This window comes from Arachis ipaensis, chromosome B9, assembly GCF_059453495.1.
Source record: "Arachis ipaensis isolate K30076 ecotype BB chromosome B9, ASM5945349v1, whole genome shotgun sequence".
Taxonomy (NCBI): Eukaryota; Viridiplantae; Streptophyta; class Magnoliopsida; order Fabales; family Fabaceae; genus Arachis; species Arachis ipaensis.
In genome coordinates, this window is record NC_142444.1 from 7338679 (window position 1) to 7410767 (window position 72089).

At 27.7% G+C, this 72089-nt stretch overlaps 1 protein-coding gene and 1 pseudogene across 1 annotated transcript; both read right to left on the reverse strand.

The window, feature by feature from the left end:
- Positions 1-2407: 2407 nt before the first annotated feature.
- Positions 2408-3148, reverse strand: LOC107614709 (uncharacterized). Its single transcript, XM_016316853.1, has one exon. The coding sequence runs from the start codon at positions 3146-3148 to the stop codon at positions 2408-2410; it is 741 nt and encodes a 246-aa protein (XP_016172339.1).
- A 788-nt stretch (positions 3149-3936) lies between these two features.
- LOC110267010 (ABC transporter C family member 8-like) lies at positions 3937-38295 on the reverse strand (annotated as a pseudogene).
- Between the last annotated feature and the right edge of the window lie 33794 nt (positions 38296-72089).

A 72089-nucleotide genomic window follows, 5' to 3' on the forward strand; every position in this document is an offset into this window, starting at 1 on the left:
CCCCAAAATACAACACTACACGTCCTCATATTCGAGAATAGCAGCAAAAAAAAAAAAAAATCCATATCCAAGTTCTTTTAATTAGCCTCAATCAAATCTTAATTTAAAATAATATAAACCTAAAGATGGTAATGGATGGGATAAGATAGGGTTTGAACCCAATCTTAATCTTTTCTGTAGGTTGAGAACATGTCAACTTTAATTCTATCCATTTTCAACCTACAGGTACCCGATCCTACCCGTAAGTTAGCAAAAAGATGTAATATCATTATAAAACCTAACGAGCACACAAATTAAAAATTTAACACAAATAATACAATTATCTCACAAACAACATAAACATCAAATGTTCAATTCTATATAGCACGACGACCACAGCGCTGAATGCGAGCACGGGCACGGAGCACCAACAAGGAAAGTAGTTGAAACAAGGAGCACGAATTTTCAGTAAAGAAATGCAGAGAAATTGAAAGGAGAGATTAGAGCTGGCTACTGAGTAGGGGTGATCTAAGTGAAGAGATTAGAGTTTATGTAATAATTGAGTATTTATATATCAATAAATACAATTGACTTTTATATAAACAAAAGTATTAAATTACCAAATGATAACTTTGGGCTCATATGTTAAAAATCTTTTACACCAAAATATAAATTCTTAGTTCAACACTCAATTGAAACATATTTTTATATAACATTATATATGGTAGAATTGAGACTCAACCCGCACCCTATCCGCTCCGAACTCAACCCTACCCGATCGGATTAAGTCGAGTATTCGAATTAGGTACCTGCAGATATAATACATATTACCATTCCTATATAAATTCCAACCCTACTCGATTGGATTGAATATCCCTAAATATAATACATATTATCATCTCTATATAAACTCCACCTAAACCTAATCAGTCATTGCCACTTTTTGATTAGGGCCAAAACATGTATTTTTAAACTCTTCCGTGTTTATGTAAAATGACTTTCGAATTTTAAACACTATTCACATCATTTTATTTCGATCAATATAATTAGAGTAAATGTCCTTTCTTGTCTCTAACCATTTGTCCGATGGACTTCTCACTCTCTAAGAAATCTAAAAACCCAAATCGGTCCCTATCTACTTTGATATATGTATTTTCCAGTCCCTGGTTAGAGACCAAAAAGGGCATTTACTCAAAGTAGATAGGGACTAGAACGTACATATATCAAAGTAGAATAGGGACCGATTTGGGTTTTTAGATTTCTTAAGGAGTGGAAAGTCCATCAGACAAATGGTTAGGGACTGAAAAAGACATTTACACATATAATTATAAAAAATTCTTACCACTGTTAATATGTATAACAATTAATATATATTGATATCGAAAAATAATCTTACCAAGATTTTTTTATTTAATATTAAAATAATATATATTGATATCAAAAAATTAATAATAAAATATAACTATAATTGTTTACAAAAATTTTGGTAAAATCACAATTTAATAATTAAAAAAAGGACAATTTACCAATTTAAAATGTTTGAGGTTCAAAATTACCAGAATACAACTTTTAAAACATTGATACGAAAATACAATTTTTCCTAATTCTATGTAATCCGTGGGAGGGGTTTGATGGATTCTGAGTGTACATAAACCGTGGTAGGGGTTCCACGATTTCTATTGAAATGCCAATGCATAGAAACCGTAGTAGGGGTTCCACGGTTTCTGTTTGAATATGCAATGAGCATAAACCGCTGTAGGGGCTCAACGGTTTATGCATGGACGTATTTCGCCTATAAATACCCACCCAGGAGAAGTATTGTGATGTAGAGAGTCATTTTCACTTGTTCAAAAAATGAGTGAGGAGAGTTTTTTGGTTCTAGTCCACTGTTCTGGGAAAATAAAAAAAAAAGCAAGAGGCATGGAGTTAAGTTCATCGATAGAGAACCGGTCAGTGTTTTTGTTCGATCCACGATGACTCTGTCAGAACTAAAGACGAGCATTTTGCAGAAGGCAGGGTTGTGTTGGTCCAAGTGGGTAAAGAAGTTGTACCCCTAGAATCCAACGTGGTAACTCGGCATAGGAATCCTCTCAATCCCCATATATCTGTGCAACTGCCTTCTGTTTTGCCATCTACACCTTCCTATAACTAGGCCTGAAACCATACGTTGCCTCCATAGCTTCTTGCAGCACCTTTATCGTAACCGTTGCATCCGCCCTCACCAAAGGAAATATCCTAGCACAAATGACATGGTGATCAAGTTGTCGATGGTCACTAGAAATCGACGTCGCCAAGCAAGTGTGAGGTCCGTTGTACCTTCTAACCTCCTAAGTTCCCTTGCGCTGTCGATGTGTGATGCAAATCAACCACGTGCACCCATTCCCAACCTCCTTGCATCTCCCATGAAACTTCAGATGATCTGACTCAATCACCCGATACTAAACCCACGACAGATGCTATAATCCTTAACACTCAACACAGCTTCCTCCTTAGTCTGGAAAGATTGGCCAATCTGAAAGTCTCTAGAAGGATTTTCCTCGTATAACCCATGCCTCCCGGAGGTGGGATCTATGTCCGGGTGCAGGCCGATTGCTTCCACGTTCAATGTGGAGAAATGTGGCGGCTGTTGGGCTGAACCAGAACCGGATGGCCCACAACGTGCTGGTGACGTGCTCAAAGTATCCTCCTTACTGTCTCCCAATATGTTATCTGGCTCATCATCCAGATCATCATCTCGCATCGCATTCTCAATATGATCCGGCTCACCCTCACCAAACAGTCCAGGAATCAATCCAAGTGACCTAGCTGCCACTGGTGGAGGCGATGGAGGGGGTGGAGGTCCAGCCAACAGACAACCAGCTGCAACGACAGGCATCGAAGTCGACGCACCCCCCACCGACATCGACTGAGGATTCGGCGCCGATGCACCAGAACTATCAAAACCATCTTCCAACTTGGCAAAAAGCTCGTGTATTCTCACCTCCAGAAAACTGCGCCTACAATGAAACAGAACCAGCATGTCTTCGTCTGCCCCGATCACAAACGTTTCATACTGCACCCCAGCTGAAACAACCGCAATTGGAATCTTGTAAAACAACTTCTTCACCCACTTGGACCCACACAACCTTGCCTTCTGCAAAATGCTCGTCTTTAGTTCTGACAGAGTCATCGTGGATCGCACAAAAACACTGACCGGTTCTCTGTCGGTGAACTTAACTCCATGCCTCTTGCTTTTTTTTAATTTTCCCATAACAGTGGACTAGGAACAAAAAACTCTCCTCACTCATTTTTTGAACAAGTGAAAATGACTCTCTACATCACAATACTTCTCCTAGGTGGATATTTATAGGCGAAATACGTCCATGCATAAACCACTGAACCCCTACAGCGGTTTATGCTCATTGTATATTCAAACAGAAACCGTGGAATCCCTACCACGGTTTATGTACACTCAGAATCCGTCAAACCCCTCCCACGAATTACATAGAATTAGGAAAAATTGCATTTTCGTATCAATGTTTCAAAAGTTGTATTCTGGTAATTTTGAACCTCAAACATTTTAAATTGGTAAATTGTCCGTAAAAAATTATTGAAGGGTATCTTAGAAAAAAATAATTTAATTATCAATTTTTTAAAAATATTTTAGTAAAAATATAATTTAATCAATAAAAAAATTTATTAAAGAATATTTTAGTAAGTAAAATTCAATGACAAAAATATAAATTTTTGTTAAAGGGTATTTTTGTAAAAATAATTTTTTTTTTTTTGAAAATGGATAAAGTTAATATTAGTTAGCAGAAAAAATTTAAAATGAATTAAAGAAAATTTTTTTTAAAAGTTATAAAGAAGAAAAATGTACATTTTACGAATAGAGAGAAAAAACGTGTAATTTTAACATCTTAAAAAAAAATAAAATTTTCTCTGGTTTTTATTATTTTGATTTCAATATTTTTAGTACTATGCATTGACGCAAAGGAGCACGAGGAGGAGGAGGCGGCGGCTCAAATTCAACGTAATGCAGAGGTGGTTACGGCTCCACAAGTGAACGAGATGCAAACAAGGCACAAAATCCAACTCCCTGATCATTCTAAGGCAGTTACACATAGCTCTTCCACCAGTGTTGCAAGCGTAAACGTCCTCGGCACCACTACGGTTACGGTAGTGCCTAGAAGAATCGAAGCAGAACCAAAACAAAAAAAACAGAACCAAAATCAAAACAAAAACCAAAACCGGATATATCTTGCGCTAAGAGCGTGGGGATAGTTACGGTAGCCACGGAAGCCTTGCCGCCTGTCTGAAGCGGAGAACGAGAACAAAGCTGAATGCGATATTTATTTCGAGAAATTCATGGTTGGAATTGGAGACCTGATGAAATTATTTGAACTTTTCTAATAATTTAAAGATTAATAACGGTGAAATAGAATAAAAATGTAAAAAATATTTAAATTTTGTTATGATTTTGATTGATGCTTTTGATTTAATTGTATTCTTTTTTTTTTTTTATCAAATATAGGAGACTCGAACCCGCAACCTCTTAATTGAGTATGGGGAGACTATGTTTATACATAAAAAATAATTCTAGATAATATATCGAAAGTCCCATGAAAGAAGGAATACAATTAAATTAATGTATAAGCATTTTTTTTGTACAAATTATTTATGTTCACGCATGCATGTTTTTTTTTTATGTCATTACTTCTTTTTTTCTGGTTGTACGTTCTTTTTCTTCTTTTTTTTTTTATTTTTCTCTTTCGTTATCGTTGTCACCAACACCATCACCTATTTCTCCTCTTTCTTCTTTTTTTTTTTTCATTATAATTTCTTCTCTTCCTTCCTTTTCCTCTTTCTCCTCCACCATCAGTTATCTCGTTGTTGAATATAATGAATAATTCAAGTTTAGATTGTCAATTGAATCAAAACGAAATTGATTATTGTTTTGAATCCAATCAAGTAGCTGACGCGTGGTTCGATTCAAGTTAATTTTTTTGTTAGTAATTTATGATTCTGTAGGTGAATAATATTTCATAGTTGATAGTTTGAATTGAATGTAATGTAAAAGTTCTGCATTAAAAAAATATTTTTCTGTATTTGCAGCAAATTTGGGTGTAACACGAAGACATTTGGGTGTATTCTTTAACAATTTTTGGTGTATGTGTGCTGATAAATTCTGCATAATTCAAAACTCTTCTTCTCCCTCCTTCTCATCTTCTACTTCTTCTTCTTTTTCTTTTTCATCATCATCATCATCATCATATTTTTTTTATTCATCTTTTTTTCTTGTTTTATCTTCTCAAATTTCTTCTTATTTTATTCTTTTAACAAGAATAAAAACAAAAAAAATCAAACAAAGAAGAAGAAAAAACACATAAAGGTACAAAATTACTTAGAAGAGGATGAACTTACATTTATTCAATTAAAAAAAAGAAAGAAATAAGAAAAAAAAGAAGAAAAAAAATGTAGCATTAGAGAAAATATTTTTCTGTATTTGCAGCAAATTTGGGTGTATACGAAGATATTTGGGTGTAACACGAAGATATTTGAATGTATTTGAAAATTTTTAGCGTTATGTGCTGATAAGTTCTGCATAATTCAAAATTTTTCCTCTTCCTCCTCCTTATCTCCTGTTGCTTCTTCTTCTTTTTTTCATCATCATCATCACCATCTTCTTCTTCTTTTTTTCCATTTTGTTTTACCTTATCACATTTTTTCTTATTTTATTCTCTCACCAACACCACCTCCTCCTTCTCCTCCTCCCCCTCCTCTTCTTCCTCTTTTTTTTTATTGGAATTTCTTCTCCTCCTTCATTTTCCTTCTTCCCCTCCATCATCAGTTATCTCGTTGAAGATAATGAACAATTTAAGTTTAGATTGTCAATTGAATCAGAACAAAATTGATTATTTTGAATCCAATCAAGTGGCCGACGTGTGGTTTGATTCTAGTTAATGTTTTCGTTAGTAGTTTATGATTCTATAGGTGAATAATGTTATTTTTATTTGTGAAAATTGTTGTTCATCGTTGATGGTTTGAATTGAATGTAATGTAAAAGTTTTTGCATTAAAGAAAATATTTTTCTGTATTTGGGTGTAACACGAAGATATTTAGGTGTGACACAAAGACATGGAGGAAACATTTTTCTATATTTGCAGAAAATTTGGATGTAACACAAAAATATTTGGGTGTAACACGAAGATATTTGGGTGTATTATTTAAGAATTTTCGGTGTATGTGTGCTGATAAATTCTGCATAATTCAAAACTCTCCCCCTTCCTCCTCATCATCTTTTGCGGCTTCTTCTTCTTCATCTTCTTATTTCATATTCTCATCATTCTTCTAGAGAGAAAAAAATTAAACAAAGAAAAAAAATACATAATGTTGCAAAATCAATAGAAAAATGAGGGAAAAATGCAGTAACAACAACAACAGTAATAAGAAAATGATAATGAAGATGAAACACGCGAAGAAAAAAGAGGAGAAACGTAAAGAAGAAAAAAGAAGAGCAGAGTACCGTGTGGAGCTCTTGACCATCGGAGAGGTTTTGGGAAGGAATCAAGCGAGAAAACATAAGATGAGAAGACACCACATCCAACTTAAAACCTTAAGGTGTCAAGTTAATAGGTTTCCCATCTTATAAACTCCTCACTCTTCCTTACTTTCTTTAATGTGAGACTAACTTTATGCACTCCTCACACTTGCAACATTAACACACGCTCGTATGGGTAAGCATCCTTTTTATTGAGTTTGGCCCAACTTGTATGACTTGTAAACTAAAATGACTTGTATATGTGTAGTACTTCTATATTATCTATAAGAGAAAAATACCAAATTCATACACGAGAGATTTGGTCCTAACAAAATAATTTTTGACTTTTGTTAATAATAAAATAGTCTCTAAAAAATTTTAAAATTTAAAAATGTTAATGTGATCGTCGAAAAAAAACTCTGATAATGACAAAAAATTCTAGCGATATTTCTAGAGATGTTTTTGCCATGGTACATATCAAATATAATCATTAAATCAGTCATTTATATATGATAAATATAATAATTTAAATAATTTGTATATATTTATATTTTAATTTAATAGTTAAATTTTTTTATACCTAATATTTTTGTTACTCATACTAGCCATGACTTTGATTTTGTATTATTCTAATCTTATCCATAGATCTTATAATTGGGTACCAGGTACCTCCCTTTATGCGGTGGAGAAATGGGAAATAAAAAGAGAGATAGAGAATCAGTACATACGTTTGAATATTTGATGCAATTTATATATGTGAGGCTCTTAGATCTAATTCGTGTGGATATATATATATATATAGGGTCTATCTACTGTACAGATGCATCTTCGTATAGATTTACAGATTTAAAAAGCGTGTCACTAAAAGTGTTGCTTAAAGAGAAAGTGTTATCCTTAATCGTTAACTTGGCTCTGATACCAATTTTTAAAAGTCGATTTTTCTTTTAATTTCTTTTTCGAAATTTTTATTAACTCTTCATATTTTAAGTTTATAATTTGTATAGATTCGATTGGTGGTGCTTTATAATTTGTAAATTCATAATCAAAAGTATTGATCATTTCTACTATTACTAGTATTTATAATTCTGATTTTATTTTTATAGTTTTTTTCAATCTTGTTTTAGTTTATAATATTCTTTTTTGTATGGATTATTGTATATAAAATCTTTTATCTGTTTGTCTTTTTCTTTAATATAATTTCTCAAATCCTCAAAAACTTCTTTTATTTCTACACTTTCTGTTGTTTCTAAATATCTTTTTAATTTTTTCAACTTCATTTTCCATTTTTTCTTTCAACAGCTTTAATTCTTTTAAGTCATAATATGGTTTTTCAGGCATTTATAAATTTTTTAAGCTCCAACTTATTTATATTTATTCTTATTTCTATCTTTTGTATTATAAGGTCATTAATTTCGATCTGAAGATTATTTAATTCCCTTTTATACTCCTTTATTTTACTTTTTAATTTTTCGCCCTTTTTCTTTTTATTTTATTTTCTGGTCTTTCAATCTTTGTATGCTTCATTATTTATCTTAGAATTTCTGCAAATTCTATCATCGATTCATCACTGTTTTTTAGAGATTCTATTATTTTTTTTAGCTCTTCAACTTCTCTTTTCAACTTGTCATAAATTATTTTTAGAGCTTCAAATGCTCTTTGATTTATTTCAGAAAACTGTAAATAATTCAACCGATTTTCTCTTTCAAAGAGCTCTTGTTTCTTGTCTTGATAAGTTACATATATTTTTTCTTTATTTATTGTCATAATTTAGTGTTTAGGGTTTCATTTAATTTTTCGACCTTTTTTGTTAATTCATTTATTTCAGAATTTTCTTCTTTAATCTTTAACTTAGATAAACTTAAAGGGCTATTAATTTTAGATTCTCTTATTTGAAAATTCGATGAAACTAATTTTCCTGATGGTTCTTTTAGTAATAGAACTGGGTTTTCAATAGCTTTATATTTTGGTATTTCTGTTTTTACAATTTTCTGAAATAATTCATCGACATAAATTCTTTCTCTATTTTTAAATATTATACTATGATGGTTATTTGTTAAAGCATAATTTATTGCATATGTAATTGAAAATGGCTCATCGTCTTGTTCCATTAAATTCTTTCTGTGAAATTTATAAGCCAAACTTATAGATCTTCCAAGATTTTCAGTTGATAAAGGTATAGCATATCCAAGATGGGCATTGAATTTAACATTTACGTTTGCCAAGTTTCCATGAACAATTCTAATTATTTGATCTATTGGGTCATCAGTAATTCTTTTGTCACAGATTGCTAAGCTTATTGGTGAATTAATTCCTTTCATATATGTAGATTTGATTAAGACTTGTATAGTACTAATATGAATCCATCCAATTTTAGATCTTTTTTGTTGGTCCTTAATTTTCTCAATCTGTTTACTCAATTCTTCATCATTTATCAAAGCTATTTCAAGTTCTCCATTGGCGGATTTTATCTTTATAGGGGCTTCAAGTTGAATTTTTCTATAGTATATTATATTTTTTCTATTAAAAACTTCTTTTAAAAGATTTTGTTTATTAAAATTTTCATTTGATTTGAGATTCAATTCTATTTTTAGAACAGCCTGTTTTTCATTATCTAATAAAGCAGTTAATCTATAATAATCAGATTCTTCTGTTAATTCTAAACTTTCTAAATAATTCATAATTGAAAGACTAGGATGAAAATGTACCTTTCTGGAGAAAAACTTCCTTTATTTAGTATATATTTACATAAGGTGTTTTTATCTCCAGAGGGGAGATTGTAGATACTAACTCCAGAGGGGAGTTTAGAATTATTTTTCCCTAAGGGAATTCTTCCTCAGACTATAGAATCGCCTCGGCAGCTTCCTCCTTGCTCTCCTAGCATATGAGTACTCTTAGCCTCCTGCTTTCTATATTCTGATGATTCTACAATTGCCTAAGCAACCTATTTATAATAGTTGGGTTTGATGGACAATTCCCATCCTTACCCTTCTTATGACGTCATTGCTTACGTCATTGTTTGTTCTCTTGCACCAGCTACATTGTTGGTGCTCTATGACCTAAGTGCTTACGTCACTATGCAATAATGTTGAGAGATGCTTCAGATGCACTGTCCTCCTCTTTTATCATGTGACCCTCAGATGCATTGTCTTCTTCCTTCATCATGTGAGTTGATTCCGTTTCATTATTGCTTTCTTCAGATATCTCTGAGGCACATAGCTGGCACTTGTGGTCTTCTCTGTCTTTTATCAAATAGCAGAGATTCCTTTTTATCCCTTCAGGGAGCTTTTCTAAAAGTCCAGATAAATTGTAGAATGCTGATTCAAATTCCACCAGGAGTCTCATCTCTCTTTCTTCAATTTCATTTCTTTTACTGGACACAAGCAGAGTATTTCTACTTTTATAATTAATCCTTGTGTGAGATTCCTTCGTTATTTTTTGAGTTCTTTCAAAGACCCTTGCTAGTGTGCTGGCTAGCCTTCCTTCATGACTATAAATTGTTAAATCTTGAATCTGATCAATTGGTTGAAAATTTCCTGGAAAGACGGACATGAATATTACTTGGTGTGCTGGAACCAAGCATTCTTCTTCTTCATTAAAAATAGGTTGACTGTTTGTAAATTTTAGGGATATATCCCTTAGATTTACATTGTCAATCATATTTTTAAATCTCTTTACTGCATCAACAAATCTTGCAGGAAACTCACTAATAATTTTTAGATCATTAAAAATTAAAATTGTATCAATTAATCCATACTGGAAAAACTGATAGGTGTCCGATGGGGAAGCATCTGGAAATATAACCAGCTTTGTTAGCTGTTCTTTGGCAATAGGATAATATCCCAAAATTGCTCTTTTTTTTTTCAGTCCAATTCAGGACTATGTTAAGGGTTTCTCTGAGATTTGATATACAGACCCTTTTCTTTTCCTTGATTTCAGCCCTTGTAGGAATGTTTCTTATTATCCCTGTTCTCTGGGTTTGAATTGGAGCTTTATCTGCTCTTTTTAGGGTTTGCTCTGGATGGAGAGCTTCATATTCCCTGAAAGATTCCTTTGCCTCTTCCAATGTTAGAAACCCTCCTTTATGAATTATCCTTGATTGATGTGTGAATGGTGCTACTTTTTCCCAGGCATCATATACTCCTTTCATGGGGCCATTATAAATTACATAATATTTTTTATCTTGGGTAGATTTTTTAATGATTTCAGCAATTGTTTTATTTTCTGAAATTTTTTCTTTTTCTTCACCTGATTTGTCCACCATGCTTAGCTGGCTAAACTCTGATGGTTTTGCTTGTTGTGTTGATTTCATTGCTTCAATGACCTTCTTGAGGGATTGGATCTGTGTCCTTATTTGCTGACAATGCTTGCATTTTTTGAGTTCTTGCTCATATTTTTGAATTTCTTGATCTAATGCGTTGTAGACGAACTCCATTCTCTTGTTAATGTATCTGCAATAACATTTTTGTCACCCTTAATATATTCAATTTTTATTGGATATTGTAACAAGAATAATTGCCATCTTACCAATCGTCCATGATTATAATCAACTTTTAAATTATATCGTATGAAACCTGTTAGGTAACTTGAATCTGTCCTTAATGTAAATTCTCTGGGTAGTAAATCAATTTTCCATTTCTTAAGAGATTTAATCGCTGCTAGAGTTTCCTTTTCATGAGTAGTATATCTCTGTTCTGTTGGAGTAAAAGTCCCTGAAATATACCTGCAAAGTAATTCCTTTGGGGAATATTTAGAATCTAGTGATTCTTTTTCTTGTTCCAAACTTTTTATAGCTTTCTTAGCTTTTAGACATCCTGACCAGGTTATGTCTGAAGCATATGTTTCTACTATTAAGTAATCATTTTCTTCTGGAATATAAAGTTCTGGAAGTTTTTCACATAATTCTTTAATTCTTTGAATTTGCATACTATCCTTTTCATCCCATTTCCATTCTTTTTTAGTACTTATTTTTGGAAATAAGCTTTTAGTGTATTCTGTTATATTCTTTAAAAATCCTTGATCAGAAATATAATTTATACACCCTAAAAATCTTTGTAATTGTTTTCTATCTTCTATTTTATTAGGAAATAGACTTACCTTTTCTAAAACATTTGGTTGAAGTTTTAGCTTTCCTTGAGTGGATAAAATTAATCCAAGAAACTCTATTTCTTGTTTTGCTATTCTTGCTTTCTTTTTGCTAAGAACTAATCCTTTTTCTTTACATCTTTCTAAAACTATTAATAATTTCTGAAGATGATCTTTTTTATCCTGTTTTGTAAAAATTAGTATATCATCAATGTACACTAAAACAAATTCATTTAACTCTTTTAGATTTTCTTCCATAAATCTTTGATAAATACCTGGGGCTTGTTTTAATCCGAATAGTAATACATTCCATTCATAGAGCAACACACTTGTTGATTCTTTTGTTGGGCAAGTAAAAGCAGTTAATTTCTTTGTTTCTTTGTCTAAACGAAGTTGCCAATATCCTGATTTTGCATCAAGAGATGAAAACCACGTTGCTCCTTTGATTTTTTCTAAAATAGAATCTTTTCTTGGAAGTTTATGAGCATCACCAACAGTTGCTTCATTCATCTTCTTATAATTAATAACCATTCTTCGTTTTTCCCTTTTAATTTCATTATTGTTTTCGACGTAAAAGGCTGGAGCCGCATGAGGACTTTTACTTAATCTTATAATTCCTTTTTCCAAAAGATCTCTACATTCTAATGAGAACTCTTCTCTATCTCTTGCGGAATAAGGAATTTTATTTGGAACATTTATCTCTTTTGTAGGATCTTTTAATTTAATGCTTACTAATTCGTTATTTGTATTTTTAATATCTAAAGGATTTTCAGCACAAATTTCATCCAAAAGTTCTTCTATCTTTATTTCAAGATTATTTTTTGGAATATTTATCTGAAAGTATAAATTTAAATAACATGTCTCTAATATAGAAAATATTTTAAATTTTAAGATCTTATCTATAGTAGTAGTTGGTATTTTTATACGTTTTGATTTTTGATTTATTGAAGAATCGTGTGGAGCTTTTAAAACTATATATGTTAATTCTTGAATGAATGGATGATATAGCTTTAAAATGTTATTTTCTATGATAAAATCCATTCCAGAATCTAACATATATATAGATGGAACAATGAACCTATAATTTTGAATAAAAATTTCAGCCATCTCTGCTTTTTGGTCAATTTTATGTATTGATTTGTCAGCTATTCTAACCCTTAATGGTTTCTTTAATTTTTTCCAATCAAGCTTTATATTTGAACTAGCAAAGCACTGTGTTACTCCAGTATCTATGAAAGCATTTATAAATTTTTCTGTTATTTTTATAGTAATAAATGTGGTATTATTACTCAATCTCTGAGTCTGTTTCCGAGACATATTCAAAAATATAGTCTAAGTTATCATCAGATTCCTCTAAGGGTTCCATGAAACAAGACTTAGCAATTTCTATTTGTTTAGTAAGATCCTTTTTATCCTTCTTTTTCGGACATTCATTTGCATAGTGACCTTCTTCTTGGCAATACCAACACTTACAATTTTCTTTTTTATTCGGGCAATAGTCACTTTTTTGTCTTTTGTTTTTACTGTTATTTCTTTTTCTAAAATACCTATTTTTTCTCCAGTTTGGATAGTATTTTCTTTTTTTAAATTGGTATTTTCTTTTTCTTTGAAAATTATTAAGACCATATTTTTGGGGTATCTCTTCATTATCTTGACAGCAAATTCTAATTATATTCGCAAATCTTTTTTGAGTTGCTTCTTGCATACAACGGTCTTTTATTTCCTCTCTTATTGCAGAGGTTGTTCCACCAAAATTATTTTCAATTGTCCCTCTATTTATTTCTCTTATAAATCTTCCCATTATAAATTCATTAGCAGGATATGGAAGTTTTGTTATATACATACTAAGATAATGATTTTTATCTTCTTCTTTTAATTTGTAATAATGTATTCTATATTCACATATATAAGATTCCACATTACATAGATCATATATCTGAATATTAGCTAAATAGTTTTTTGCTTCTTGATATTCTTTATTATAGACTTCTTGTCTATGATCTATAATATTTTTTCCAAAAAATTCTTTATATAGAATCATCATTATATATAATATCTTATCATAAGCTATTGTTTTTGTTGCTAAATCTTCTATTATTTGGTTTTCTATTGATGTCATATAATCTCTTATAGTTCCTTTAGTATGAAACCCTATGTAATTCCAAATATCTCTTCCAGACAATTCACTAAGCTTTGGATTAGTAAAAGCTTCTAATAAAAAGGAATTCAACCAATTTTCGAAAATTTCCTTTTCATTCTTTTTACAGTCTAAGTCAAGCATTCTTTCTCCTTCCATTTCCTGGATTTTAGGAATGTATTTTGATGGTATTTTTGTATATTTTGAATCTTTATTTATAAACCCTTTTTTAAAAGCATAATTATCAAAACCTGTTTCCCATTTAAATTGAGATTGATTATCCTTAGATGTTCCAGCTTCATTTTTAACTTGTATTGGAATTGCTGGTTTTTCGTCACTTGAATAATCTAAGATATGTTCTTCATTTTCTATATTTTCAGAATTTACTAATTCTTCTTCTATTTGAAATTCCTGTTCCATGATATTATTTTCTTGAGCCATTTTTAATTGTTTAAAAAGCATTGTAACTTCTTCTAATTTTTCTTCAATATTCATAATTTTAGTGGTGGTTTTACTTTTAAATCTGTTATGTTGATTATATTTTGAAATTTCTCTTCTTTGGGATTCTCTTTTTCCTTATTTCTTTGAAATTTTATGGATGTTAATATTTCTTCAAGCATATCTACTATAGAATTTAATTGTGGGTTAAAAGTATGATATAGATGTGGGGAATCATTTCTATGGTAACATTTTTTAGAAATTCCGTGTGAAAAATAAGTTTTTTCAGGTTTTTGAAGTCCTTCAATAAAACTTATAGTAAAATAAAGATTTTGAGAAAAGTCTTTTTGTATTGATTTTAAGAATTCGGTATCGTTACAGTTAACATTAGTTAAAATCATTAATTTTTGATCTATTAATTTTGATAACTTAATTATTTCTTCTCTTAAATCTTCTAATTTACTTTTTTCCATTAGGTGACGCTTTTCTTTATGAAGAGTTACGGTTTTAAGTGAAAAATGTAGCTTTAGAATGTGTGGTTTAGATTTTGCCACGTAATCATATCTTTAAATCTGTACAGATTTAGATCTGTACCATATAATTTTCTATTCTAATTTAAAAAAGAAATAATGCAAACATGCATACTTAGATCCGTGTGTTTCGTTCTCAGGTTATTTTATTTGGTGCCAATATCTGATCTATTTCGGTGTTTAAGGGTTTGTTTAGATGTTGAAAAGAAAATGGAAAAAAAGAAAATAAGAAAAAAAAAAGTTGAGTTATTTGTGTATTATTTGGATGAATAGAAAATAGACAAAAAAATAAATAAATAAATAATTTTTTTTTTGTTTAAATAGAAAGAAAAATGAGAAGAAAAAAATTATAATAGTATAAAATTATATTAATATCCTTATTATAAAATAAAGTATAAATATTTTTATTTATTTATATTTATTATATTTATAAATATTATAAAATATTATAATTTTAAATATTTAATTTAAATTATTTATTTAATACATATAATATTTAAATATAAATTTTTATTATAATAATATATTAAAACATAAGTTTATATTAATATTTGTTAATAATAATATAATTAAAGATAGTATTGAAAATACAAAAATATAGCATTTTTCTTCTTGTTTTCTTACTTGTGATGGAAAGAAATTTTTTTTAGTGAGACCCACACAAACATTTTTTTTTCTATTTTTTTTCCTAACTAAACAAAAAAATATCATTTTCCATCAATTTTCTTTCTATTTATTTATTTTTCACTCATTTTCTATCAAACCAAACATAGTGTAAATAATTTTGGTGTGAAGCGAAAATCAAATTTGTTATTATTAAGTTATAAATTTTAATTATACAAACTTTTACTATTAAATTGTAATTATTTTTATATTTATTTATTAGGTCATACTTTTAATACTTATTAATAATAGAGCCAAACAATAGACACATTAGTAAATGTGGATATTGAGAAAGTTTTAGTACTTATTAATAATAGTTGTACAAGTTAATAATAGAATCAAAATTCTCTTTTTGTTATTTCTTTTTTATGATCTAAAACTTCAAACTTGTACTCTCTTTCTCTATTATTGCTTTTTTACATGTGACTATCTATTAGTATTTAGTAGTGAATATTCAATAATATAATCAAACCCTCTTGATAGTCTTCTATTCGAACACCTTACTCTTTTTTTATTGGCCTCTCTTGTTTATTATGGTCTTTCTATGACCTAAAATTAGTCAATATTTTATGAGAGTTAATTTTAATATATTATAGTGTAAAATATTTTATAAAATTATTCAATTATATTTTTTTAAATAATTATTTATGTGATTAATAAAAAATAATTATTTATGATATATTAATATATAATTAAATATATGTATAAAATTACTTTGTATTAACAGTTTATCAAAACTAAATTTATTTTATAAAATCTTACAAATATAAAACAAACATGATACATAATGATAGATGAGTGGTGGGTGGAATAATTAAATTGCTAACCGTAATATTGTTATCAACAAGTGTAATAGCCTTTGTCATGCACACGTAATAAGATTGAAATTATAATTTTAAATTTTTTTGTTAAGATTAATTTGAATTATAATAATTTGATTAATAAAAATATAACATATTATATATTGTTTATTTTTTTTAATTTAGTATTAAATGTATTAATTCTAAAATAGTTATTAAGTAGTTTTAGTAATTTACTTTTTTCAATAAATCAAACATATATACTCAATGTGACCATAAATAACCTAGTAATACTTAGACTCACCAACAATTTTTTATATGTTATTTTACTGTCAAGTAAGAATATATCAAAATCAACTCAAAATAAATAATAAATTATTAGAGAATTCTAATGCACAAAATTCTCTAATAAACATTAAATAATTTAAATCCACTAAAAAATAACTCAACACATTTCTTTGATATCTGCAAAACATATACTTGAAATAATATTATATCAATGTTAGTATACAGTTTTACAATCATCGACCGTATTTACTATACGTGACTCCTTCTTGAAAGTTATTCTACATACGTGTCCAGTCGAAAGATAAATTACTGGACTTTATTTTATTTTTCTAAATTACTATAATTATGCATTATTCATTAAATGCTACTTGTAATATAATTATAATAAAAATATTTTTCTAAAATAAATTTAGAAGAGAGAATAGTGCTTTCATTTTGGAGGAAAAATAAATTCATGAGGGATTGACACTTCACTTTTATTAGTTGATAATGTATTAAATATTGATTTTATATAATTATAATAAAGAGATTTTCCTAAATTAGTATAATCATGCATTATTCGTTAAATGTTAATTATAATATAATTATAATAAAGATATTTTTTTAAAATAAATTTAGAAGAGAAAATAGTGATTTCATTTTAGAGGAAAAATGAATTCATGAGGAATTGACACCTCACTTTTATTAGTTGGAGGAAAAATCCAGTTTTAGTATATTTCTCCTTATTATATATTTTTCTCTAATCATATATCCACTGTTTTCTTTCCTTAGTTTCAGCATTTTGAATTTGGGTTTAACTTGTTGTAGTTCACACTTCTCATTCATTCTAGTAGATGTAGTTGATAACTATTGAAATTCTTTGATTAACATAGGAGAAAAATATATTATTATATGGTAAAATAAATATGAGTATATTTTGTTATTAAATACACAAAGTTAATGTAAAATAAAATTACACATAAAAAAAGCAAAGAAAATAAAATTAAAATAGCAAAAACGATAAAAAGATTATTTTTACAATTTTGTTTTGTCATTTTTATGTATAGAAGATTAGAAAATAATAAACTTTTGACTAAATTAATTTTGTATTTGTTGTATTCAAATTAAATAAGTAATAAGTTATATTATTTTAATTTATTCCTTAAATTTATATATCATAAAAATAAATCAATATACATAATTTTAAATTGTGTGATACTTAAATATCTAATAAAATCAATTAGTTGATATAATTAATGCATCATAATGAATTGTATTTAATGAGTTAAACAAAATAAATTAAGAAACATTCTCACAAACATATGCTACGTTGACTCTATCATTAAATGTAAAAAATCGATTTTTATATAATAGAATCGATAATATAATAGACAGCGAGAAAGAGAAAGATAAACATTTTAGATCTTAGGTTATTTCATTTGGATGTTGTAATGTGGGTATCACATTATTTTACTTATTCTACCCTATAGATCTTTTTGCAACTTTATCTCGGTATCAATAGAATTTCACTACCTTTTAGTAATAAATTAAAATCAAAATAAAATTGAAAAAAAAGTAAAGAATATAAAATTATTGATTGAAATTTTATTTTATTTTTTGTTATTTTAACATGTATTTTTATTTAATATACCAAGACCGTACAAAATTAATCATAAAAAAAGTATAAAATATAAATAAATATACTGAATTAAGAGATAAAATTATATTTGTTATCTCATTTTTACTTTTAGCAGCATAATAGAATATCATGTACTCAACATAATTTAAGATGCAAATTATAATTAATTATACTTTTTATTTTAAAATATTTAAAATTAATCTTAATATAAATAAAAATAATTTAATATATTAAATAAATTAATAGAATAATATAAGTTAACTATTTTTTATTAATTTTGTTTTTTTTTTAATAATTTTGTTGTTTTTAATAGAATAAATTACAATTATGTGATTGATATGAATTTTAATAAATCGTGTGATATTTAAATATCTAATCAAATCAATTAGTTGATATAATTAATATACTGTAATAAATTGTATTCAATGAATTATAAAAAATAAATTAAGAAACACGCTCAAAAGTAGTGACGGATCCAGAAATTTTAAATAGTGGAGGTAAACATATAGCATATAAAAATAATCAAAAATATTTATAAATATATCAAAATATATAAAAAATAAATAATATAAAAATATTAAATATTAAATAATTTTTATGTAATCATTATCAATATTAATATATTGATAAATAATAATATGGTTGTTAATTTATCTTTTTGTAAATTAAATATAATAATAATAATAATAATAATAATAATAATAATAATAAATAAAATTAATCAAAATATAAATAGGTTATCTTCTAATCAATAATAAAAGTGAAATATTTTTTTTTATGAATTATATACCATAATGATATTTTAAATAAATGATATTTTTTTATGTTATATTTTTTTCAATAAATGATATCACGGGTAATTATCATTATCATATATTATTATTATTATTATTATTATTATTATTATTATTATTATTAAAATGATTAAAAATATTTTTAATTGATAACTGATAAGTAGTTTAATAATGTATTAAATATTGATTTGATATAATTATAATAAAGATATTTTTATAAAATAATTTAAAATAGAGAATAAAAAAGTTCATTTTAGAGGGAAAACGGAGTCACAAAAGATCGACACTTTATCTTTATTAGTTAGGAAAAAACCCAGTTTTAATATATTAAGTAGATTATCACAACATCACGAATAAAAAATTGTAAGGTGGTTAACTAGTAGTGGCATAGTTTTAATTATTACTGTTTATTTTTCTACATAATTATTATTGCTTATTTGGTTATTGTATTTATTACATATTTTAAAGCATTTTTCTAAATCACTAGAGTGCGCTCAAAATCAGAATATGTGGTTGAGTGAAAGTTGTGTTTCAAAGTCAAATCTATTTTAGTAGGTGTGTGTGGTTTGCATGCATTATTTTGCGTGAAAAGACATGATGGAACAAGGGAAAAAGACATGGAAGCCAGCAAAATACTATTAAAAAACATGGGATGGATTAACATATATAGAGACAAATAATCCGATTAGTCAGTAACATAATAATAAGGACTAGAAAGATTAGTTGCGGCTACTTTTGTTTATTGTCGTGTGGATATGAAATTTTACAGAAATTAATTTTATTTTTAAATAGTTCTTTAGTAGGTGTAATAATTTACTACAATGTGTGGTTGAAATAATGTACAACGATTCGAAGAGTAATCATACGTTGCTGAAGAAAATTTATACCAAAAAATAAAAAAAAACAAAATAATTTTTTTTCTTAACATTCAAAAGTTTCAACACATATTTTTAAGAAAAATGTTAGTTGTTTTTTAATTTTCAATTTTTAGTCAATTTTTAATGATTCTAATATACGTTGTTAATATAAAAGAATTATAAACGGTATCTAAAGATTATCTAAATTATATTTACATTAATAAAAAAAATTATTTTAAAACAAAAAAGGTACAGATTAACTATTTCATTCCATACATCGTATATAGACTTTCTCTCAATGTCACATTGGAATCTGGAGAACAATTAACCCTAGTCTTAATTATAATCAACCTTATTATTATTGATTTCAGTTGTTAATTATCACATTGGAAATAACCATGAGATGAACACAAATTTAATTTGTCTAGTATATTATGCGAATGAGATAACAAATAAAATGTAAAAATATAAACCAATAAATAAGGTATTTATTTTATTTAAAAAAAATTCAGCATTGACATAAAAATATGAGATATTCTTTTTGAGAAATTACATGGAGTACTCCAGTCAAGTGGGTTTCTTTTGCAAATATTTTATCATTATATATATTGCTGAGATATTCTTTTTGAGAAATTACATGGAGTACTCCCGGCTAAATGAGTTTTTTTTTGCAATTATTTTATCATTATATATATTGCTATATTATCGAAAGATTAATTTGTAGTGTTTGGTTTAGTCATAAATACTGGGAATGTGATGGTTGAGTTGTTGAAGTTGGTATGCTGTCTTTGTTTTGGTACAAAGTCATACGGTTTTGGTGATCGCCTCTGTATATGGATTTGACACTACTACAATGTACAGTGAGATTTAGCTATTTAGGCAAGTTAAAGTAATATCTCCCAAAAGGTAATGTATCCAAAGTTAGCGGACACACATGTATATATTAGATATTTTATTTTTGAATTTAATAAATATATTTTGAATTCTATTAATTTAATAATATTGAATCCATGATTAATAAGTAGCTTATTAAATAATTTTGTTGAATATTTAAGATAATTTAACTTAATAAATATCAAATTAATTTATTTCTTTAAAAGATAAATGTTTTCAAATTTCTATGGATTATTCGTCTTCTATGGTAAATAAATTTTTATTTCATAAAAATTTATTCTAAGAAAAAAAGAGTAAACTATGGAGTAAAGTCTAGTATTATCTTATAATAACTGAGGATAGAGATATTCTCAAACAGAACATAGCAAAAAAAAACAAATGGATACAGTGGAATAAATTAGTAATATTCACCGACCCATTTCATTTAAAGACAAAAAAAAATATCTGACCAAGACCAATTTATAGAGATTGCTAGGGTTGCCTCTATTATTGGCGAATTCGTGTCTTATTGCTTTTGTAGGTGGCATAAAATCTTAATCATTTAAATTAAAAAATTAAGAATATGTGTAATTTATATTTATATTTTTTATTTTGTCACATGTTAGAACTCTGCATCTATATTTTGTGATGTTAACGAGGGTACATCTTGTGAGCTGATGATGAAAATGCTTATACAAATTTTAATATTTATTTGTATCTTACATAAGTTTATATTTTATTATTAGTTTTGCATACTAATTTTTTTTATTATAAGTTATGCAATTTTATTACTGAAAATAAAAAAAATAAAAAATTTTAACTTTAATAAAATAACTTAAATATAAAAAAATTAAAAACATAAAATAAAAATTCAAAGGTCTTTTTTCTCTTTCGCATACTTTTTTTTGTTATAATGTTATTTCCACCATAGTTGCAGAAGCCAAATTTGCCATATGAAATTTGTTGCTACTGATTTCTTATCGGTTGGATTTTTCTCCAATCTCATATGAGTGAACCTCATGGCTGATGCACTCTCCACTTGCATTGCCACTTAGCTATTATATTATTTCTTACTATTACATATGATAAAAATTAATTATATGTAAATATTTAATTATATAATTTTATAAATATCTATATTTAATTTAATTTTATATTTTATATTTTTGAATTAATTATATTTTAGTCATGTACAATTATTAATATAAATATAAATTTTACTAAAAGTTTATTAATATATTTGATTTATTTTAAGTCGTTAGTGTTATGATTAAAGTTATCTGTTTTGATGATAATATTGAAATCTATTGGATATTATGGTTAAATGATAGACTTTGTGAATTAATTGTTACTGTTATTGTGTTAAATTAAGATACTATTATATTATAGTAATATTCATAAATTTTATGTTTATTTTTATATTTGTTATTTTTAGAATTTGAAAATATGTATTTTAAATTTGTTATTAGTTATACTGTTACTGTGAAGAGATATATTTCAAATTTTAATTTTAAGTTTTTGACTATTTTATACTTTTATTTACGTAAGACCGATTTTACCGGTTCAACCAGTAATTTTTTGGTTGAATTAATAAACTAATGAACTAGTAGTTTGACCGGTTCGATCACCGATTCCGTTCCGACAACTATGATTAATAGAGTTATATTGCGTTGTTATGTTAATATTATTACAATAATATTATATGAATTTAATTTTGATACACTGTAGTTTACTAATTTATAGTAGAGTAGTTTTATGCGTGCGTCTAATTACGTATTATCACATCAGTAAAAATAATTACTTTTCACATTTATTGTGTGAATGATAATGCAAAAAAAAACAGATGTGATTGCACGACTATATAAAACATACTCATATTATATATATAGATAATATAGGATATGATATTAATAATTGAATATATGTAAGTAATGTCACATGAGTAAAAATAATTACCTTTCACATTTATTCTCAAAAGAACAAATATAATTGCACGACTATATAAAACATACTCATATTATGTTTATAAATAATATAAAATATGATATTAATAATTGAATGTGTGTGCGTTAACAATATGATAATTATTAAGCAAATTTGTTAACGCTTATAGAATATTAATATTAGAATGTAAAATACATAATTCAAAAATTTTTTAAGTACGTAACTAGCCTTTGTTAATTTTTTTCATTGTTAATTGTTATTTATATCATGTGTAGTAATTTGAAAATTATATATTAATATTTACATTTTTAATTATAGTAAATTATTACCAAATATAAAAATTATTATATGTATTAATATTAAAGTATTTTATATAAAAAGTATTAAAAATTATCAAAATTTATTATATTTAGTTATTATTTAATTATTAATTTAATTTTTTTAATCTAATTTTGTAATCTAGTAATTTAATAATAATATACTTTATCTAATATTTTTAAATATTAATAACTAATTGATGATAAAAAATAATAAATTTTAATGACCATTTATTATTTCTTATTTTTATATTTATGTTAATAAAATATATTTGTATGTACTAATACATTTAAGCTAAATATATTGTTAAATAAAATATACAGCATATATAATTAGTTTTGTTATTTAAAAAATGAGTAAATAATCATTTTGGCATTCGAAAGATTTAACTCTTAACAACTAGAACTTTAACATTTATTTTTGACAAAATGACTCTTGAAAAAAATATTCTGTTTGACAAAATGACCAAACATTTTATCAATGGTTTATTCATCTAGTCAACTGTTCAATTTTTCATGAAAGTACTTAATTTGTCCTTATTTTCTCCAATAAAATTACTAATTTACCCCTTTTATCATCGTTACTTATTCCCAATCCGCTTCTTCCATCACTTTCCATCCAATCACAACTCTTTTCAAACTCTCGCTCACCATTCACAGTACTTTCATTCTCCATTCTCAGCGACGATGATGATACAGTGAGTAAGATTGAGTGGTGGACATGGATGGTAGACATAGATGGTGGTAGAGGATTGAGATGGAGAAAAAGAATGGATGGGATAAGAATAATGATATTGATTGTGATGACAGGAGTAAATTAATAATTTTATTGAAATTTAATTGTTAATCGAATGAATAAACTATTAACCAAACGTTTGGATTATTTTATCAAACAAAATATATTTTTTAGAAATTATTTTATCAAAAAACAAATATTAAAGTTTGTTTTGTCAAAAACTAAATTTTTCGGGTGTTAAAATAATTATTTACTATTAAAAAATAAAAAAAAGATTGCACACTGAGAAGAAAGATTCCATTTTTTTTTTTAATTTCTAACAATGCTTCTCATACATAACAAAAAGCTTTTCCATTCAATTTAAAACACATAAAAAATGCATCTCGCCCAATGCAAGAAGATAGAACTCACCACCCCAAAATACAACACCACATGTTTCTAATATTCGAAAATAACAGCAAAAAAATATCCATATCTAAGTTTTTCTAAGGGTTGAGTACTGTTTTCATCACTAAGATCTTAGATCAAAATCAAAATTATTTTTAATTTTTTTTTATTAAAATTATCCTCAATTTTATAAAACTTTATAAATTCATCATTTTGTCAATAAATAACATTTTTTAAAATGATTTTGCCCTTAAACAAAATAAAAACACCCTCCTCAGCCTCACCACTAACCCAGCATCGTCACCATCGCTTCCATCAATTTAAACCCATTACAACACCAACTATTCCTTCATTCAAAAAACAACAATGGCAAAATCAACTCAATTTTAAATTGAGAAAAGAGAGAAAAAGCCTTGCCAAATTAAAAAACCCTACCCCTTTTTCTCCTGGCTCCCTCTCTCCATGACCTTCACCGGCGCCCCCTAATTTCCGCATCCTGTTTTCATCAGTTAGCCGTCTGACTTCGTTGGCCGTGGGAGAGAGAGAAGGCGGAGGAGCCAAGTGGGAGCGAGAGAAGGGCCGTCATATGGAAGAAGGCTCTTCAAGATGTTATCATTAGACTTGTTTCCGAATGCCCAATATGCAGAAATTACAGCATAAAAAAATATGACACATATTATAGCATAACACACGATGAGCCCTATTATCATCTCCTCTATGACTGGGGGTGCTACAGTTGCCTGCATACATTTATTTATATCATTCATAATCATATTATTATGCTTATTAAATCATCATCATTTAATTTGATTGGATTATTTGTATTTTTGGGAGTATGCTATTTCCAAATATTGCTGCAATAATGGAGATGGAAGTGAAGGCATTAAAGGCCCTATTAAACTTGTTGGCTTCTAGGGAGTAGTCTCTTAAAGGTGCGTTTTTTGAGGTACCTGCAGCAAATTATGAAGAGTGGTGTGGTGGTAATGACTTATGAGGAAGAGAGGGATGGCCAGCGAAGGTGATGATGATGAGGGAGAGAGTGATGCCCAACGAAGGGAGAGAGGGGTTAGTGGTGATTACTGATTAGTGAGAGGAGGGAGGATTTTTTTTATTTTTGTTTAAGGGTAAAACTGTCCAAAAAATATTATTTATTGACAAATGATGATTTTATAATATTTTGTAAAGTTGAGAATGATTTTAATAAGAAAAAAGGCCGGAGACGATTTTGATTTTGACCCAAAATCTTAGGGATGAAAACAATATTTAACCTTTTTTTTTAATTAGCCTCACTCAAATCCTAATTTAAAACAATATAAACCTAGAGATGGCAATAGATATGATAAAGTAAAATTTAACTTATACCCAACTCTAACCCTATCTGCAGGTTAAGAACATGTCAATCTTAATTCTATTTATTCACAACCTGCGAGTACCTGATCCTATCCGCGAGTTAACAAAAAGATGTAATATTATTATATAACCTAACAAGCATGCAAATTAAAAAATCAACATAAACAACATAATTATCCTACAAACAACATAAACATCAAATATTCAATTTTACATAGTATGACGACCACAGTGTTAAATACGAGCATGGGTACGGAGTGCCAGCGAGGGGAGTAGGCGAAACAAGGAGCACGAATTTTTCGCTAAGGAAACGCAGAGAGATTGAGAGAAGAGATTAGAGCTGGTTGCTAGGTAGGAGTGATCTAAGTGAAGAGATTAGAGTTTGTGTTATGATTGGGTATTTATATATCACTAAATACAATCGACTTTTATATAAACAAAAGTATTAAATTATCAAATGATAACTTTAGACTCAGTTATTAAAAGTCTTTTATACCAAAGTATAATTTTTTAGTTCAACATTCACTTATAACATATTTTTATATAACATTACATATAGTATGATTGATACTCAACCCACATCCTACTTGTAATCCGGTCGGATATTCGGGTTAGGTACCCACAGATATGATACATATATTGTCCTATATAAACTCTAACCTTCCTACTCAATTAGATTGGGTTGGATTGAATACTCGCAGATATAATACATGTTGCCACCTAGGAATAGATCTACCTTCAACTATGTGGGGGCAAGTGCCCCCATTGAATTTTCATAAAATTTCATGTAGAATACATAAAAAGAAATATATTTGCTCCCACTTAAAAAATAAATTTGACCCCACTAATTTTTTTTTTGTTGGTTCACACACTTCTCAGTGTATAGAAATAGAAAAAAAAAAAAAAGACACAAAACATAAACATTAATCAATAATAAATATATAAAAACACTAATATGAAGCACATCAATTCAATTTTAGTAAATAAATTTATTATCATTAAAAGTTGATACATTACAGATAATATTAAAATAAAATTATTTTTTATTTGTTAATTTATTGCTTAACAAATTAAAAAAATTAAATAAATATAATGAAGAGCCAAAATTTGACTCTATTAAATATTTTTTTATTATAAAAGATTAAAAATTTATCCATAAAAAATATATTTAGCTCGCTTAATATTAATAAAAAATTAATATCTAAATTATTTGAATATTTAAAAATAATTTTAGATTTTTGGTATGTTTATGTAAATAAATATTACCAAAAAAAATTTTTATGAATTGCCTATATCAAAATTTGTAGCAAAATTTTAAAATCTAATTAATGAAAGACTAAAAAAAATTGAAAATAAAACAAAAAAAAATGTTGTCTGAAATTAAATGGCTTAGTTTTTAAAATAAAAAAAATTTTACATATACCTAAAAGAATATTATTTTTTATTGCTTTTTTTTAAATTAGTTTTAGGTTTGGCAGTAACAATAACATTAGTTGAAAAAATCTCTTCGGCTATAAATATTATAAAAAGTCAATTTAGTAATCATATGAGAGATGAATTTTTAAATAATTGTTTAATAACATATATAAAAAAAATATTTAATTGTATTGATAATTAAAAAAAATATAAAACCTATTTAACTTATTATTTTAATGTTTAAATATATTTGTTAGATAATTTAAAAATTAATTATATTTTATCATAACAAAATATAATTATAAAAATTATTATCATATTATATATGCATTACCTCCACTAACAAAAAAATTTTGGATCCGTCACTATTGCCTCTTCTATATAAACCCCACCTAAGTCCAACCCGCTGCCGCCACTTTTCAATTGGACCAAAACATATATTTTTAAACTCTTTGATGTTTATGTAAAACGACTTTCAAATTTTAAACACTACTCGCACATTTCATTTCTATCAATTATATAATTATAAAAAGGGTTTAGCATGTTACTTATTGAAAAATATTTTATAAAAAAAAATAAACAATTAAACTTTTAATATGTTTGTTATATATTTATTAAAATAAAAATTTAAAAAATTATTAATAATTATCTTAAATTATAAACAATTATTAGCATATAAAATCAAATTTTTTACTAATAAATATTTTTAAAATTATGAGTAAGTATCTAAACATAAAAAATATTTTTTTCTCTCTCTTTAAAAAACCCATGAAAAACACGCTAAAAATTTTTTTTGGCTTACAAGTCTTACAAGTTGGGTCAAGTTTAGCAAAAACTACATTCATCCACTGGAGCGTGATAACATGCGCGTCACTCAATCGTTTTCAAAGCGCACTCTCACTCACCATTATGAAAGATACTTCTTCACATTCCTCTTTCTCCTCCTCCTCTTCCTTCTTCTTCTTCTCCTTCTTTTTTGAGTTTCTCCTCCTTTTTCTTCACGTGTTTCATCTTCATCGTTGTTTTGTTATTACTGTTGTTGCTGCATTTTTTTCCTCCTCTTTTTATTGATTTTGCAACATTATACATTTTTTTCTTCTTTGTTTGATTTTTTCTCCCAAGAAGAATCATAAGAAAACGAAATAAGAAAATGAGGAAGAAGATGAAGAGAAGGAAGAGGAAGAGTTTTGAATTATACAGAACTTATCAGAATAAAAATACACCAAAAAATTCTTAAAATACATCCAAATATTTTCGTGTTACACCCAAATATATATCTTCGTGCTACACCCAAATTTGCTGCAAAAAAATATTTCTTCTAATGCTATATTTTTTCTTTTAAATTGAACTACACCTTAGCCATTTGATTAGATTCAAAACAATAATCAATTTCGTTCTGGTTCAATTGACAATCTGAACCTGAATTATTTATTATCTTCAACAACGAAATAACTGATGATGAGAAGAGAAAAAATTTCAATAAAAAAAGAAAAAGAGATGGTGTTGATGACGACGATAATGAGAGAGAAAAATTACGAAGAATAAGAAGAAGAAGAGGCATGAAAAAAGAAGAAGAAGAGACATGAAAAAAAAAAAAAAAACAAAACAAAAAAATAATATAAAAACATATAAATATAAATGACTTATATAAAAAAACCTTGTACCAAAGAATAACTCAAACTAAAAAGGCCGAAGAAGGAAGAATAACGTCCAAAATCGGAGCCTCGCCAGCCCACGCAGCAACCCGCACGATTGCATTAGTTAATTCTCCAAGTTAATAAGATGTAGCATAATGAAGATAAACTATTGCATTAATTAATGCTTCAACTACTCTTCAATTCAGTTACTACATAGTACTTATGAGTTATCATAGATCCAAACCAGATTTAATTGTTGAAGAATATGCACATGATACTCTCTGCGTGGCATTGGTTTTATTATTAGAATTTTGTTATCTTAAGTGTTGTTAGTTAAAGTATATCTTAAGATTATAAATTTAAAATATTTTTATTAAATTTTTAAATTTTTAATATTATTTTATATTTAATGAACAGAATTTAAAACTTTTCATTATTAATTTTAGTTAAATTTTTACTATTATCAATAGAGTTTTTTTAATTTTTTATTTTAGTAAACATAGAATAACTATTTAACTTTTGTTTTTTTTTTTTTGAAATTTTCTTTAATTGATAAATTATTATTTTATAAATTATTAATTAAATTATTACGTTAAAATGATAAAAAAAATGTGGCTTTAATTAAAAAATCTAATTTTAGGATAAAAAAACCAGCCCATTCTAAATGTAGGACGGAGCAGTCCAATGATATATTGGTCCAGTTTTTAGTCACCTCATCACTCACAAATCATCCATAATCCATTAATACTTAATACAGATAGCAAAAATAATAGCATGATCCACAAATCCAAAGGAAGATAGAATTATGATGCAATTGGATGTATCACTATTAAAAGCACAAACCGCAAGAACACAAGAAGAGAGAGTTTCTAGTTCTTAGAAGCCTGCTAGGGGAAGGCATAAATTTTGAGGCTGGTAACAGCTCTGAATTTCTTCTATGTGCTACAGTTAAGCTTTATATCAATTGGTTATAACATATGCTTAATTAATTTTATATAGCATATACAAATTTAATCATTCAAACAACCTAGGTTGCAGGTTTAATATCTCATATGGTTAGTTTATCAAATATTTTTGAGTACAACTTTTTAACATAAAAGTAATTAGGAAAAACTATATCTATAATTATAGTTTCTTTCTTACATGTTATATGCCTCATTCATCCATGTGAAAGTAATTAGGAAAAACTATATCTATAACCATGATTTCTTTTTTACATGTTATATGCCTCGTTCATCCACAAACTTTGACATTTTTTGGAAGCTTGCATAAACTTAAGTGTCAACACTATGTTTCTGATTAATAGTTAAAGGTGTTTAAGTTGTACGAAAGTGAACAAATTTTTTTTTCTATTGACATTTAGGGTATTCTCTAGAAGATATTGTAGGATTTTTTATTACTTGTGATATATTAGACACATTAGAACAAATTCTTCTTCTATCCTTTTAAAAAAATTTTCGATTTAAATTTTTAAATGTTATATTATGGACTGTATGGTCAATTAAAGTAGGGGAGGATCCTCATTATTTTTAAAACAAAATAAGGAGCAGCATTGTATAAGCATGAATGGGATGCACGAAATAGAATAAAAAGAAATCGATAAATAGGATTTTGTGGGGATCGGAAAAAAAAATATAAAACAAAAAAAAAGTTGTTTCTGGTCCTACTTCTAACACCACTATAATAGTTTGTACTACATATATGTATGTCATGCTGTATATATATCATATATATTACTTATTGTTTTTGTTTATTATGCATAACTAATTATTGGTTTGAATTATAATTTCATATATGTTCTTTGTATCATTGTGTCATTTTCATTTAGATGAAGAAGAATCTGAAAAGTTGGTGGAACGCTTTTGCTATCCCTTTTTAAAATCGAAATTTTAAGGAAGTCACAAATTCGATTCGCAGATTGACTTATTATAGTCATATAAACATGAAGTTGTAAAAAAATTTTAGGAAAAGTTGACATTATTCCTTTTGCTTGATTCCTTTAAGTTACACTTAGTAAGGATGAAAGTAAGAAATTTATAAACAAGAATTGAAACTTAATCTGAATAGAGAAATTAATGCTTATTGAAATTTATTAGACAAAAAAAATGTAATACTTAGTTTACTATTTTTTCTCAATTATTTTTTTTTGTGAGATATTTGTAAAAGTTATTTGGATCCTATCTTTTTTTTTTCTTTCCTTGAATATCTTGGTGAATAAATGTATTAATTATCTTTGTATGGTCAACCAATAAAATGCAATTACAATAATTTATATTTAAACTCAACTTTTTTCAAGCCTTTTTCTATTTGAAGCCTCATTCATTTTGTATCAAATATCAAATATTGATATTTTATACATATAAAATGGATTGGTTATAGTAGTTTGTGAAATAACATGAATTTAGCGTGGGATATTAAATTTCATGATTTTTTGTTATAAAAAGGGGCATTTATAATTTTCAACTTCTTATACATATTATACAAAAAATCACTCAATGTATTCTATATTTTGAAAAGATTAAATAGCTTGTAGTAAGAAATTATCTTAAATTTTTTTAAAAAAATTTACTACTATTTTACGATTTTAATTAATATACTTTTATATATAAACATTGATATTTATCAAATTTGTAATTTTTTTATATGAAAATTGTGAAGTATTTTAGGTAATTGTTTTGTAAGAAAGAATAATTTAAATTTAAATAATAATATTTATTAAAATATATGCTCTTTTCTTTAAAAATTATCAATTTTTTTTTTGGTGACTCTAAGATAGGAGACTCGAACCCGCAACCTCTTAATTGAGTATGGAGAGTCTATGTCATTTGAGTTATTACTATCAATTAAATATGTATTATCTATCTTAAATTAGAAGTCACTAAAAAAATTATTAAGTAATCAAATTGAATATTAATATAAAAAAAAATTAACTAAGTAGTATATCTATATACTAAGTAAATTAATTTTTCTCACAAATATGTAATAATCTTTTTGTGGTTAATTTTTTTATATGAAAATTATTGTTGTATTATTTTTGGTTATGGAGAAATGGTATTTTTTAATTTAATATGAAAATAGTTATAAATTGAAAGGTCCAATTTGTTCATTTAAAAATAAAAAAATTAAAATTAACAAATCGGAGGATAAATTTTCTAAAAGTCACAAATAGAAAGATATGTTTTGCATTTTAAATATTTTAAAAAATTAAAATTTATAAATCGAACCTTTTGATTTGTGATTTTTATATAAAAAAAAAAACACACAAAGTTTATATATTATTAAAAAATATTATTATAAATTCAATATCAAAATTAAAAATATCTCTTTTTATAAGTAAATAATTTATAAATATAATAAAGTAGATTATGTACATGACTCACCCAAAGCGCGAATTCTGCATTAATTTGTTATATATATATATATATATATATATATATATATATATATATATATATATATATATATGTTTACAGAAATTCTGGTGGCATTGCGACATGTGGGGACACAATTACATAATTGATTTCTATGGATATAACTTGGACTAATTTACCTTTTCACATCTCTTTGTAACTTTTTTTTGTATAAAACATTATTTCTCAAATCTCACATAAGTACATAACAGTTACCATAACCTATCCTAGGTGTCACATTACTAAAAACTTGTTTAAATATGCATGATGTTAAGAAAGATTTTAGATGTATGAACCTTCCCGGTTGTTGATGCCAAAATTTATTTTGTTTGGATTTTATTTTTGATTTCTACAATAGCTATTCATCTAGGGACTTTGCAATATGCTTTAATGTAAAATGGCTAACTTTTATTAACAATAAAAAAGTTTTACAAGTACTAGAATTAACAATTATTTTAAAGAAACTTATAAAAAAAGATCTACAGAAACTGAAATGTTTGAATGTTAGAAATAAAAAAGTGAAAAAAAAAATGAATATGATATTAGAACTTAAAGAAAAGAATAAAAAAAGTAAAATAGAAATAACTTGTAACACTTATATGTACTTTTTTTTCTATTATTGTTAGAAATCTCGACTCGAAAGGGAGAATTGTTTTGACAAGTTACAACCAAAACTACTCACAATTAGAATTCAATAGATCTTTACAAGGAAGAACATATAGCATTAGCTATAAAGAATTATATTGACCCTTCTCAGCGATTCGACACTTAAATCATAATATCGTTAGGAAAAAACTAACGGTAGGACAGAATTTCCTTCAAGTTGCTTGAATGTGAAATTGTTGAGTTGAAGCTCCCTGAAGATAACTCACCTGATGAGTCCAAGAGACTTTTGTAGCTTGCTGATTGCCTCCTTAAGTATTTATTGGTATGGTATAGTTTCTTATTTGTGTTTCTACGATTAATTATTAGAATAATATATTTTAATTTTGTCTTAATGGTATCCGTTTTTCAATAGCTATCTAGTTTAATGCTAAAAACATCTCGTTATTATATTTAGGAAAAATATGAGGAGCCAATGGAATATTTGTACAATGGAGGTTTAGAGAGTATTAGAGATATAACCATTAGTATTACCTTTTCTCATCAGCTGAAGTTTTTGGGATGAGTGGTATCATGACATAGTATTAGAGCTCTAGATCTGAAAGGTCAAAAGTTCATTGAGGAAGATGTTTATTATCCCTAGTACTCGGATGGTTATTTTAGATAGTATGGAGGATGTTCATTTTGTAACTCAATAGCCCATTGTATACATTGTACAAATAGTCCATTGGCTCCCTAGCAGAACTCTTATATTTATTTTGGATTTGATTTTCCTAGGTTAATTAATATTTTGTTATTAAAACTCTAATGTCAACCGGTTTGATCTTGAGGGAAGAATAAACTAATGTAACGTTTTTGTTAGTAAAATTAAGATTTATGATTAATTAAATTTTTGCTCTTTCATTTGTAGTTTAATAAAATTACTTTTTCTGAATACAAACACAATATTAATGGACAAATATAGTGGCCATAGTATTCATTATGTCAGAATTTGATTGTATTTAGCAAAATCGTTGTAATTTAAATTAAGTAGGTTGCCCATGTAATTATTTATAAACTTGGGATATATTATTCATATTTATATTATATAATTGAATAAATATTTGAATGAGTAAAAATATATTTTATGCATTTTACAAAAATTCTAGACATTTCGCTTTTTGTTTTCAGCTTTAACCGTACATAACTATATGAATTTTTATCACTTGTTAATTATTTTTGTGCCATAACTTATTCATGTGATCGAAGTTCAATGTATTAAAGTCTTTGTGATGGTACTATAATATGTAAGATTGATTAACATTATATGAGTTGGATAAGGATTAAATATTTTAATTTCTGTTTTTTATTCTTTAAAGTTTGATTATAAAAAATCATTATTATGTAATTAAAAGCATTTGTTTAACCGACTATTGAAGATTATAAATAAACATTTAATTTTCTAAGTAGGAAGCAGATAATTATTCAATCTTTAAAATATAAGACTACTATAAAATAAACCTCCAATAATTTAAACACTAACCAATTATGCGAGCATCACTACAAAATCATTGGACCACTTTTTTTTTTGGTGACTAATTATTGGACCACTTGAAATAAAAAAACACGGATAACCACAGGTTCATAAATATTTTTTTTTATTTTTAAATATTAATTTATAAAAAGGTATATAGTATTAATTCTTGGTATAATTTTCAAAAATAAATTATAATTTTTTAAAATGTTATTCAGTTTGGATAGATATAACATATAAGTAACTTTTTTTTTAATTTTAACTAATGAAAATATATAATATTAATATTTGATACCATTTTTAAAATCAAATTATAATTTTTTAAAAAATTATATAAGTGCTTATACAAATTTAATTATTCATATAGCTAAACTTATTAAATAACTTTTGCTAATTTTTTTCTATTTTAATGATCATTTATTTTTGCAATCCAAAAATTTATTTTTTTTCTCAATTTAATTTTTTATCCGAAATTTTTCTTAAAATAAACCTAAGTAAGTCCAACGGTTGAACCTTGAAACATGATATATTTCCTTGTTCACAAAAAAATCATTTTCTAACACACAAATCATAACATAAAAACCAAATGAACCTATACAACTTAACATTCATGATTTACTAGTACATAAGGTAATCACACACCTAAATTCGTAAACTTATTTTTTTAAAATATTAATAATAACTTTTAATATTTTCATTCTAATACAACTTAACTTTCAATATTATTTTTATTTCTATTATACCTAAATATATTACAAAAAAAATTATATCACAAAATTTAAAATTTTAACTAATCACACCAATTTTATATTAAATTAACGCTAAATATTTTAAAAATATTTAGCTCTACATATATTACAACACTAGATTCGAACCCGCAACCTCTTAGATGAATATGGGGAGTATATACCATTTGAGCTATTACTCATTGACACAATCTCTACCACATTAGTAGTCTCTAAATAATACTAACTAATACAATCAACACTAATATTAATTAAAATTAATATTAAATAAATTAACTTATATATATAAGATGATCTAAAAAACATATAATGTGTTCTTCAGATTTAGTGAGATCACGCCACCATTGTTACTATACTCTTTTAAGTTTCAAATTTTAACCCTGTGATTAAAAACACCATTCATGCAGGGCATTCTTTCTTCCTCCTTCTCTATAAATTTTTTTGGAAGAAGTATAATGAAAATAACTTTACTGTGGGGCAATCTACATTACTCGAGTTCACCCGGGAAGGAGCGAGATTGAACTAGTTAGTCATACGTCATCCCTTCCCTTCAGGCTAGACCAGTGGACACATGTCCATTCCCCAACAATTCGTCCCCAGGCGCTCCTACCGTTTTGCTTTGAATGCCCCAAAATACTCCTGAAGTTGGGTCTCTATCTCTCACGCTGAATTTTTTTGTAACAGCTGCAATTTGCCGGCGATTTCGCCTTCTTATAATATTTTTCACAAATTTAGATTATACACAAAATGGGTCATATCCAGCAAAAACACTAAAATTGGGTCAATATTTAAAAAAAATGTCCTAGTGGTATTGCAACATGGGGGGACACAATTACATCCCTCATGTTATTTTTCATTTTTGTGCAATGCTTGTATTAGATATGTTGCCTATTTCTTCTGATTGATTTCTATGGATATAACTTGGACTGATTTACCTTTTCACATCTCTTTGTAAATCTTTTTGTATAAAACATTATTTCTCAAATCTCACATAAGTACATAACAGTTACCATAACCTATCCTAGGTGTCACGTTACTAAAAAATTGGTTTAACTATGCATGATTTTAAGAAAGATTTTAGATTTATGAACCTTTCCTGTTGTTGATGCCAAAATTTATTTTGTTTGGATTTTAGTTTTGATTTCTACAATTTATTGAGGGACTTTGCAATATGCTTTAATGTAAAATGGTTAACTTTTATTAACAATGAAAAAGTTTTACAAGAAGTACTGGAATTAACAATTATTTTAAAGAACTTATGAAGAAATAAGATTAGAACTAGTTCAAAATAAAAGAACAAAAACTGAAATGTTTGAATGTTGGAAATAAAAAACTGAAACCAAAAATGAATATAATATTAGAACTTAAAGAAAAGAACAAAGAAAGTAAAATAGAAATAACTTCTAACACTTGTATATGTGCTTTTTTTTTCCGATTATTATTAAGAATCTCAACTCAGAAAGGAAGAATTGTTTTGACAAGCTACAACCAAAACTACTCACAATTAGAATTCAATAGATCTTTACAAGGAAGAACATATAGCATTATTAAAAGTACTCACAATTTCCTTGAAGTTGCTTCAATGTGAAATTGTTGAGTTAAAGTTCCGAAGATAACTCACCTGATGAGTCCAAGAGACTTGGTAGCTTGCTGATTGCCTCCTTAAGTTCCGGTTTATTTATCTCCTAAACTTTTGTAATGTGCAATTTGATTCCTTAAAGCAATTAAATTGTAATTTATCTTTGCATCATGTGTTTTATTAAAACAATTAGCCCTTAATAGAAGGGTAGTTTTGAAAGAAATTTTAGAGAAAATGCTTTTCAAATTTTTGGAACTTTTGGAGTTAGTTGTTCACCTTCCATATTCATCATCTGAGTAAGGGCCTAAAAGGTCCAAGTTTGTTCTAATGCTACCCTTGAAAAGAGTTGCTTCTTGAGGGATAATACTAAGCTTCATTCTCAAATCCTTCTACCCCAATGAGCATATGTCAATCTCATCAATAATAATGTTACCTCTTAAACGCTCAACCAATCGAAACAAAGCACTTATAACTATTGTTTTTCCACTTCCTGTCCTTACTACAACTCCCACTCTACTCCCTTCTTTGAATGTGCAAGTGATTCCTTTCAGGACTATTGGTGCATTCGGACGATATCTAATCTGAAATCAATGTCGAAAAACAAGCTATTAGAATTGAATTTTTGATAGTATCATGTAAATGAACAAGTGAATAAGTTCATTCGATATACATATGATATATTTTTGGATTAGTTTTTTTACCTCTCTAAGTATTGAAGAAAGTGAATAAGTTCATTCCACAATAGCAGGAGGCTCAGCTGGTATGTGAATGAATTGTTTGATTCTTTCAAAGAGATAACATAGTTTGATAAGTTGCAAAACCATCTTGTCCAAAATATTTGTGCTTGTGTCAATGTGAATGCATAAGAAAGTGAAAGTCCCACAAGCCCTGCACATACCATCCAACATTATCAATCCAGTATTAGCTTGTTAGTTATTCTCTTTGATCAACGAAAACTATCGAATTGATAAACCATGATAACTGTTTTATTTATTATGTAACATTAGTATTACCTTGGAACACATAATCCATAGGAACTAGAATAAGTAACAAGGCTGCAGTGAAGACTGTCAAGTTTTGAAGTGTTTCAATCCTTAGAATCAACCGTTCCATGGTCACATTAGAATGAAAGAATAGTGATGCATCTGTGTCCACATGTTTTAGGTAGTTCTTGACAAATCTATCCACCATGTTGAATGCTCTAACAGTAACCATTCCAAGTGATGTCTCAGCTGCAAAATTCATCACTGGTGCTTTGGTTGTTCCATTGATCCTTATTATTTCTCTTGCAGAGGCTTGATAATATCCCTTTTATATTAAAAATAATTAAAAAATAGTAATAATAAAATAAAATAACATGGAGTCCAATGCAAATTTCACGGTAAAAGTGGACAAACCTGAACGTATTTTGATGCTAGCGTAGCAGGAATTGCAACTATTAGAACTTGCCATGTGATTGAAGCCATTATACCAATTATCACCACAATTTCAATAGCTACAAATGTTACAAAAGTGATGGAATATAATAAGGTATCTCAAGGTCCTGATTACTCAAATCTGATGAAGCCTGCAAGTAAGGAGGTTATATTTTATGAGTTAGAATAATGATTAATTAACTCATAAAGAGTAAAGAATAACATTCATATTATAGTACTCCCTCCGTCCAATAATAACTATTCAAATATGTTGATTTTTTGATGGACCAATTTTGTCAATCCAATAGTTATTTTTGAACGAATGGAGTAGTTTATTTCCAATATAAAAAAGCCTTACTCGGGTTAAAATCCTTCCTACAGGGGTTGAATCAAAGAACAACATAGAAGCATTGAAGATAGCCTTATTGAAACTAGAGAAGAAGGCTGATGAAGCTTTTAATCCAAGAAGTGCAGATACCAAAGTCCTCAGATACACAAAAAAAAGGCACTGCTAAATGAGACCAATGCATAAACTCCAATCAAAACAGCACTAGTCACTTTTGGCATCTCAACTGCACTGAAAGGATCATCAAAGAGATAAATGTCAGCATCATTGTACACTGCTCTAGCTAGTTGAATCCTTTGCTTTTGTTCTCCACTCATGTTGATCCCTCTCTGACCGATTTCTGTCTGATCGCCATGGCTTAAATCATTGATGTCCTTATCCAAGGCACAGGCCTTAATGGTATTCTGATATCTCTAACTATCCCACTTTGGATCCAAGAAATTTAAGAAACATGTGCTATGGTGTCATATACATTAACCTGTTTTGCATTATCATGAAATGACATTTAAGGATAAGAAAAAATGTGTAAGATACTAAAATAATAAGGTAAACAATCAAAATAGTCCAAAAATTTGTGGTTTACTCAAAGTTATAAATATGAATTTGGCATGATAATAAACGAACAAGAACTTGTGGTGTTCAATAACTCACATTTCCTGGAATCTTTGGAATCTCTCCAAGTATTGCATGTAAGAGAGATGATTTTTCACCCCCCAACTGGCCTACAACTGCTACTTTATGCCCCCCATTTCACTTCCAAATTTACATCAGCTAAAGTTGGAGACACTGATTCCAGGTCCCAAGTAAAGTTTCCCCCTTCAATTAAAGTTTCTACCATCAATTTCTAGTTCCTACTTCCTAGCACAAGAAGATTAGAAGAAAAAGTTTCTAGAGATGATTATTTTTCTATATTTATTTATTTTTTATTAACAATGGAGCTTAAAGTCCAAAGAAAAACAAACTAAAAGACAACTGTTTTTTAAAATGAGATGCCGATAAAATCAGCATGAGGACGAAAAGAGATACAAAAAAAAATAAATTTAAGAATACATGACAGTTAAAAGATAAACTATGACTATAATTAACTATTTCATATGCATAAAAGTTTGCTTTTCGAAACTGATAAAGTATTTTTCAATTGATTGGTTTGCTGCACTTTTCTCTAATTGCTAAAATATGAGCTCGAAAAGAATACAAATTAATATCATCATAAAAAATAACCGTAACTGTAGCAATTGAGTCCACCTCCACAACCACATGATTATACTCCAGATTTACAACAAGATTCACATTCATCAAAATTTTTCAGAATTTTGCCGAAGTATAAATTAAGTTTGCACTAAAATCAGTTAAAAATCTTTCATCCATTTCTCTAATAATTCCTCTGCAAGCTACCTTTTCATTCTTAATAACTTATAAAAGAAGTCTTAAGTCTTGGGTTTGTGGATGATGTAAGTTTTGCTAGGTGTAATTTGCATTAACGGATTATGGAAGGTCATATATACGATCAGAAATTAACCATGGTTCATGGGTTAGATTAGGGGTGTTCAAATTTAAATCGATTTAAATTAAACCGTTCATTCAATTCAATTCAAATTAAAAATCGATTAAAACAGTACTAATTCGAATTTGATTAAATTCTATTTTTGGGTTTTGTTAAGTAGACAATGACTTTTGTAAACAATGTGAATAATGAGCTCTAAAATTGACCCAATAAAGTAAAAAAACACTCTATCCCAAATTACTTCCTAAACCTCAACATTAGGATAACCATGTGCACACCTAGTGAATTGAACATCTAGCCATTATTAACTGTGCATGAGTAAATCGAATAAAAAGAAATAATCATCTAATTAAAAATAATGAACATAATCATTTGGATACCTATTGAATTAAACATCTGACATGGCGACATATCCATTGTTCACATTTTTTAATATTCTTATTGTCTACCTATACTTTTCCTCTATTTATTTTCAAACCGTTGGATCGAATCAGATCGGATTTCGGATCTACTTTTCATAACCGATCCAATCCAAATCGCATAATGTGCTATAATATTATTATTTTATTATTATATTTACAATTGTATTTATAACATGTTCAACAGTTCAATTTTTTATATATTTTTATATTATTCATGAAATATTATGATTTAATAAATATTGTATGTTCAAAATGTGATTTATTTATTTAGTTTAATTAATCTATAATTTTATTTCTATTGTTATGTATGTTATTGTTAGTTTTTAAAGATATTGTTTAAAATGTAATGTTGAGACTTGTTATATGTATTTAATTTTTTTAATTTATAAAATCGTAAATCTAATATAATCCAAACCGCTTAAAATTTGATCGGATCGAATTTTTAAAAAAAAAATCAAATTCAAACTGTATCGCAAGTAAAATTAATGTTCGAATCGGATAAATTTTTTATTCAAAATTGATCCAAATGTGTTTAAGTACCGGTGGCTGTTATTTTAGGTGGTTCTTTGCCAAAAGATACATTTGGTAAATTTTTTAAGAAACGCTTTTATATTTAAATAAAAAATATATATTTTTATATTTATAATTCTTAAAAATTAAAAGTGTTTTTAAAAATATTTTTAAAAAAATTAAAAGTAAATTTTATTTTTAAAATAAAAAAGTCTAATATACTCTTATATATTAATAAATATTTAAATTTTTTTTATATTTGTAAAATTAACTACTAAATCGATTTCGACCTGACAAAAACAAATTTCAAAATTGAGAACAACACAAAAATTCTGAAAAAATTTGAAAATTTGACAAAAACACGTTCTCTTCGCTAATAGATATGTATCCGTTAACATTAATTGCTGATCTAGCTAACTCTTAAAGTTTTAATATTTCGTTACTTATGTAGCATTTTTAATTAATTTTAGCAATGTATAAGGTGAAAATACAAAAGCCCACCAGGTTGAATTTGAGTGAATCGTAAGGTTATGTTTGGTTGAAAAGAAAGAAATAGAAAAGAAGAAAATAGAAAGGAAAGAAAAGAAAGAAAAAAAATTAAAAAAATTTATTTTTTTTAGATGTGTTTGGATGGAAAAAAAAGAAATATTATAAAAAAATAATTTTATCCTTATATTATAAAATATATTGAAAAAATGAACGAATAGTATTAGAATTAAAAAAAAAATTCATTTTTTTTTAATGTTAGAAAAAAAAATTAGTGTTCAACCAAACAATAAAAAATAATTATTTTCTTTTCTATTTTTTTTTTCTTTTATTTTCTTTTCAAACAAACATAACCTAAAACATTCAAAGTTCAGTTAGTTGCTTTCTCTATCTCCTGCAGCGGGAGACATATGGTGCGAGCAAAGTGCATTTCAAGAAAGCCATAAAGAAAGAAGATGGTTCTTCTCAATTCGATGGCAAAAGATTTGGTGTACAAGCCACAAGTTGATTAATGATTGCCTCCAAGATATCAAAAATGCTAGTTGACCATAATAATTTATTATTTTTATTATTATTTAGTTATAAATTTAATCTTTTCAGTTTAATTTTTTAATTTAATAAATAATATATTTTATTTTATATTTTTAAATATTAATAATTAAATAATAATAAACTATTCTAACGATTCTCTAATTTTTTTTTATCTCGAATTGAATGAATGAACACGAAATGAAATGGAACAAAAAAAACATGCTCGTGAATGAAGTTAGTTGGTGAAAGCTGAGACGAGAAAAATGCTTAGTATTAAAGAATTAAAAGAAGTGAAAATTTTGAAAGATTAAATTATAGGATAAGGATTAATGAAGTTGTAGGAGGTAGTTTAATGGCATAGAGCATGGCATTGTACTTTGCAAATCAAAGCAGGGAGGGCACATACATTGAGGGAGAGTTACGGGACCTCGCAAGTCTGGTGTGTATAGGGAGAGACCAAGCGAAGTTTGAAATTTTGAATGTTTAGGGTTTAATCAAATTGAATTGAGGCTTGTACATTGTTAAAATTATTTTAAAAATACACAAAAAGATTAAGAATTAGTTAGATCATTCATTCTATTAGTCAGATCAGTATTTAAATTTAATTGAAACAGAATTTATTAACCAATGGACATTTTTAAAGTTTAAAATCTTTCATGAGTTGTTTCGTTGTTTGTATATTTTAAAATTATTTTTAGTAGTATTTAAATTTTTTAAGTATTAATTTAATAATTAACTGTCTAATGATAATTTGAAGTTAATACGAAAGGACTTATGTGTTTCTTGTTTATTTTTTGTAATTAAATTTAATAAAGTATTTATTTATCTTCAAAAAAATAATATAAATTTATTTTTTATTTTTTTATAATTATTAAAAATTATTTTTAATTTAATTTTACTAAAATTAGAATTATTATGCAATTGGATTATGACTATTTGGGCTTGGTTGAGTAAAATTTTTAGAAGAGGTGTTTATACTTTTTAAAAGTACAAAGCAAAAATTTTTTTGATAAATAAAAAAGACTATGTGTTTGTATTTACAGTTTTTAAAATATTGGAGTACTTTTGAAAGCACTTTAAAATAGAACTTTTCAAAATTGACTTGTTCTTTTCAAAATTTAAAAGTCTAACTTCATATGTTAACTAATTTTCAAATTTAATACTTATATTTATGTCTATTATAGTATTTTTAAATTTTAAAAATTATTTTACCAAACATAATTGATGTTACTTGTGTTTATTGAAAGTTACTTTTAATTTGATTTACTAAATATAAATGCTACAACTTTTAAAAAGCTATTTTTTAAAAATTAATATCTTTTAAGATGAAGTTTTTTAAAATTGATTTATGCTTTTTAAAATTTAAAAATCTAATATAACTTCGTATATTAATTAATTTTTAAATTTAATGTCTAAATTTATCTCTCTTATAATATTTTTAAATTTTAAAAGTTCTTTTATCAAATAATTGTTGTTGCTTGTATTTATTAAAAATTATTTTTAATTTAATTTATCAAATATAAATGATATATTTTTAGAAAGTTATCTTTTAAAAACTAGTTTGAACAAACTACTTTTAAAAAAATAAAAGCTTTAACAAGTTATCCAAGCAAAAGAAGATTAGAATAGAAAGTTTCTAAGTTCCTAGAAGAGCAGATAGGTGTGACGGTGACAGTACAAGGGTAGAAGTAAATAAAGTAGGATTGCAAGTGAAGCCTGCATATAATAATGGCTCAGCCTTCTGGACGCTGTACGCATATATGTGATAGTTTCTATTATTGGTATCCAACAGCGGCTCTCCTGATGATGGTTGCTTCGATAGTTATTGCCGGGGTCGTATCACACTTTGTCTCCGACACGACTTTTGGCGTTGTGGTGGTGGCTCTCGTGTTTTTTTATATGTTTTTGACTTGTGGACCAATAGTGGTACTAGTGTGCATATTCGACGAAAACGAGAAGAAGGAGACGGCAAAGGCTCGGATTGAACGTAATGCGGAGGTGGTTACGGCTCCAACTCCACAAGTGATGGTAAGCATTAGCCCAGTGAAGGAGACGCAGCATACAAGGTCACAAATAAAAAACTCTAATCATTCAGATCCAGTTACACACAGCTCTGTAGACGTAAATCTCCTGCTCACCACTGCTGTAACGGTAGTGCCTAGAGCACCAGAACAAGAACCAAAACTAGATCCACGTCTAAATCCGGGGATAGCTACGGTAGCCACCAAGAAAGCCTTGCCGCCTGTCAGAAGCTGAGAAGGAAAAGGAGACCAAAACTGAATTTCGTGCTTATTCCAACTATTTGACTTCTTGTGTGATCAGCATAAATTCTGCTCTTCCTGCATGCCTCAGTTAATCAGGAGAAACATTCTTCCACTACAGGCTTGACAAGTTTCGTTTATTATTTTAAATATTTGATGGGGTAGATCATTGTTTTTTATTTTTATTTGAATTAGTTTAATGAGAATAAAATTTGTCATTTTCTTCTTTGAATCACTATGATCATTGTTTGCTAGTTGCTACCCATACGTGCATTACCATGCTACTCTTGTAAAAAGTTATGAAACTCCTTTTCTTTTTTATTTTGGTCATGGGTTCTGTTCTGAAACTTCTTAAAACTAAATTTTATATAAAAAACTCCCAATTGAGAGACTTAAAAAAGATACTTTATTTAAATATCTTAATTTAAAAGTGGACTAAATTGTAAATTCTAAAAAATTAGCAAATAATTAGTTAATAAATTAAATTTTAATAAAAAAAATTAAAAATATAAATCTAATATTAAAATATGATAGAACTTTTTAAAACAAGAATTTTGACACTAACTTTAAAAAATTTGACCCAAAATTATGCCGAATGAATCGAACCGATTGAACCGAGCCTAAAATGGGCCCAAAGCCCAATTCAGCCCATTAAACCTTAAAGGAAGAGAGTCCTTCTTCCCTTCAACTTCATCCACGCTGAAGCATTTCAGCAAAGGGGGAAGAGCTCTTTGTTTCACCAAAAACCCTTGGCTTTGATTAAATTTCAATAACTTTTGATCCGGAACTCCGATCGTTGCACCGTTTGCGACCATGCGTTCACAGTGACGAGCTCTACAAAGTCTGGTACCTTTTAAGGTGATAAAATCATAATCTCAGTTCTTATTCTCTCTTCTTCAAATCTGAAACGTTGGAATTTTTGGTGTGGTAAGATTTTGGTTAAATTGATGTTATAGGATCAAATTGACTTGAGGAATTGGTGAACTTTGGTTTGATTGAGGCACATACAAGGTAAGGTTCATCAACCTTAGCCAATTTCGATTCTAGTACGTTAGATTGTGAATTTTGAGTATGTATAGTGATATATGTGAAATTAGGTGTATAGGTGTAAATGCTGGAGCTTGAATTATGAGCATGGGAACCTTGTGGAGGTTGGGTACTTGAACTTCAATGATTTTGGGGGCTTGAGGGGCTATGTTGGTTGGTGTTTTGCCTTGGACAATACGTGAAAATCGGCCAAGGTATAATTTAAGTTTCACGTATTTAATATATAATGTTCTGTGAAAATCGAACTTGGAATGCTAATTAAAGATTTATTGGTGCTTGTAAAGTGGAGAAGGTGAATGAATATGAATTGTAGTGGTTTGATGGTGATTATTGTGACTAGAGTAATGAGTTATTGATAAAGAGTTTATGTATGTATTGGTGTATGATTGACTAAAGTAAAGTGATGGAAGCTTTGGTATTATAATTGGTAAGAATATGATGTGAGTGATGAATTAATGAATGACGAATTGATGATGAATTTGGTGCTTGTTGGATGAATTATGAATGATGAATTGATGATGCTATATATATATTTGATGAATTGAGAGGTTAGAGTATGATGTTGTGGAATGGAGAAATAGTAGAATTGTGACTTGTGAGGATTGTTGTGGTATTGATGATTATAGGTATAATGAGTTGAGTTGAAATGAGTTTTAAAAAGAAAATGGAGGTTTGAGGTTTCGAATAAAAACTTGATTTTAACGAAGAACTTCGGCAGTCTATTACTCGAGCCTAAAATTTTGGTTGAAAATGGAATTTGTTTCAATTTAAAGATGGTTTTACAAGCTTTTGAACGGTATAAATTTTGTGAAAAATGGAGATTTCTTGAGGATGTTAAGTTTGAGAGGAAGAAAATATTAGAAATGTTGCTTTTGATGAGGATTCTGTAACTGATAATAAAAAGGTCTTTGTACCTATTATTGTTCAAGATACAGTTATAGCACAAGAGCACAATAAGAATTCTACTGTAGATCCAGTTACAGTACAAGAGAACAATGAGAATATCGTTGTTTCTTAAGATACTGCTACAGCATAGGAAAATAATGAGAATCCTCCTCAACCCCAATTCATACAACAAGCTCAACAACCTCAAGAAGTACCATTAATGAGATCCAACAGAAAAAAGAAAAAAATACATCTATGATCTCAAACAAGCTTTCCATTAATGGTATCACAAGTTTCATCAAGTTATTACCTCATATGATTTTGAGGTAAATATTATAGAGAAATGTGTATACTGCAAGTTTAGTGGGAGTAAATACTTTTTTTTTGTCTTATATGTTGATGACATTCTACTTGCCAGTAGCGATATAGGCTTGTTGCATGAAACTAAGAAATTTCTATCGAACAAATTCAAAATGAAAGATCTTGGTGATGCCTCTTTTGTATTAGGAATCGAGATACCAAGAGATCGCTCTCAAGGTATTGTTGGATTATCACAAAAGAACTATATCGACAAGATTTTAAGTAGATATGACATGAAAAGTTGTAGACCAATGAACACATCCGTAGCTAAAGGAGACAAGTTCAGTCTCAAAACAATGCCCTAAAAATGATCTTGGGAGGACAGCAATGCATGATAAACCTTATGCATCAGCACTAGGGAGCTTAATGTATGCTCAAATCTACATACGTCCCGATATATCATTTATAGTGGTAGTGTTGGGTAGATACTTGAGCAATCCGGGCAAGGATAATTTGATAGCTGTTAAACGCGTAATGCGTTATCTGAAGAGAACAAAGGATTACATGCTTATTATCAAAGATCAGAAAATTTGGAGATCATTGGGTACGCTGTTTCCGATTTCATGGCATATGGTTGCGAAACCTTGTCACTGAGCTTCATATAGTAGATGACATTGAAATGCCATTAAAGATATTTTGTGACAATAAGTCAACAGTACTATACTCCAATAACAATAAGAGCTTGACAAAATCGAAGCATCCAGATATCAAGTTCTTAGCTATCAAGGAGAAAGTTTAAGAAAAACAGATTTCCATAGGACATATAGGAACACAGTATATGCTAGCAGACTCAATAACCAAGGAATTGATCCCTAAAGTCTTTCATGAGCACACTACTCGGATGTGTGTCAATATTTGTGATGCCTTGGTTTAGTGGGAGTTTATTTTATGCTATATGTCCTGTGACAGATAATTGAGTTATTTTTCTGCAGAATTAAGTTAATGGTTTATTTCATGTTATGTGAAATGTTCATTTTGCAATATTTGTATTGTGTTTGATTTCAATAAAATTTTAAAGTTAGACCAGCTTGAAATAGACATGCATGAGATCACTTGGCATGTAATTTTCATATTACTCATCCAAATTTGATCTATGTCGTTAAGTATATTAGGATGGTGATTGTCGTGGTTTAGTCACGACATTAATGTGATAAAAGTTGCGGTAATTCCATATCTAATGTATGAGACGAACCAGATTATTAAAGTAATAAGAGAAATAGCATCCAGATGCGCGCATGAAGTTTATAAGGTGTGATTATGTCAAGAAATAATATATGTATAGCCCAAGTGGGAGATTGTTAAGAAATTATTTTAATTTTTTAATTTGTTTGTGGGCAATACATATATTAATTATAATAACAAATTATGCTATTTTAAATTAAATGACTTATATAATGGTGATCTCATTTATTATTTAAATGCTAAATTGAATAAGTCATTATTACTTTTGATTTGGAATTAAATGAGAATAAAATCGGATATTATCATTTGAATTTTAGATATATTATCTTTTGGACTTTAGATACTATTTTATTTGGGATTTAGGGTTTAATGGGTGCCATACTCAAATATAAATAGTACCTTTAGGGTTTCGGTCCCCAATATACCAAAGCCGCCTTTGTCGCTCTTTCCCCATCGGAAGAGTCACAATTCAACTGTCTAGGGATACAGAAGACTTTGGTTGAGAAAGATCGAAAGAACCACAAGGTCCAAACTCTTTCAATTATATGATTTATGTTTATGAATTCAGACACTTTTGTATTCAAGTATTTTGTTCTTAATGATTTAACATGGATAATCTTTAAAAATTCCAACAAAATCAATTAAAAATCTTTCATCCATGTCGCTAATAATTCCTTTGCAAGCTATTTTTCCATTCTTAATAACTTATAAAAGAAGTTTTGGATTTGTGAATGATGCAAGTTTTGGTGCGTATAATTTGCATTAACGGATTATGGAAGGCCATATATACAATAAGAAAATAAGTATGATTTGTGGGTTAGATTAGATTTGAATGTATTTAAGTATCGATGATTGTTATTTTGGGTGGTTCTTTGCTAAAAGATATGGCTTCATTTGGTAAATTTTTTAAAAAATGCTTGTATATTTAAATAAATAATTTCGCTACGTAACCAATAAGAATTCTATTAACTTCTGTCAATTTTTACTTATAACTGTATTTAATAAAAGTATCTTTGTCAATGTGTCTAATGAAAATATCTTTTTTTTATAATGGTATCTAATTAAAGTGTCTTTGTAGATATATTTTTTAAATATATGTTTTTATGTATGTGTCTTCTAGTAAAAGTGCCTTTGATATTAGTTATTGTTGGCAATAAATTGACAAATAGTATATTGGTATTCTATACTTTTTCTTAAATAAAAAAATATATTTGTATATTTATAATTTTTATAAATTAAAAGTGTTTTTGAAGACATTTTAAAAGAGGATTTTTTTAAAGATATCAAAATAAAAAAATGTAATATAAATTTATATATCAATAAATATTTAAATTTATTTTATATTTATAAAATTAATTACTAAGATTCAGTTTAACTAAACAGTTTAATTAAATTTCTTTTAAAAAAATAACTGAAACAATAAATATTTATATTAAAAGTAGTTTATAAACAAATTATTTTATGTTTAATTTTTTAGTTTTAAAAGTACTTATTTTAAAAAAATGTGATAAAAAATTTTTTATTATGAAAGAAGTTATTTTTTTTAATTTTTTCATAAATATTTATATAATTTTTTAGAAAATTATAATTTAATTTTAAAAATTGCACATTAATACTATTACTTTTCATAAATAAAAAATTGGCAAAAAACAACTTTTGAAGCTTCCCAGAACCCCAAATCGATATTTGGAAGATTTAGGACGGGATAAAAACAATCTTAAAAAATATGAACTATACAAAATTTTTTAAAAAATTTAAAATTTAACAAACACGTGGTCTTCGCCAATGGATTTGTTTCCGTTAACATTAATTGCTGATCTAGCTAACTCAAATACTCAATATTTCCTTACTTATGTAGCATTTTTAATTAATTTTGGCAATGTATAAGCTGAAAATACAAAAGCCCACTAGCTAGGTTGAATTTGAGTGAATCCTAAAACATTCAAAGTTCAGTTAGTCGCTTTCTCTATCTCCTGCAGCGATTTCGATTCGCAAATCATGGAGCAAGACGAAAATATGGTGCAAGCAAAGTGCATTCCAAAAAATTAAGCGACAAAGAAAGAAGATGGTTCTTCTCAATTCGATGGCAAAGGATTTAATGTACAAGCCACAAGTTGATTAATGACTCGAAGATATCAAAATTGCTAGTTGATCATAATAATTTATTATTTTTTATTATTATTTAATGATAAATTTAATTTTTTTGGTTTAATTTAATAAATAATATATTTTATTTTATATTTTTAAATATTAATAACTACTTGATGATAAACAAAAATAATAAATTATAATAATTCTCTAACGTTTTTCTTACCTCCAATTGAATGAATGAACACGAAATGAAATGGAGCAAAAAAAAAATGGCAACTACTCCTATGAAGATGCCAAAAACATGTTTTCATGATGATCTTTGTTTAAAAAGTGTAACTTATTTATTTAGCAACACTTTAAATAAAGATAACACTTTTACTTCAAATAAAATCAAGTCCTACAATCTATCATCTAATGATCAAAATGATGTATCTTCACATGATGATAATCATTAAATCTTCATTGGAGTAGCTACCAAAAAAAATATACTCGTGAATGGAAGTTAGTAGGTGAAAGCTGAGACGAGAAAAATGCTTGTAGTATTAAAGAACTAAAAGAAGTGAAAATTTGGAAAGATTAAAATTATTGAAGACAGTAAAATAGCGACAAATGTTAGGGTAAGGATTAACGAAGTTGTAGGTGGTAGCTTAATGGCATAGAGCATTGCATTGCACTTCGCAAGTCAAAGCATGGAGGGCACATAAATCGAGGGAGAGTTACAGGTCCTCGCAAAGTCTGGTGTGGTGGTGTGTATAGGGGAGACGAAGCGAAGTTTGAATTGAATGTTTAGGGTTTAGTCAAATTGAATTGGAGCTTGTATGTTGTTAAAATTATTTTAAAAATACACAAAAAGATTAAGAGTTAGTTAGATCGTTCATTCTATTAGTCAGATCAGCATCTAAATTTAACTGAAACAGAATTTATTAACCAATGAACGTCTTTAAAGTTTAAAATCTTTAATGAGTTTTTTTTTTTGTTGTTTGTATATTTCAATATTGTTTTTAGTAGCATTTAAATTTAATACGAAAAGACTTATCGTTAAAAAATTATTTAATTATTTAATTTATTTGTGAATAATATATATTAATTATTATTATAAATTATGTTATTTTAAATTAAATGACTTATATAACGGTAATTTTATTTATTATTATAAATACTAAATCGAATAAGTTATAATTATTTTTTATTTAAAATTAAATGAGAATAAAATTAAATATTATTTTTATGGACTTTTGATACTATTTTTATTTGGATTTTTAGGTTTAATAGATGTCATGATAAGATATAAATATAAACAGTGAGTTCAGGATTTCGATTTCTAACATACCAAAACAACTTTAGTTACAATTCAGTCGTTCTAGCAGGGATAAAAAATGTTTTGGTTAAAGAATATTAAGAGAGCTATTCCATTAATTTCTAATTTCTATGAATAAAGGTTGCTTGTACTGTGATATATAATTTTTGATGATTCAATATATGATTTGGAGTATAAAATAATTTATTCTATGTGTCTCTTGTTTACTCTTTACTTTTATTTTCTCTTATAATTATTAAAAATTATTTTTAATTTGATTTTACTAAAATTAGAATTGTCATGCAATTAGATCTATGACTCTATTGCAAGCACAAGAAGATTAGAAGAGAGTTTGTAGTTCCCAGAAGAGCAGATAAGTGTGACGGTGAGAGTACAAGGGTAGAAGTAAATAAAGTAAGATTGCAACTGAAGCCTACATATAATAATGGGCTTGGCTCAGCCTTCTGGACGCTGTAAGGATCATTGTATCTGGTATTTGTATCCAGCAGCGATTTTCCTGACGCTGATTGTTTCGATAGTTATTGTCGTGGGCGTATCACACTTTGTCTCCTTCAAGACTGACGGCATTCTGACGTTGGCTTTCATGGTATTAAATATTTGTGTGATTTTTGGACCAGTGGTTATAGTGTGCATATTCCTCGAAAAGGAGAAGGCAGAGGCTCAAATTGAACGTAATGCGGAAGTGGTTACAGCTCCAACTCCACAAGTGATGGTAAGCATTAGCCCAGTAAAGAAGAACACGCAGCAGACAAAGACACAAATTCAACGCTCTAGTCATTCGGAGCCAGTTACACACAGCTCTGTAGACGTAAATCTCCTGGTCACCTCTGCTGTAACGGTAGTGCCTAGAACACCAGAACAAGAACCAAAACTAGATCCACGTCTAAATCCGGGGATAGCCACGGTAGCCACCAAGAAAGCCTTGCCGCCTGTCAGAAGCGGAGAAGGAAAAGGAGACCAAAACTGAATTTCGTGCTTATTTCAACTATTTGACTTCTTCTGTGATCAGCATAAATTCTGCTCTTCCTGCATGCCTCAATTATTCAGGAGAAACATTCTTCTACTGCACGCACGTCGTTGACAAGTTTCATTTACTATTTTAAATATTTGATGGAATAGATCATTGTTTTTTTTTATTTTTATTTGAATTAGTTTAATGAGAATAAAATTTGTCATTTTTTTCTTTGAACTACCGTGATCATTGCTTGCTAGTTTAATGAAGTTGTAGGTGGTAGTTTAATGGCATAGAGCATTGCATTGCACTTTGAAAGTCAAAGCAGGGAAGGCACATATACATCGAGAGAGAGTTATAGGTCCTCGCAAGTCAGGTGTGTATAGGGAGAGTTATACGAAGCGAAGTTTGAATGTTTAGGGTTTAGTCAAATTGAATTGAGGCTTGTACATTGTTAAAATTATTTAAAAAATACACACAAAAATTAAGAGTTAGTTACATCATTCATTCTATTAGTCAAATTAGCATTTAAATTTAATTGAACAGAATTTATTAACCAATAGACATCTTTAAAGTTTAAAATCTTTCAATAGTTTTTTTGTTGTTTGTATATTTTAAGATTGGTTTTAATAGTATTTAAATTTTTTAAATACTAATTTAATAATTAACTCTAATGATAATTTGAATTTAATACGAAAGGACTTATGTGTCTCTTGTTTTTTTTTTAATTAAATTTAGTAAAGTATTTATTTATCTTCAAAAAAATAATATATATCTATTTTTTATTTTTTCTTATAATTATTAAAAATTATTTTTAATTTAATTTTACTGAAATTAGAATTATCATGCAAGTGGATCTATGACTCTATTCCAAGCACAAGAAGATTAGAAGTGAAAGTTTGTAGTTCCTAGAAGAGCAGATAGGTGTGACGGTGAGAGTACAAGGCTAGAAGTAACGTTGATGCCTAGAACACCGAAAAGGATATCAAAACTGAATGCGCTGTTTGCTTGGAGAACTTCGTGCTTATTCCAACTATTTGACTTATAGATCAGCATAAATTCTGCTCTTCTTCCTTCATGCCTTAATTAATCAGGAGAAATATTTATTATTTTAAATATTTGATGGAATATATTTTTTTATTTAAATTAGTTTAATGAGAATAAAATTTGTCATTTTTTTCTTTAAACTACTCTGATCATTGCTTGCTAGTTGCTACTTGCTACCCATAAGTGCACTACCAGCCACTCTTGTACAAAAAGTTATTAAACTCCTTTCTTTTTTATTTTGGTTATGGATTCTGTTCTAAAACTTCATCAGAACTAAATTTTATATAAAAAACCTTCAATTGACAGACTTAAATATATACTTTATTTAAAGTCCTTTAGTTTAAGCGTAAGCCAAATTATATTAATAAAATAATTTTTTGGATCTCAATTATAAAAGACATTTGAGAAGAGTTTCAATTGAAATACTTTTTTTTAGTCACCAAAAAAATCAAAAGTCATCAAAAGAAAAAATTGAAATACTTTTTGTATTGATACTTGAGTTAAAACTTAGATCGAAATATGTATATTATATTTTTAAAAATTAATATGTTGAACCAAACATAAAACAAAAACTAAGTACTAAGAGTAGGTATTTCCATTTCTCAAATCTAAAGGAGCTAAGGATAGTGGGGATCCCATATGGCCATATCTAAGGTGAGGCAAATTATATTGAGTTATTGACCCAAAAGAAGAAAAATAAATATCATATTGTCAATGGGCCGGGTTGCAAATAATAGCTCTTTAGTCAAGGAATAGTGTTCTTTTAACAAACCTTTTCCACTACGGGACTAAATTATTTTCAGCATATTCATTTTTTGACATAGAGAAGATTCTCGCATTTTTTTAAATTTTGATATGGGAGTTAGGGTTGACAATGAGTAGAGTAAGGTAAAGTTTAGACTTTATCTTAATTTTATTTGCGAGTTAAAAGTTTTTTTTAAATTTTACTCTATTCTACTGGTGAGTTGAAAATTTCTCAACCCTAACCCTACTCGCACCCTAAAGTTTTAAACTCTATTCTATCCTACTCTATCCGCAAAAAAATAAAAAAATTTTAAAATAAATATAAAATTTAACATTCTAAATTCTATACATATTAATAAAATTCAATCATTCTAAATTGCTAAATAAACTAATTAACTTAGTGATTACTCACTTACTTTAGGCTATTATATGAGGGAGGTTCTACATTCAACTCTCACCTTTTTCACTATATGTAGCTGTTTGGATTTTGTTTAAAATAAAATTTGGAGAAAGAATGAAGAGAATAAAGATTTTAAGTTACTTGTAAATTTTTTTATTTAAATTTAACAAATTCAATAATTTATCATTTAGTTTTTACTATGTCATAAAAAATGTCACGTCACACAATGTGCAAAGTCATCTAGCAGCCACAACCGCCAGAAAAATTACTCAGCCAATGAAAAAGTAGAAATGATAATGAAACTTAATATTCGTGTGTACAGATGACTTATTAAAAAATTGGAGTATACATCTGTTTATCGTGTAAAAATTCATGTGTACTTTTATCTATTCTTCCATTTTTAAAATATACTTATTATATATCAGGGTGTGGGTGTACCCTACACTACCTACCCACAGCAGGTTGATTTGGGTTGGGTATCCACGAATAAGATATGTATTGTCACTTTGACAGCCTTAATGAGGGTAGTCTGAGGCGTCTGCTTTTTACTTTTCGAAACCCTCTCCCACATATCTCTTTCACTCTCACTCTTGGCTCACTCTCCATAACAACCCCCAACCCATTCAATAGTCAGAAAGAACAATGTATCACCACCAAAATATTAATAATATCAAAGAGACCCAAAATAAAAGATTAATTATCTTAATCATTCTAATTATGTAAATTTTTATTATCAAATATTTTGATTTAATAAAAAAAATAATGATAATATTAGATATTACTAAAAAATATTGTAGTAATAATTATTAAGATTATAGGTATGTATATATAATATTATTATTAATTGTTAAAAATAGTTAGTAAAATAAAATAAATTTAAATTTTTTTTAAATAATTATTGAGTTAATTATTATTATAAATATATCATTTAAATATTTAATTAAGTATTAATCACTTGTTATTGTGTGTTGTTTGTTGGATATTTAATTAATATATTTTTTATTGTATTGTACTAAAAATAGAAGTTTTGAAATCTTTTAAATATGATAATTAATCATTGTTCATTCTTAGTTAGTGAAGTAATTAAAGTATATTATTATTATTATTATTATTATTATTATAGTTGCATGACCGAAACCGAATAAATTTAATGTAATTTAGGTATGAATTATGTTAGGAACACTAACCGACAAATATGAATTTAATAAATTATTTAAGATTATTAATAAATTTGATGGTATAAAATAATAATAATAATAATAATAATAATAATAATAATATCCCTCTAAACCATTTAAAATGGAAAGGAGGCTACGACAAGGAGATCTGTTGTCACTCTTTTTATTTGTGTTAGTTGTTGATGTTTTTCATCAGATGATCGGAGAGGCGGTGACAAACGGGCGCATTTCTCCGTTTTTGGTAGGCCAAGATCACATTGAGTTGTCGCACTTGCAGTTTACGGATGATACTATACTGTTCTATCCTCCAGAGGAAGAGACTATCAGGAATTACAAGCGCTTACTGCGCTGCTTCAAGTTGATGTCTGGGTTGAGTATTAATTTTGAGAACTCCAGTTTCATTCCTGTTAATTGTGAACAGCGTTGGACGAAGCAGATGTGTCAGTTGTTGGGATGTAAGGAAGCCTCTCTACCAGTCCGATACTTAGGAATCTCTCTGGGAGCGAACCCAAGGCTAGTTAAGACTTGGAAACCAGTGATTGATAAGGTGGAAGGAAAGTTGAGCTTGTGGAAGGCGAAGACCCTCAATAAAGCGGGCAAGCTAGTTCTTATCAAATCTGTCCTCAATAGCCTGCCTATATGCTATCTCAGCCTATACAAGATGCCAAACGCAGTAGCGAAAAAGTTGATCTCGTTGCAAAGACAGTTCTTGTGGAGCAAGGAGGATGGGAAGATAGGGATGCCTCTAGTGAGATGGGAGATAGTGATGGCTCCTAGGAAGGCGGGTGGTTTAGGTGTGGGAGATGCAGTGATCAGGAATACAGCTCTTCTGTTTAAGTGGTAGTGGAGGTTTTCGAAAGAAGAATACCCCTTATGGAAGAGAATAGTATGCTCTTGTAATAGCATGAATTCTTCTGCGATACTATGTGGTCAGCCTGTTCCTACAAGAGGGGTCATTGGAAAGATATTTGTCAGTTTCAGATCAGGGAGCCACAAATCAGAGTAAAGATGATCAGAGGCTTATCTATGGATCTAGGGAATGGCAGAACAATCAAGTTCTGGGAGGATGTCTGGTTACCTGGTGGAAGGTTGAAAGAGATGTTTCCAAGGCTTTTTTCGGTCTCAAATCTCACAGGATCTGTTATAGGGGATTGCGGGTTTTGGGATGGGTTAGAATGGATATGGAGTTTCCAGTGGAGGAGAGAACTATTTCAGTGGGAGCTGGAACTTCTACACCAACTCCATGAAGTTTTGCAGTCAGTAAGAATAACAACTGAGAGGGAGGACAGGGTGGTCTGGAAATATGATAAAACTGGTATTTTTACTACTAACTCCTTTGTGCAGGTGATGCAGGAAGCAGCTCTTCCGGAGAAAATTACAAGCTATAGCTTCACTAATGCTATTTGGAAGGGTTTCGTCCCGCCAAGGGTTGAATTATGTGCTTGGTTTGTATTGGTTGAGAGGGTGAATACTATAAGGAGAGACTATGCAAATTAGGTGTCATTGACCATCATGATAATATGTGTGTTTTATGCTGTAAGTCTGTTGAGTCTGTTTCTCATTTATTTATTGGCTGTGAGATCACTTGGCAGGTGTGGTGTGCATGGTTATTTGCTCTTGGAAGGATGTGAACTATACCGGGTACACTAAAATAACACTTTGAGAGTTGGACGAATGCTTCACAAAGAAAGAATGAGAGGAGGCGGTGGTTGATTGGATTTTTTGCTGTAATCTGGGCAATTTGGCTAGAAAAGAATGGTAGAGTCTTCAATAATAAAGGCTCAGGGGTGGTGAAAATAATAAACAGATCCTTTATACTCTCCGACGAGTGGCTTGGTGGTGAACCTCTTGGTTATTGATGGGAATGTCGAAGATGACTAGAGGGTACTTTACTTTTGGGTTGATCGATGCCGGTTTGTACGTTGAGTAATCTGTTGTTTACTTTCTGTTACTCCACCTTGTTGTGTTGAGCACTTTTTACTTCAAAATAATAATAATAATAATAATAATAATAATAATAATAATAATAATAATAATAATAATAATAAAGAAGAGGTGTATTATACTTTTTAAAATTATTCTGGTTATATAAATAAAAAAATGAATAATAATTATTATTATAAAATAAATAGATTTTAGACATTATAAAATATAGTTTTTATATATCTAATAATAATAATTAGATTTATATTTTAGATTCATTAAGTTTTATTAATTATTGTTAGAAGTCAATAAATATAACACCAAAATTGTGTCAAGTGGTCAAAAGAAAGCTAAAGAGTTTAACAAAAATACTACATATTGACCAAGACATTAAAATGAATAGCCTGTAATTTATTCCAAATTTATATTATTCACTTAAGTCAAATTTAATCAATGTGAGATTAAATGACTCACACTTGAAATCTCAGCAAAATTGAGATACTTTACCAGGATTTTATCAACTTCTGAGAGAAACTCCACTTGATAAGTCACTAGAATGATTGTTTTTTTTTTAAGAGCTGTCATGACATATTTCTGTAATTTCATAAATGTAATTTCAAATATATTAGACCTATAGTTTTGTTGTGATTGAGAATCCAAAGTGAAATCTCTCTTAAATTGAATAAATGAGTAGCAGTATGTGCATCAACTGTACTGAAAAGATCATCAATAAATGTCAGCATCATTGTACACTGCTTGAGCTAGTTGAATCCTTTGCTTTTGCCCTCCACTCATATTGATCCGATCCTTCTTTGACCGATTTCTGTCAGATCGCCATGGCTTAAATTATTGATGTCCTTATCCAAGGCACAGGCCTTAATGTATTCTGATATCTTTTCTTGTCTATTGGTTTGCCAAAGAGTATGTTATCTCTAACTGTCCTGTCTCACTTTGGATCCAAAAAAGTTGAGAAATATATGTTATGGTACCATATACATTAACCTGTTTTGCATTATCATGAAATAACATTTAAGTATAAGAAAAAATGTGTAAGATACTAAAATAATAAGATAAACAATCAAAATAGTCCAAAATTTTGTGATATACTCGAAGTTATAAATATGAATTTGGCATGATAATGAACCAACAAAAACTTGTGGTGTTCAATAACTCACATTTCCTGAAATCTTTGGAATCTCTCCAAGTATTGCATGTAAGAGAGATGATTTTTCACCCCTAACTGGCCCACAACTGCTACTTTATGCCCCATTTCAGTTACAAATTCACACCAGCTAAAGTTGGGGACACTGATTCTTGATCCCAAGTAAAATTTTCACCTTCAATTCAAGTTTCTACCTTTAATTTCTAGTTCCTACTTCCTAGTACAAGAAAATTAGAAGAGAAAGTTTCTAGAAATGATTATTATTTTTCTATATTTATTTTTTTTATTAACAATGGACTTAAAGTCCAAAGAAAAACAAACTAAAAGGCAACCGTTTTTGAAAATGAGATGCGGATAAAATCAGTATGAGAACGAAAAGAGATACAAAAAAATAAATTTAAGAATACATGACAATTAAAAGGTAAATTATGACCATAATTAACCATTTTATCTCATAAAAATTTACTTTTCGAAACTGATGAAGTAGTTTTCAGTTGATTGGTCTGCTGCACCTTTCTCTAATTGCCAAAATATGAGCTCGAGAAGAATACAAATTAATATCATCATAAAAAACAACTTTATCTGTAGCACTTGATGAGTCCAGCTCTACAACCACATGATTATACTCCAGATTTATAGTAAGATTCACATCCATCAAAATTTTCCAGAATTTTACTGAAGTAACCGAAGTAAAAATTAAGTTTGCACTAAAATCAATTAAAAATCTTTTATCCATTTCTCTAATAATTCCTCTGCAAGCTACATTTTCATTCTTAATAATTTATAAAAGAAGTTTTGGGTTTGTGGATGATGCAAGTTTTGCTGAGTGTAATTTGCATTAACGGATTATGGAAGGACATATATACGATCAGAAAATAAGCATGGTTCATGGGTTAGATTAGGGGTGTTCAAATTCAAATCGATTCAAATTAAATCGCTCATCTAATTTAATCCAAATCGAAAATCAATTAAAACTGTACTAATTCGAATTTGATTAAATTCTATATATTTTTGGGTTTTGTTAAGTAGACAATGACTTTTGTAAATAATGTGAATAATGAGCTCTAAAATTGACCCAATAAAATAAAAAAACACTCTACCCCAAATTACTTCCTAAACCTCAATATTAGATAACTATTTGTACACCTAGTGAATTGAACATTTAGCCATTGTTAACTATGCATGAGTAAATCGAATAAAAAGAAATAATCAACCAATTAAAAATAATTAACATAATCATCTGGATACCTATTGAATTAAACATCCGACATATTCATTGTTCACATTGTTTAATATTCTTATTGTCTACCTATACTTTTCCTCTATTTTTTTTCAAACCGATCGGATCGGATTTCGGATCTACTTTTCATAACCGATCCAATCCAATCCAAACTACATAATATGCTATAATATTATTATTTTATTATTATATTTACAATTATACTTATAACATGTTCAATTTATTATATATTTTTATATTATTCATGAATTATTATGATTTAATAAATATTGTATGTTCAAAATGTGATTTATTTATTTATTTTCACTAACCTACAATTTTATTTTTATTGTTATGTTATTATTGGTTTTTTAAGATATTGTTAAAACTTATTATGTTATTATTGATTATCTAAAATGTAATGTTGAGACTTATTATATGTATTTAATTTTTTTAATTTATAAAATCGTAAATCTAATATAATCTAAATCGCTTAAAATTGAATCGGATCGAATTTTTTAAAAAAATATCCAATTCAAATTTAAACTGCACCGCAAGTAAAAAATATCTAATCAGAGACTATTATTTTCGGTGGTTCTTTGCCAAAAGATACGGCTTCATTTAGTAAATTTTTTGAGAAACGCTTTTATATTTAAATAAAAAATATATATTTTTATATTTATAATTTTTTAAAAATTAAAAATATTTTTAAAAATATTTTAAAAGATAATTTTTTAAAAATAAATTTTATTTTCAAAAAAATCTAATATTTTCTTATATATTAATAAATATTTAAGTTTCTTTTATATTTGTAAAATTAACTACTAAATCGATTTCGACGTGACAAAAACAAATTTAAAAAATGAGAACAACACAAAAATCCCTAAAAAATTTGAAAATTTGACAAAAACACGTTCTCTCCGCCAATAGATCTGTCTCCATTAACATTAATTGCTGATCTAGCTAACTCTTAATATTTCGTTACTTATGTAGCGTTTTTAATTAATTTTAGCAATGTATAAGCTGAAAATACAAAAGCCCACCAAGTTGAATTTGAGTGAATCCTAAAACATTCAAAGTTCAGTTAGTCGCTTTCTCTATCTCCTGCAGCGGTTCCTATTTGCAAATCATGGAGCAAGACACAAATATGGTGGGAGCAAAGTGCATTCCAAGAAAGCCACAAAGAAAGAAGATGGTTCTTCTCAATTCGATGGCAAAAGATTTGATGTACAAGCCACAAGTTAATGATTGCCTCCAAGATATCAAAAATGCTAGTTGACCATAATAATTTATTATTTTAATTATTATTTAGTTATAAGTTTAATCTTTTCAGTTTAATTTTTTTAATTTAATAAATAATATATTTTATTTTATATTTTTAAATATTAATAATTAAATAAAAATAGACAAAAATATTTTCTTATCTCGAATTGAATGAATGAACACGAAATGAAATGGAACAAATAAAAACATACTCGTGAATGGAAGTTAGTTGGTGAAAGCTGAGTAATAGCTTAAATGGCATAGATTTTCCATACTCAATTAAGAGGTTGCGGGTTCGAGTCTTCTAGCTCAAATGGCATAGACTAAAAAAAAAAAAAGCTGAGACGAGAAAAATGCTTAGTATTAAAGAACTATAAGAAGTGAAATTTTTGAAAGATTAAATTATTGATGACGATAAATATCGACAAATGGTAGGATAAGGATTAATGAAGTTGTAGGTGGTTTTAATGGCATAGAGCATGGCATTGCACTTCGCAAGTCAATGGACATTTTTAAATTTAACTGAAATAGAATATTTTTTAATCAATGGACATTTTTAAAGTTTAAAATCTTTCATGAATTGTTTTGTTGTTTGTATATTTTAAAATTGTTTTTAGTAATATTTAAATCTTTTAAGTATTAATTTAATAATGAACTCTAATAAAGTAATGATAATTTGAATTTAATACGAAAGGACTTATGTGATTCTTGTTTATTTTTTTAATTAAATTTAGTAAAGTATTTATTTATCTTCAAAAAATAATATAAATTTATTTTTTATTTTTTCTTATAAATATTAAAAATTATTTTTAATTTAATTTTACTAAAATTAGAATTATTATGCAATTGGATCTATGATTTTATTTCAGTTTGGTTTAGTAAAATTTTTGGAAGAGGTGCTTGTATTTTTTAAAAGTACAAAGCACAAACTTTTTATTTTGTGTTTGGTGAATAAAAAAATTATGTGTTTATATTTACAGTTTTTAAAAAATTGGAGTACTTTTAAAAATAAGGTGAAACTTTTTAAAGTTGACTTGTGGTTTTCAAATTTTAAAAGTCTATAACTTCATATATTAACTAATTTTTAAATTTAACGCTTAAATTTATATCAATTATAATATTTTTAAATTTTAAAAACTATTTTATTAAATAATTATTGTTTCTTTTATTTATTAAAAATTATTTTTAATTTAATTTACCAAATATAAATAATATACTTATTAAAAAAATATCTTTTAAAAGCTAATTTTTACGGGTTACTTTTCAATAATAAAAGGTTTAACAAATTAAGGTTTAGTTTAGTAAAGTTTTTACTTTTTAAAAATGGTAGTATTTATGTTTAGTAATCAAATTAAAAATAGTTTTCAATAAACACAATTAACATTAATTGCTGTTGGTAAAATAGCTTTTAAAATTTAAAAATACTATAATAAACATAAATATAAACATTAAATTTAAAAATTAGTTAACATATGAGGTTATATTAAACTTTTAAATTTTAAAAAGTTCTATCTTATGTGATTTCAAAAATATTTCGATTTTTTAAAAGTTACAAGCACAAGCACATAATCTTTTTTATTTACCAAATACAAAATAAAAAACTTTAGCTTTTAAAAAGCACGTACAGCTCTTCGAAACGAAACCAAATCTAAGACTGCAAGCACAAGAAGATTAGAAGAGAAAGTTTCTAAGTTTCTAGAAGAGCAGATAGGTGTGACGGTGAGAGTACAAGGGTAGAAGTAAATAAAGCAGGATTGCAAGTGAAGCGTGCATATAATAATGGGCTTGGCTCAGCCTTCTGGACGCTGTAAGCATATATTTGATTGTATCTGTAAGTGGTATCCAACAGCGGCTCTCGTGATGATGGTTGCTTCGTTAGTTATTGCCGGGGTCGTATCACACTTTGTCTCCGACAAGACTGTCGACAATGTGGTGTTGGCTCTCATGTTCTTTTATCTTATTTTGCTTTGTGGACCACTGGTACTAGTGTGCATATTCGACGAAAACGAGAAGAAGGAGACGCAGCAGACAAGGTCACAAATCAAAAACTCTAATCATTCAGAGTCAGTTACACACAGCTCTGTAGACGTAAATCTCCTGGTCACTACTACTGTAACGGCAGTGCCTAAAATACCAAAACAAGAACCAAAACCAGATCCACGTCTAAATATGGGGATAGCTCCGGTAGCCACCAAGAAAGCCTTTCCGCATGTCAGAAGCGGAGAAGGAAAAGGAGACCAAAACTGAATGCGCTATTTGCTTCCACAACTTCATGCTTATTCCAACTATTTGACTTCTTCTGTGATCAGCATAGATTCTGCTCTTCCTGCATGCCTCAATTTACCAGGAGAAACATTCTTCCACTACACGCACGTCGTTGACGAGTTTCATTTATTATTTTAAACATTTGATGGACTAGATCATTCTTTTTTCTTTTATATTATTATTTGAATTAGTTTAATGAGAATAAAATTTGTCATTTTTTTCTTTGAACTACCATGATCATTGTTTTCTTTTTCATTTGAATTAGTTTAATGAGAATAAAAATGGTCATTTTTTTCTTTGAACTACCATGATCATTGCTTGCTAGTTGTTATATGCATGCGAGTTGCCACTCTTGTACAAAAAGTTATGAAACTCCGTTCTACTTTTTTTATTTTGGTCATGGATTCTGTTCTGTGAACTAAATTTTATATATATAACCCTCAATTGACAGACTTAAAATATACTTTATTTAAGTCGTTTAGTTTAAAAGTAGGCAAAATTATATTAACAAAATAATTTTTTGGACCTCAATTATAGAAAGCATTTGAGAAGAGTTCTAATTGAAATATTTTTTGTGTTGATACTCGAGTTAAAAATTAGATCGAAATATGTATATTGTATTTTTAAAAATTAATATGTTGAACCATACATAAAGCAAAAACTACGGACTAGCTAGGAGTAGGTATTTCCATTTCTCAAATCTGAAGGAGCTAAGGATATTGGGGATCCCGTATTCAAGGTGAGGCAAACTATATTTGCATCCAAAAGGAAGAAAAAATATCATATTTGTTAATGGGCCGGTTGCAAATAATAGCTCCTTAGTGAAGGAATAGTGTTCTACTGTTCTTTAAGGTAGCGTTTGGTGGAGAGACAGAGACGGAAAGACTGAGACTGAGAGACAGAGACTAAGAGACATGAATTGAAATAAATCTCAGTATTCTGTTTGGTGTAAAATGGGAGACAGGAATTGAAACAAGAATAAAATTCTAATTTAATTTGCACAAAGGGTAAAATTGGAATTAATTAATTGAAATGAAAGTATTTTAGGTATAAAATGTTATTAAAGTTTCAGTCTCCATCTCTAAAAATTTCAGTCCCCTATGTCCCTACTTTTTGGAGGTACTGAAATACTGAAATTTTAGAGACAGAGACAGAAATTTTAGTACCAGTCTCTAAACTAACAAACACGATACTGAGTCTCAGTCTCTCAGTCTCTGTCTCAGTACCTCAAAACAAACGCTACCTAACAAACCTTTTCCTATTATGGGGCTAAATTATTCTCAGCATATTCATGTTTTGACAGAGAGAAGCTTCTCGCACTTTTTTAATTTTGATAGAGGGTTAGGATCGTTAATGGGTACTGAAGGGTTTATACTCTATCTTAACTCTATTTGCGGGTTAAAAATTTTCTAAAATTCTATCCTATTATACTTGCGGGTTAAGAATCTTTTAACCCTAACCCTACATGCATCCTAAAATTTTAAACTCTATTCTATCCTATTCAACTAGCAAAAAAATAAAAAAATTTTAAAGTAAATATAAAATTAAATCATTCTAAATTTTATACATATTAATAAAATTCAATTATTTTAAATTATTAAATTAACTAATTAATTTAGTGGTTATTTACTTACTCTAAGCTATTATATGAGGAAGATTTCAGGATTCAACTTTCTATTGGAAGTAGGAGTTGTGTATAACAGGGAAGGACAATAAATAAACAATCTGATTATACAAATCGATAGGTACACAAATTGCGCTGATTACACAAATCGGACCGTCCGATCTGTGTATTGGATGCCACGTGTCTTCCATGCAAGGCGCCCCAGTCCCAGCTTCTTGATCTACGCTGCTTTTTACTCTTTGAAACATTTTCTATCCATTTTTTTTCACTTTCACTTTTGGCTTACTCTCCAGAACACCTCCTGTATATTCCGTAAAATTAGCGAATAATTAGCCAATAAATTAATTTTTTATAAAAGAAATTAGAAATATAAATTTTATAATTTTATGAGATAGAATTAATTAAAATAAAAATTTTGACACTAATTTTAAAAAATTACATGTAAGAAATATGATTTTTCAACCCCAACTGACTTAATAACTACTACTTTATGTCCCCATTTCACTTTCAAATTCACTTCAACTAAAGTTGGGGACACTAATTCTTGATCCCAAGTAAAGTTTTCACCTTCAATTAAAGTTTTCACCTTTAATTTTTAGTTCTTAGCACAAGAAGAATAGAAGAGAAAGGTTTTAGAGATGATTATGTTTTTATATTTATTTATTTATTTTTTTGTTAAAGACGGGTTTAAAGTCCAAAAAAAAAATAAATTAAAAGATAACAATTCTTAAAAATGAGATGTCAATAAAATCAATATGAAGACAAAGAGAGATACAAGAAAATAAATTTAAAAACACATGAGAGTTAAAAAGTAAATTATAATCATAATTAACTATTTTATCTGCACAAGAGTTTGTTTCTCGAAATTGATGATGTATTCTCTCTAATTGATTAGTTTGCTTACTGTACCTCTTCCTAATTATTAAAATAAGGACTCGAAAAAAATACAAATTAATATCATCCTAAAAAATAACCTTAACTAGAGCAATTGAATCCACTTCCACAATTACATAATTATACTCAAGATTTACAGCAAAATCCACATTCATCAAAATTTTTATAACTCTGCCAAAGTAACCAAAATAAAAATTAATAAATTTTTATTAAAATTAGTTAAAAATCTTTCATCCATGTCTCTAATAATTCCTCTATAAGCTACTTTTCCATTCTTAATAACTTATAAAAGAAGTTTTCGGTTTGTGGATGATGCAAGTTTTGCTGCGTGTAATTTGCATTAACGGATTATCGAATGCCATATATAGTCATATTATATACAATAAAAAAATAAGCATGGTTCGTGTATTAGATTAGATTTGAATGCGTTTAAGTATCGGTGATTGTTATTTTGGGTGTTTTTTTGTCAAAAGATATGGCTTCATTTGGTAAATTTTTTTTAAAATATGCTTGTATATTTAAATAAAAAAATATATTTTTATATTTATAATTTTTGAAAATTAAAAGTGTTTTTGAAGACATTTTAAAAGAGAATTTTTTTAAGATAAATTCTGTTTATCAAAATTAAAAAGTGTAATATAATTTTATATATTAATAAATTTTAAATTTATTTTATATTTATAAAATTAACTGCTAAGGTCTAGTTTAGGGGTGGTAAAAGGGGAAGTCCGTCTCGCCTCGCCTCGTCCCGCTCCGCCTAGTGAGGCGGTCCAATCATATTATGACACGTATGAATGTCTTTAAAAAAAATATTTTTTGTGTCTTTATGTAAGTGGCCTCCTCTTAAAAAATATGAAGAACACAAAATTTTTTAAAAAATTTTAAAATTTGACAAACACGTGGTCTTCGGCAATGAATCTGTTTCCGTTAACATTAATTGCTGATCTAGCCAACTCAATATTTTGTTACTTATGTAACATTTTTAATTAATTTTAGTAATGTATAAGCTGAAAATACAAAAGCCGACCAGGTTGAATTTGAGTGAATCCTAAAACATTCAAAGTTCAGTTAGTTGCAGTGGCGGAGCTTAGTTCAGATAAAGGGGGCGATGGCCCCCAAACTTTTTATAAAAAATTTAGTAGTATTTTTTTAAAAGATAAAAAATAGTTCAATTGACTTAAATATTTTACTATGACTTAAAGTATTTAATAAGTTCAATAAACAACATTCTCTCTATCTTTAAGTTCAAATATAAAAAATTAGATATTACTTATTTATTTAATTTAATATTATTTTATATTTTACTATTTATTTAATTTAATTTTTTATATGATAAAAAATAATAGAATATTCAATAAGTATTAATATTATTGTATTTGTATAAATTGATAAAAAAAATTTAATAGATATTATAAATTTTAATATTTGTCCTTCTAACTTCTTCTTTACATATTTTACAAGATATATATTCAAATTTTTATATAAAATAATAATAAAAAATCGAAGAATTGATATATTTTTTAAGAGGAATGCTAATATTTAAGAAAGAGAACATATAACTTTTATAATATCAACACCTGTAGATAGTTCTTCTACTTTAATGAATAACGAAGAAAGTGAGATATAACCTTCAAAAGTTCAAAAAGTTACATCTGATGATTTCAACCTTAACTTTTTGGAACGAGATTTTGAAAAATGGCTTTAAATTTAGTAATATCACTCAAACTAGAGAGATGAGATTAGACAAACTTATCTTAAATGGAATCTATATCAAAAATATTTTGACAATTATTTTCTATCTAGCCCCCAAAATTTTGTTTCAAGTTCCGCCACTTGTTAGTCACTTTCTCTATCTCCTGCAGCGGTTCCTATTTGCAAATCATGGAGCAAGACACAAATATGCTGGGAGCAAAGTGCATTCCAAGAAAGCCACAAAGAAAGAAGATGGTTCTTCTCAATTCGATGGCAAAGGATTTGATGTACAAGCCACAAGTTGATTAATGATTACCTCAAAGATATCAAAAATGCTAGTTGATCATAATAATTTATTATTTTTTATTATTATTTAATCATAAATTTAATTTTTTTAATTTAATTTTTTAATTTAATAAATAATATATTTTATTTTATATTTTTAAATATTAATAATTATTTGATAATAAACAAAAATAATAAATTATAATAATTCTCTGACCTTTTCCTTACCTCGAATTGAATGAATGAACACGAAATAAAATGGAGCAAAAAAAATGTACTCGTGAATGGAAGTTAGTAGGTGAAAGCTGAGACGAGAAAAATGCTTGTAGTATTAAAGAACTAAAAGAAGTAAAAATTTTGAAAGATTAAATTATTGAAGACAGTAAAATAGGGACAAATGGTACGGTAAAGATTAACGAAGTTGTAGGTGGTAGTTTAATGGCATAGAGCATTGCATTGCACTTGGCAAGTCAAAGCAGGGAGCGCACATACATCGAGGGAGAGTTACAGGTCCTCGCAAAGCTGGTGTGGTGTGTATAGTGGAGAGGAAGCGAAGTTTGAAAACTTGTACATTGTTAAAATTATTTAAAAATTACACACACAAAAATAAAGAGTTAGTTTAGTAAAATTCAATCATTCCAAATTACATTTTAATAAAATTCAATCATTTCAAATTATTAATTTAATTAATTAATTTAATAATTACTCACTTATTCTAAGCTATTATATGAGAAAAAATTCTGGGTTTAACTTTCTATTGGGATTTGGAGTTGTGTATAACAGTGAGAGACAATAATCAAACAGTCTGATTATATACAAATCAGTAGGTACACAAATTGCGCTGATTACACAAATTGGACCGTCTGATCTGTGCATCGGATGTCAGGTGTCTTCCATGCAGGGCGCCCCAGCCCAGCTTCTTGATCCACGCTACTTTTTACTCTTCAAAACACTCTCCCACCCATTCCGTTCGCTCTCACTCTCCATAACACCTCCTATATACTCCGTAAAATTAGCGAATAATTAGTCAATAAATTAACTTTTGATAAAAGAAATTAGAAATCTAAATTTTATAGTTTTATAAGATAGAGTTAATTAAAATAAGAATTTTAACACTAATTTTAAAGAATTGCATGTAAGAGAGATGATTTTCCAACCGCAGCTGGCCTAACAACTGCTACTTTATGTCCACATTTCACTTCCAAATTCACTTCAACTAAAGTTGAGGACATTGATTCCTGATCCCAAATAAAGTTTTCACCTTCAATTTTTAGTACCTAGTACAAGAAGATTAGAAAAAAAAGTTTTTAGAGATGATTATTTTTCTATATTTATTCTTTTTTTTATTAAAGACGTATTTAATGTCTAGAGAAAAATAAATTAAAAGACAACCGTATGTAAAAATGAGATGCCAATAAAATTAACATGAGAACGAAAAGAGATATAAGAAGGTAAATTTAAGAACATATGACAGTCAACAAATAAATTATGATCATAATTAACTATTTCATATGCACAAGAGTTTGCTTCTCGAAACTAATGATGTATTCTCAAGTTGATTAGTTTGTTTGCTGTACCTCTCCCTAATTGCTAAAATAAAGACTCGACAAAAATACAAATTAATATCATCATGAAGAATAACCTTAACTAGAGCAATTGAATTCCCTTCCACAATTACATGATTATACTCTAGATTTATAACAAGATCTACATCCATCAAAATTTTTTAAAATTCTGTCGAAGTAACCAAAACAAAAATTAAGTTTGTACTAAAAGCAGTTAAAAATTTTGCATTCATGTCTAATAATTCTTCTGTAAGCTACTTTTTCATTCTTAATAACTTATAAAAGAAGTTTTAGGTTTGTGGATGATGCAAGTTTTGCTGCGTATAATTTGCATTAGCAGATTATGGAAGGCCATATATAGTTATATATAATAAAAAAAATAAACATGGTTCGTGAGTTAAATTAGATTTGAATGTGTTTAAGTATGGTTGATTGTTATTTTGGATGGTTCTTTACCAAAAGATATGGCTTCATTTGGTAAATCTTTTTAAGAAATGTTTATATATTTAAATAAAAAATTATATTTTTATATTTATAATTTTTAAAAATTAAAAGTATTTTTGAAGACATTTTAGAAGAGAATTTTTTTAAGATAAATTCTGTTTATCAAAATAAAAAAAGTGTACTATAATTTTATATATTAATAAATATTTAAATTTATTTTATATTTATAAAATTAACTACTAAGGCCTAGTTTAAGTAAACAACTTAATTAAACTCCTTTTAAAAAAATAACTTAAACAATAAATATTTATATTAAAAGTAACTTATAAATAAGTTATTTTGTATTTAATTTTTTAATTTTAAAAGTATTTATTTTAAAAAAATATAATAAAAAAAATTTTATGAGAGAAGTCATTTTTTTTAATTTTTTCATAAGCATTTATATAACTTTTTAAAAAATTATAATTTAATTTTAAAATTACACCAGACATTAATACTACTATTTTTTATAAATCAAAAATTAAAAAAATAACTTTTAAAACTTTTTAAGGAACCTATATCAATATTTGAAAGATTTACGATGTGACAAAAAACAATCTTAAAAAATATTAACAACACAAAAAAATTTTAAAAAATTTAAAATTTGATAAACACGTGGTCTTCGCCAATGAATCTGTTTCCGTTAACATTAATTGCTGATCTAGCTAACATAAATCGAGGAAGAGTTACAGGTCCTTGCAAAGTCTGGTGTGGTGTGTATAGGGGGGACGAAGCGAAGTTTGAATTGAATGTTTAGGGTTTAGTCAAATAGAATCGGAGCTTTTACGTTGTTAAAATTATTTAAAAAATACACAAAAAGATTGAGAGTTAGTTAGATTGTTCATTCTATTAGTCAGATCAGCATCTAAATTTAACTGAAACAGAATTTATTAACCAATGAACATCTTTAAAGTTTAAAATCTTTCAATGAGTTTTTTTTTTTTTTTTTATTGTTTATATATTTTAAGATTGTTTTTAGTAGCATTTAAATTTAATACGAAAAGACTTATCGTTAAAAAATTATTTAATTTTTTAATTTATTTGTGAATAATATATATATTAATTATTATTATAAATTATGTTATTTTAAATTAAATAACTTATATAACGATGATTTTATTTATTATTATAAATGCTAAATCGAATAAGTCATAATTATTTTTGATTTGAAATTAAATAAGAATAAAATTAGATATTATTTTTATGGACTTTTGATTCTATTTTTATTTGGATTTTAGAGTTTAACCATAATTAGATATAAATATAAACAGTGACTTCAGGATTTCAGTTTCCATCATACCGAAACAACTTTAGTTGCAATTCAGTCGTCGAAGGTTTTTGTTAAAGAAGATTGAGACAACTCTTCTATTAATTTCTAATTTCTATGAATAAAGGTATATTTCTGCACTATAATATATAATTTTTGATGATTCAATATAGATGATCTAAAGTATAAAATAATTTATTCTATGTGTTTCTTGTTTACTTTTTGTTTTTATTTTCTCTTATAATTATTAAAAATTATTTTTAATTTAATTTAACTAAAATTTGAATTATCATGCAATTAGATCTATGACCCTATTCCAAGCACAAGAAGATTAGAAGAGTTTGTAGTTCCTAGAAGAGCAGATAGGTGTGACGGTGAGAGTAAAAGGCTAGAAGTAAATAAAGTAGGATTGCAAGTGAAGCGTGCATATAATAATGGCTCAGCCTTCTGGACGCTGTAAGGATAATTGTATCTGGTATTGGTATCCAATAGCGGCTATCCTGATGATGATTGCTTCGGTAGCTATTACCGTGGTCGTATCACACTATGTCTCCGACAAGACTGTCGGCATTCTGTGGTTGGCTCTCATGGTATTTAATATTAGTTTGATTTGTGGACCATTGGCTATACTGTGCATATTCAAAAAGGAGACGGCAGAGGCTCTGATTGAACGTAATGCGGGAGTAGTTACGGCTCCAACTCCACAAGTGATGGTAAGCATTAGCCCAGTGAAGAAGACGACGCAGCAGACAAGGACACAAAAACAACGCTCTAAACATTCGGAGCCCGTTAGACACAGCTCTGTAGGCGTAAATTTTTCGGTCAACACTAACGTAACGGTAGTGCCTAGAACAGCAGAACAGGAACCAAATCCAGATCCACGTCTAAATCTAGGGATAGCTACGGTAGCCACCAAGAAAGCCTTGCCGCATGCCAGAAGCGGAGAAGGAAAAGGAGACCAAAACTGAATGCGCTATTTGCTTCCACAACTTCATGCTTATTCCAACTATTTGACTTCTTCTGTGATCAGCATAAATTATGCTCTTCCTGCATGCCTCAATTAACCAGGAGAAACATTCTTCCACTACACGCACGTCGTTGACAAGTTTCATTTATTATTTTAAATATTTGATGGAATAGATCATTGTTTTTTTTTTTTTTCATTTAAATTAGTTTAATTAAAATTTGTCATTTTCTTCTTTGAATTATCGTGATCATTGCTTGCTAATTTAATGAAGTTGTAGGTGGTAGTTTAATGGCATAGAGCATTGCATTGCACTTCCAAAGTCAAAGCAGGGAGGGCACATATACATCAAGAGAGACGAAGCGAAGTTCGAATGTTTAAGATTTAGTCAAATTGAAATACGCACAAAAATTAAGAGTTAGCTACACCATTCATTGTATTAGTCAGATCAGTATTTAAATTTAACTAAAACGAACATTTATTAAACAATGGACATCTTTAAAATTTAAAATCTTTTAAGAGTTTTATTGTTGTTTTTATATTTTAAGATTGGTTTTAGTAGTATTTAAATTTAAGTACTAATTTAA

Coding starts and splice junctions, on each gene's coding strand:
- LOC107614709 (XM_016316853.1), bottom strand. CDS start 3,148: ATGACTCTGTCAGAACTAAAGACGAGCATTTTGCAGAAGGCAAGGTTG.